This window comes from Sapajus apella, unplaced genomic scaffold, assembly GCF_009761245.1.
Source record: "Sapajus apella isolate SASKATOON/1434 unplaced genomic scaffold, GSC_monkey_1.0 scaffold14, whole genome shotgun sequence".
Classification (NCBI taxonomy): Eukaryota; Metazoa; Chordata; class Mammalia; order Primates; family Cebidae; genus Sapajus; species Sapajus apella.
In genome coordinates, this window is record NW_022436954.1 from 26,142,496 (window position 1) to 26,214,584 (window position 72,089).

General features: G+C 38.6%; 2 protein-coding genes across 4 annotated transcripts in view; one reads left to right on the forward strand and one right to left on the reverse strand.

The window, feature by feature from the left end:
- Positions 1-457: 457 nt before the first annotated feature.
- Positions 458-6,882, reverse strand: RAG1 (recombination activating 1). The gene has a single exon (XM_032282308.1). It carries the CDS (start codon positions 6,872-6,874, stop codon positions 3,743-3,745), a length of 3,132 nt encoding a protein of 1,043 aa, XP_032138199.1. The 5' UTR covers positions 6,875-6,882; the 3' UTR covers positions 458-3,742.
- Positions 6,883-58,904: 52,022 nt separating this feature from the next.
- TRAF6 (TNF receptor associated factor 6) overlaps positions 58,905-72,089 on the forward strand; it is a 22,427-nt gene continuing 9,242 nt past the window's right edge. Inside the window, exons 1-4 of one of the 3 annotated variants that reach the window (XM_032282309.1) lie at positions 58,924-59,160; positions 67,152-67,377; positions 67,817-68,134; positions 71,233-71,383. In XM_032282309.1, coding sequence (XP_032138200.1) covers positions 67,358-67,377; positions 67,817-68,134; positions 71,233-71,383 — 489 coding nt within the window. In that variant the 5' untranslated portion in view covers positions 58,924-59,160; positions 67,152-67,357. Of the gene's footprint in view, positions 59,161-67,151; positions 67,378-67,816; positions 68,135-71,232; positions 71,384-72,089 lie in introns of all 3 variants that reach the window. The other 2 variants (XM_032282311.1, XM_032282312.1) reach the window with 2 other exon arrangements.

The following is a 72,089-nucleotide window of genomic DNA, read 5'->3' on the forward strand; positions in this document are numbered from 1 at the left end:
AGTGGATTAGATGTTAGTGCCATACTTACTGCAGAACAGGAAACCAATTAAACCCCTTTTTTTAAAATATAAGTTACCCAATCTCTGGTATTTATTTATAGTAATGCAAGAATGGCCTACCACAGTAAGTAAGTGAGTTTTCTGGAGAATAGTTCTGTATTTTCACCAATCTCGAAAAAGTTAAAAAAAAAAAAAAATTTTGGTTTACTATTTATCTTATGTATCTGGGAAAAAAATTGTCTCATCCTACATTAGGAAAAATATTTTGCATAATCATTATTCTATTGTCCTTTCATCCAAAGACCACCAAATTTAGTCTGTATTTCTCTCAAAGTAAATGATGTTAATTTTTAAATGCTGTACTCAATATTATTATTAACATTTGAATAGAAATCACAATACTCACTATTTTCTCAAGTCTTAAACTTTTATTTCAAATACTCAAACATAAAATTGTTAACAATAACCATAACATTAATGAATGAAAATATTAAAATAGAAAATAAGTATTGAAACTCATATTTCATTTAATTTGAAAACATTTGACATGGATATACAGGTCCCCTGAATCAAATAAATTCATTGCATCCTGGAGTCTAAACTTTTTCTGAAACAGATAAAAAAACAAGGCTCTTGGGAGCCATTAAACAAAATGTAAGATTATTTGTAAGAAAATGAACTGAAGTACAATTCTACAAAACAAAAAATATCACCAAAAAATAAATTTTGAGGTACATGTATGTAGATTACTGTAGTTAAAATAAAAAAAAAGTAAAATGGGTACAAAGTAACTACTCTTATTTAACATTGTTTAACATCAAAAGAATACACCATCTGATATTCAATCACTGAAGACACATATATGTCTGCAACCAAAAACCACCTACATCCAAATGATGGTTTATTTCTCCCAGCTACCACTGGCGCTTACATATCTTGTGGAATTCAAATACTGTTTGATGTAATACAAAACCCACACCCTCAACAACAACAACAAAAATCTTTATCTTCATCTGTATCTTGCAGGAAAAAAAAAATTGAGGCAAAACTAAATTCCAGTTCACCTGGAAGAAAACATATTTTTCTCCTGCTCTTGCTTCTCAGTGTATGTTTATTAATCTCAAGCCTCCTTTTGACCTCACCCATGAATCATCAGTTTTCATCAGCCATTATCACTGGTCCCTGCAATGCGCCTGAGTGGCTTGGCAGAAAAACTTGTAGAATCAGGTTTCACAGGGGAGAAATGCATTGCACTTCTGAAGTCCCAGTATATCCTTCACATACACACACACACACACACACACACACACACAAATTGCTTCATTCAGTGTGGTGAATTTCCCTGGAGTATGTGATTACATTTGCAATAGGCATTGTTAAAAATAAAACTCTAGCATAAAACTAGGGTCTAAGATATTGCAATTTCAACAATAAAAGCAAAAAAACCATAGGCAATGTTTCCACATATTGAAATTCCTACAGCCAGATGTTCCCCGGGTTTATCAAAATGTGATCTGATTAAGGAATTATTGGAAAGGTTGTGCTATAAATCACGCTCTTAGTCACATGCATTCAAAATAGTTCCTACAGTGCTAGAAAAGGAGAATTTCATACTGGAAAGTATTTACAGTGCCACCAATAGAGTAAAAGAGTGGAAATTGGGAAAAAAATCTACCAACCAGTGCTACCATGCTTCAGGGAATAAGATGATTATGTGAATTTAGCTGTTTATTAGTGCGGAGACATGATGTAAGGATTAAGCAGGATGAAGGGAAAGGGTGGCTTAGTAAACCATTTGTTTCCAAAAAACAAAACCAAGAGTTTTCAAAAATAAATATTAAAATATGTTTATGTTTTGACAACTAAATTACAAACAACTTTGATATTCTGCATATAAAAAGCAAGGAAAACTGCTGTATGCTTTTAATGAAAGATACTGAGTTCAATCCCTGCAAAAGCACCAAATGCATACCATTTAGGATAATGTCATGGATACACACGTTTGACAACTAAATTATCAAGCTCTTTGATATACTGTGTATGAAGAGTAGCAATTATGGCCAATAAAATCAAAGGAAGAAAAAAAACTAATTAACACTAACATATCATTATGACTCACTAGCCTATAAAATTCCATGCCTGCTCTACATTGTCAGCAACTGGCAAATCCCAAATTCCTAAGGATGCAGATAATAGTTTTCAAATAACTAGAGCCACAAAAGTGTTAGGAGGCTCTTTGGAGATATTGTGTTACTTTCTTCTATCAAAAGGCCCAAAGCACACAAATGACTTAAAAACTCACTTACCCCTGCCCCATAAAAATGTAATGTGCTATAGTGATTAGTTGTGAATCCTAAACAAATTCTGATACTACTTATAAACACAGACAGTGATTAATTTGTGGAAAAAAGAAGAAGGACTTTGGAGACAAAAGGACTGGGTTCAAACTCCAAGCCAAGTATTTATTACCCCTAAATAACTTTGAACAAATCATTTAAACCCCCATCAAATGGAGATAATAACAACACCTAGTCCTCAGACTTGTTGTAAGGAAAATGAGTGTGAAAACATTCCACAGTGGTAAAAAGCACTGTGCAAATGTTAACTCTTCCACTGTACTATATTCAGACTCCATCTAAACTTAGCAGATGGAAAAATACAAGGTTATCCTGCTACACAATTCTGAATCCACTGAAAGTAAACTGATCATTATAGAAAGAAAAACACATTGCAGAGAAGAGGTCTCTATGAAACCTAGATTTAGAAAAATTGATTCAGGTTTCATTTGGAGAAAGTCTAGCAAAATGTTTCAGTAAGACATGAAATATATTTTTAGACATCAAACTAACCTATATTTTTACAAGCCTCTGTGGTTTTAAGATTGTATGCAGAAGTATTTGGAAACTCTAAATTACTTGAAATTAAAAAGTAAAAATAAAGAATCATACTTGGCTTCAAACATATATTATTGGAAGATTTAATAACTAACTGTAGCTAACAGATGTATTCTAAATTCATTATTGAAAAATCCATGACAGCAGATGACCTCCTAAACTCTGAAGATTACAATAGATACATAATTTAAACATAAAAAGACTGATTTTCTCAAAGTTGTCCTGATGTACACTATTTCTGCATAAATGTACCAAATGGGTAAATGCAGTAAGAGCACTTTGTAAAGGTTATCGTGCTGTAGAAATGTACAGCACGATAATTTTAAAATTATTAGAAAAATTTAAAAAGCTCTTTTGAATTTTATAGAACAAGCCAAGATATGTAAAATTTTTAAAATGAAGAATTATTCAAAAATGAAATAGAAAGCACTAACACCTCAATACAAAATATAATAAATCAAGGGGGAAAACATGAAAACCACAAGACCAATTTCTTTCCTGGCCTTGCTGGCTGTTCTTTGACAACCTTGGCTTTGATTTTCACAACAGCTCCCCCCACACACATAGATCTTTGTTCATCACTGGTCCCCTGCAGTTACTCCTGTTCTGAGTTATCGAGCTTTCAGGTAACTGATTTTTCCTGTTGCTTTTAGGAACTCACTAAAAGGCTCAATCAGCTCATCAGTTTCCACTCCTGACTTGAGAACATCTGCAGCCTCTCACTCCAACCTGCCACCCCTTGGGTGGTGAAGCCCCATACACAGCAGTAAAGGGTACTAGGAGAAGCCCTCAATGCAACCCAGAGGGAAACTCAACTGCAAAAACCAACTCATAAGTGGTTGCCCTACTTAAAATTCCATTGAATCGTGGCTTTCCAGAGAGTCCTCTATGCCTGATGGGTCCCCTAAGCTTGCCTGAGAGTTCATGGTAAACCCAGGGGTTTTTAATGCATTATGAGCATTCATAAACTTCTGGAGGTATTTGGAGGTGTACAGCCAGTGGTGTTTCAGAACATCTTCCATCTCATAGCATTTGGACTGCCTGGCATTCATTTTCCGGAAGCGCCTAAACAGTTTGTTACCAGACTCATTTCCCTCACTTGCCCATGCCCCAATGGAGCCATCCCTCTCAATAATTTCAGGAACATGTGCCAGGGTTTTGTGAAAATAATTGGTGATTTTCCCCTCATACCTATACTTGAACTTGGTAGAAAGGAGCTCAGCAAAACGCTGTGAATTGAAACTGTACTGGCAGAGGGATTCTGGGCACTCTTTAGCAGGGCATGATGACCGCCATACTGGTTTCATCTTCAGGTAAAGATCCATCAGCTCCCTCAGAGCCTCATGCCTCTCCTCGGAAGGAATTAACTCACAAACCGCATCCACAGTCTCTTTGGTCATGAGCTTCCTGGCAAAGTTGCCATTCATCCTCATGATTGGTTTGAGGTTCATCTTCTTCCGGAGATGCTTGTCCAATGTGGCCTGCCACCTTTTCCTTTCCTCTTTGGAAGCATTGGGATTCTTATACACCTCCCCTATCTCTAGCTGGAAGATCTTGTAGAACTCAGCCGCATTGCCAATGTCACAGTGGAGTGCGTCTATGGAAGGGACTGTCTCAATGAAAGGTTTGGCTGAGACCCCTTTCACCCGATCCCGCAGTTCTTCCACAGACTCATGATAAGGGTTGGAACGCCAGACCTCATAACGTTCCAGGTTCTCGGCATGGCTTCTGGTTATAGAGTGGAAGACAAGATTTTGAGATGCTTCCAGACGGGTGGCATCACAAAGGGTACAGATGTAGACTGAGCCAGAAGCCTCAAGGCCTTCCACTTCCCGCACAAGTTTTTCATCATATCCAGTGCCCCTGAAGATGAACTTGAAAGTCCGGAGAATGCCTCCCATCTCAAGCATTAATTCACTGCTTTTCATGGCCTCCCTCTCGGCAATGAGAGGACTCAGGATGGCAGTCAGGGTCTCATGGTCAGACTCATCTGCCAGCATAAGGCACAATGGCTTGCAACACAGTTCAGAGTTAGGTTTGGCTTCTTCAAACACTTTCACATTCTGAGAGTTATGGGCTATAGTAATTTTCATGATTGTGAATGAAAAACGGACTGCCTTTTCCGGGACTACTGGCCCACTCCCATGCTTCTCACTCACATCTCCCATTCCGTCACAAGACTCCTTCACAACCACGGTGAAGGGGCCATTCAAGTAATCCTCAAGGTCTTGGGATGTCATGCCTTCCAAGATGTCTTCTTCCATGTCCATCAAGGCAGACACCAAAGCTGAATCGTAGCGAAATCTCTTTGCAATGGTGTCCACTGGGTAATCATCCACAGAGGACGACAGTCCAGACAGCCCATCAATAATGCCAACATCAGTGCGGGAAGACACATTCTTCAGAGGTGGCTGCCACTCAAAGTGGTGGTAGCCCGGCAGAAGGACCTTCTCAGCATTCCGAAGGGCATGCAAAGGCTGAAAAATCTGTCTCCCTGTAATGGCTTTCACGGTCCTGTACATCTTGTGGTACTGGCTGCAGCTGAGGAAGGTGTTGACACGGATGGCCAAGCAAACAGCTGGCTGCAGCCCAGAGCCCCGTCCCTGCATGATGGCCTCCAGCTCATCTGCTTGCCTGTGTTCATTCCTCGCCCTCAGAGCCAGCAGGAATAAGGTCATGCACACGGCCTTCACATCTCCACCTTCTTCTTTGTCAGCAAAGGCTTTGACTTGCAGCTTGAGCTCCCTCAGCCGGTGCTTCTGAGCTCTCCGAGTCAGCGACAGAAGATGTTGGCGGGGCCGGCCCCCTTTATTAATGTGCACAAAAGTCTCTTTTGATTCCTTGTGACTTGAGATGTGGTGATTATATTTTTCCAAACTGACCACCTCATTGCACTCTTTTGCTGGACATTTCACCATCAGGGAATTCAAGATGCTCAGAAAGGACTTCACCGGACTCTCCAGGTCAGTAGGGAAACATGGATATCGGCAAGAGGGACAATAGCTGCCCACGACTTTGAGGCATCTGATAATGCAGACCCTGCAAAAGAGATGCTTACAGCTGGTCTCCACAGGGTCAGCCAGAATGTGTTCACAGATCTGGCAGGAGATGGATTTCACAAAGTGCTCCGGGAAATCCACTGCAAGGAGCTTGGTACTAAGATGTATCTTACTGCAGTTGGCAGTCTTCTTCATAATATCCTTGCTGCTGATCCTTGCCTGAGCTCTTCTCTTGCACTGACGGGCTTGCCTCGCTTGGTTAAGCACAGTTTTGAGTTTTTTGCTGAGCTGCAAGTTTGGCTGAAGACTCTTCCTCTTGAGTCCCTGACGGGCAGTGTTGCAGATATCACAGGATGGTGTGTGGGGGTGCCACTCCATGGTCGCTTTCCTCGGGAAGTAAACCTCACCCAGGGCACTGCTGAACTTTCTGTGCATGACACTCCAACAGTTATGGCAGAACTCAGTGGGGTGGATCGAGTCAACATCTGCCTTCACATTGATCCAGAAAACCTTGGCAATGAGGTCTGGCCAGGAAGTAGCTCTCTTTTCCTTCTTTCTTAAAAGGCCTAGGGTTTTACCATCCACAGGCCCATGGACTGGGTATCTCCTGTTGTGCTCATCAGTTTTAAAAGAATTCCCACAGATACGGCAGAGATGTCGAAGATTGGCTTGGTGGATTGCTTTGCCTCTTGCTTTCCCATCATCGTGAAATTTCTTAGAAAACTTAGGGTGGGTTTTTAACATTGGCTGAGTTTGGACTGGCTTCTGACCATCAGCCTTGTCCAGGACTGCTGGAGATTGCTCTAGAGACGATTTCCCCTCAGAGTAATCCTTCTTTTCCTCTTGAGCTTCTTCAGGTGTCTTTTCAAAGGATCTTACCCGGAATAGCTTAAATTTCCATTCTGAAAATTTAATATGTGGATGTTGAATTTCATCTGGGGCAGAACTGAGTCCCAAGGTAGGTGGGAAAGAGGCTGCCATTCTGGCTGAGACACCTGAGAACAGTGAAAATATAAGTCTTATTAAGATCAATATCAATATCCCAGTGATATATCTTATAAATAATAAAAATGAATACATTCAATTATTTATTCATTTTTTCCAAAAGATATGTATTAAATCTTCTATTTTGATATATCATGTTAGGTGCTGATCATAGAGTTATTTCCTGTTCTGACAGTGTTTATGGTTACCTATACCTGTTACACAAATATAAATCTTTAAATATATACATGTAAAGTTTTATCTCCTTCCACAAAATCCTTAAAGTCTTTGAGGACAGAATCTTTGATTCACCTTTGTCTCCCCAGAGTTCTAGTATACATTAGACGCTCAATAGTTACTTGCTCAGCAAATGTAAAGATAAACTGGCTACTAAAACCAAAGAAAAGTAATATTTTCCACATTGCATTAGCCTCATTGCACTAGCTGGACAATATATTTCCAGCTTTTTAAAGCAGTCTTCTGGGAGGTTGGCTGTTTATTTCTTCCAAATAGGTCATAAAAGGATGATAAAGCTGCAAACCCAAAAAACTAATTATTCACTACTTGAAAGGATGAAGTGAATTTTGAGCTTTATGAATGCAAACTAATAATAAGTATCATGGATAGTAATTATGCTCACAATTTTAATTAGTGAATGCTGTTGTAAATTATAAGGCTGTGTCTACATTAGAAACAAAAACCACAGAACTCTAAACCTGCAACAAACCAGAGCGTACATATAGTGTGATTCTGAGGGACATTTAAGATGAAAAATTCACATGGTTTCAGATAAAACTCACACAGGTCATCCTGAAAGTCACTGTTGGTCGATGGTTGTTAGCACTATAGTTTGTAACATAATAAGAAGAGGTGGGAGTACTGTTTCTCTTCTGGTAAAAGATATTGGCAATTACATATGCCAGGAAACCCTACTGATTTGAATTGTAACGCACAGATCACTAGCGATGCAGAAAAAGCCTAACAATGCCATGTGAAGTGTACTCTCTAGACCCAATTAGACCAATTTTTCTCAAAGTACTTAGTACATAATTGGAAAAAGAGCAACTGTATTTTCAATCCATCATCCCATGTACCTATCTCAAATTTGCCTGGGTTAACTCTTTTGACCCAACAGTTATGTCAAGTAACATGTTTTTTCTCTCAATTAATTAACAAAATTGATGAGAATTTTATAGTCACATAGTTATGGAGACAAATTCTCAGACTAACACACTTTGAGCAGCGTGGGATCAGGGGATATGGAGGGGCAAGGGCTAATTCTGACAGCTGCTACCAAAGTCTCTTTTCAAGTCCCTGCTTTACTAAAGTTTGTTCCATCTTACATGCGGTATGCATCAGAAATTGGTGTTTTTGGCCGGGCGCGGTGGCTCATGTCTGTAATCCCAACACTTTGGGAGGCCAAGGTGGGTGGATGGCTTGTCAGGAGTTCGAGATCAGCCTGGCCAACATGGTGAAACCCTGTCTCTACTAAAAATACAAAAAAAAATTAGCCAGGCATGGTGGTAGGCACCTGTAATCCCAGCTACTCGGGAGGCTGAGACAGGAGAATTGCCTGAACCAGGGAGGTGGAAGTTGCAGTGAGCCAAGATAGCTTCACTGCACTCCAGCCTGGATGACAAAGCGAGACTCCATCTCAAAAAAAAAAAAAAAAAAAAAAAAAAAAGTTTTTCATAAAAATTAAAAGCAAATTTCTAAGACTTTATTAAAAGATAAATTCTATTAGGTTGTTCCCTATCCAGGACTATGCAAGAGTTAAACAACACACAGACATTTCAAATGTCTCACTAACCTCAAAAAATATTTCAATTGCAGCCCAACAAAAACCTCAAAATTGCTTATAGTTCAATTCTGTTTCCTCATTCTCTTCTGTGACAGGTGCTAGGTCTTTCCCTGTGGTTCCCCTGACTCTTGGCTTGAACTCAACCCCAAATGCCTTCTCATTCCTTTAGCATTTTACTTCCTAGCCTATTCTGAAAGCACTTGCTCTCTGGTATTCCAAGATCATATTTTGAGTAATTCTTTTTAAAATGCATGACCATCTCTAGAGCTCATTGAGTTTAATACTGACCTTTCATGTTGAGTAAGTCAATAATAAGGCATGTTGGTAGGATCTCTAAAACTATCTCACCTCCCTACGCATTTCTCCCCTGACTCACCCTGGCCTGAATTACTGTGACAAAATCTACCAAACTATATCTGTTTAAATACTCCTGTGGAAGGCAACCAAAGCAAAAATGGACAAATGGGATTGCATCAACTTAAAAAGCTTCTGCACAGCAAAGTAACCATCCACAAAGTGAAGACGCAATCCACATACTGGGAGAAAAATATCCATCTGACCAGAGATTAATAACCAGAATACACAAGGAGCTCAAACAACTCTACAAGAAACAATCTAATAATCCAATTTTAAAATGGGCAAAACATCTGAATAGACATTACTCAAAAGAAGACATAAAATGGCAAACAGGTATATGAAAAGGTGCTCAACATCACTGATCATCAGAGAAATGCAAATCAAAACTACAATGAGATATCATTTCTCCCCAGTTAAAATCTATTTTATCCAAATGACAAGCAATAATGAATGCTGACAAGGAAGTGGAGAAAAGGGAAGCTTCATACACAGTTGGTAGAATGTAAATTAATACAGCCACTATGAAGAATAGTATGGAGGTCCTCAAACAAACTAAAGATAGAATTATTATATGATCCAGCAGTCCTACTACTGGATATTTATCCAAAGGAAATCACATCAGTATAGTCAGAGACAACTACACTCCTGTGTTTATTGCTGTATTATTTTTTATCCTCATCTGTGATTTTTACTCCCTAAAATAGACATGTGTTACTTTTGGTAGAAGATAAAACTTTCAAGAACCAGATTTAATTAGATATTTTTTATCTATTCAATCAGCAAAGATTAAAACTATTCATATGATTCAGCATTAATGAAGGCATGAAGAAATTAAGGTATCTTTATACATCCTTGGGAGGAGTATAAATTGGCAGAAAATGTCTACTACACAATTTAGCAATGTCTTTAAAACTTTTAAATATGTTATCTTTGGCGCAATAAATCTCCTTTTGGGAAGTTACCCAGTAGAAACATTTCCACAGGAATACAATGATATTTATAAAAAGACAGAGAGAGACATTCGTTTAAAAAACTATTTGTCACTTTGAAAAAACAGGAAACAATAAAATAATTACCCAAAGGGCATTATTAAATAAGCTATGGTCCAGACATACAGTGGAAAACCATGCAGAAAATTTAATTTTCTGTATGCATTGATACATATGTACGATTTCTGTATGCATCAGTGACATGGAAAGATGCCCACATGAAAAAGCAGAGAACAGAATGATGATAGCTAGTGTAGTAAAATTCTGTTTATGTATATATGTTTGTAGTTGCACATACCTGAAGTTATAGAAATTCTGAAAGAATGTGCACTAAAATCTTACAAGTGTTTAATTTCTGAAAAAATAGAATTGTCATTAGTAAGAGGGCCTCTTATCCTTTTTATTTTATTCATTTTTGTATCATTTGAATTGTTCAAAACAAGCACATACTATTTTTATTAATTTTGTGATACATTTATGTTGGATAAAACAGTTTTAAAGACTAGATTTATAGGTGTGCATAGTCACTTTTCCATATTTTCTTTGAAATTTCCCCCAGAAAAGCTTAAGATCTGGCTAAGTTTCAAATCTGGCCACCACCCTTAGCTTTGTATTCTTTTCTAACAACTATGTAGAAAGCAGGCGAAAATATGGATCTGTAGACAGCATAACATTAGGATTGTGAAAGAGTTGTCTTGGACTCATATTTTGACACTCAGAAACTTTACAATGCTTGATCTCCTCTCTTCTAACAAAAGATCTCAGCAGTAGAGCAGCCTCAGGATCTCAAAGGCTGAGTGGTTGGTGCTGCTGGCTCAGCCCTGTCCCCACTGGGCACTGCCATCTCAGCATTGCCATCTGACATCATAGCTGCAGGGTTGCCTCCCTCCACACGGCACAGATTCATTTTGACAAACTAGTTTGAGGTGGCTTGGACAGCACAGAAGCAGTAGTTTCTGGTGAGTGATGTAATTAGTTAGTTCAGGAGGCCAGGCACAGCAGCAGCAGCAGGCCCCCAATTCCCATCCCAGCTGCCCACCCTACACACACGTACGCCTCATTACTTGGCCCACAATCTTCCCTCCTAACATCTTCAACTTGGTCTATACACAATTTCCATGTGATCACTGTGTGCTCAAGTGTGACCTCTCATTATCACACCTGTCCCACAGATTCATTCATTCACTCCACAAACACTATTGTCTGTTTTTTGCCAAACATCATGCATCAAAAACCTGACAAAATAAAAAGCCTTTTTATATAAGTCTCAGGTATCCACAGAATAACCCTATGATTCTTGCTTTTCCTTCAGATAATTTCTTGCATGAACCACTTCAGAAAGAGAAATACATCATCACAACCCTTGGCCAGGAATCCTGATTCAAGAACATAACCCCATAGCAGGGTCTCTACCATGGCAATTCTTGAAATTAATACAAATCAGAATCATGAGCAAGCTTGGTTTTGAAAAGAAATGCAGATCATCAAGTCCCAGAAAGTCTGGCTGTTTGGGATGGAATCCAGAAATTGCATTTTTAAACACTCAGTGATTCAAAAATGAATGGATATTTTGAGAAACACTGGTCTCCTACCTAAGCAATCTAATTCAGGAAATGCCTGACAACACTTGTTAATACCTGGGAAACCACATATTTCCTCCCACCCTAGAACTAATTTGTTCCTGATTATTTTTCTTGCCTGAACTAACAGTATTTATTTCCAAGAGTCTCACACCTTTCCTTCTGCTGATTTGTACACTTTCATTCAGAAAGCACTCCTTAAACCCTGTCTCTGACAATAGCATTCATTTACAGTCATTCAGATATTTTGCATCTTTCTATGAACCTTCAGTGGCCCTAAACTTGGCCTCTTGTACCTTTTATATTTTTATACATTAAAAAGAAAACAAAATTGATGTCAGCTTTGTTCATTCCATCCCCTCATCACCTGGAAGGAAAAAATGTTCAAGCACTTCTAGTTAGAAACATAAAAATGTAATAAATATTTTGGCTCAAGGCAGGAAAAGTGAGTGTTACCTTGCTCAGCAGGCTGCCTGGCCAAAGTGTTGAGCTGTCTGCAAGTTGGTTGCTATTACTTAATGCCAAAGAGAAGGCAAAGTGTGTCCTCTGCTCCCGCCTCGCTCTCTTGTTTCTCAGAACATGCTGCTGAGCTGTTTATCTGCCTCCACTGTTTTTCCCAGCCTCCCCCACCATGGAGGCTAACCACAAATGATGGCAGCCAATCACGGGCCAGGAGACCCCAGCTCCAGCTGCCACCTGGCTCTTTAGGAAGCTGGGGGTGGGGTGGGGCTGAGTGTAGAACCACGTGCAAGTATTTGGGTTGGAAGTGGTCTTGTCAGTATAAGCCTCAGCTTTTGCCAGGGTGCTGTATCTCTGTACCTCAGTTCCACATCTGTAAAAAGGAAATGCTAGCAGTATACACCTCAAAGAGTCAATGATGTTATACAATGAGAGTTATTATAGGAAAATACTTGAAACGATGCCTGTCTCTTTGTGGATGTTCTTCAAATATTAACAATACTACGGGTTTTTTTGGTTATTATCTTAAATGGTATCCAAACAATCTCAGAACCCTTCAATCTGGTCAAATCTTGGTGAAGAAGGTTGATGCTCCTTGTAACCACTCTAAATATTACTCGACTATAGAGGTCAGCAGACCTGTATTTAAATCTTGACTCAGGCCTTTGATTCATTGCTTAAACTTTGTGAGCCTCAATCTCATCATCTACAACCTAGGATTAATAATATTAGTCCCCATTATTGAGAGCAATGGGCCAGGCTTCTAAGTTTTAGGTATCATTTAATTTTCACAACAATCATAAGCATTTGATATTATTATCTCTAAAAAGAAGTGACAGAAGTTCAGAGCAATGGAGTGACTTGCCCATGGTCACACAGCCAGTACTTAGTGAAGGTGGTGTGGAATTCCAAAGCTCATGTTCTTAATCACTCCATTATACCATAACAGAATAATGAAAGCCACTTCATAGTAATAGTCTAAGGATAACTCAAGAATGAATAGGTATATACACACACCTCTGTCTCTGCTTCAAAACCCCTTTATAATTCTCAGACAAGCTTTATCCTCAAAGTCTTTCTGTGTTCAGCTAGTAAATGAGGGATTCCTTGCTTGTCTGATTCTCAGCAAAACTGTCAAGGAAGCAAGTGCAAGGATTTCCCTGTTCTATGCCGCCCTCACTAGACGCTCCTCTTATGTCTCCCACTCTTTTGCACTTGGACCTGTCTAACCACACAAGAGTCCTAGGGACACAGCTTCTGCTCACTAAGCTAAAGACAAGGTAGAAACCATTGCAGTAACATTGAGGGAGAGGGGAAACTGGCCTGTGGCTTTTAGGAGCTTCAGTGTGTTTTTCCCCAAGGAGATGCAGCCTTTACCTGACGCTCATTTTCGAGGCAACATGGCGAGAAAAGGCAGGTAAGAGCTAAGAATTTGCTGCAGATTCTGTTCATATTCAACAGGACCATCAGGAAGCAGGTTTTGTGGCCCTGAGGCCCTCCTCATACACTGAGGTCAAGTAGAGAGGAGTCATAACATGACTTTTATGGAAGAGGGTGTCCTTCCCACCCATCCTCGCACTCCTCAAAATCTTGCATCTCCACTGGACTTACAGAAATAAAAAGAAAAGGCCAGATGTTCATGCTCCCCCTTGAAGGAAAGAGCAAAAAAATAATATCTCACAGTATTAGAACAAACCAGCAAGTTCAAGGATCAGGCTTCAGTTCTGTAGGTTCACTTGGAAGTTAAGTGAAATTAAGGTGACCAATTGCACTGGATTGTTTTGGATGTTCCTTGGTTTGGCACTGAGGGTCTAAGGTGAACAGAGTTGGTTAGTCACCCATAACCAGAGTTAGAAAATTTCTCTGTGCTCAAAAATTTAGAAATGGAATCCTTTTCAATTTCCCTTGGAAAAGTAAGCTGGTCAAATGTACTCATCAAAGAATACTGAGAATATGAGGTTCGGACCAGATAATGAAGGAGGTTTCTCTCTCTCTCTCTCTCTCTCTCTATTTTAATCATATTTAACAGATTTCTGTATTGCTCAATTTTTCATCAGTCATGTATACTTTCACAATTAGGAAAAATCACATTTATAAATAAAGTATGCAATGAATTTTAAATGAGACATAGCAAAATATTGGGCGCATATGAAGATGCCGTTTTCTAATTGTTTTGTTTGATTAAAGTCTGGATTTGTATACATCAGATTCTTCAAAGGCAAGATCACCAGTATTTCCACGTTTCTCCCAATTTCACCTCCCAATTTCTCTTATCCATGTTGAAATCAAGCCACTTGTCTCGTGCTGAGAAGTGAGACCTCCTTGGATCACCTGGGAAAAACAGGTTAAACACTGGCCCATTGTCCCTTTGCCTGGACACTATTTTATTCACTGTCTTTATTTCAAACCTTTTCCACAAGGCAAGGCAACCTTGACTTGCATCATAAAACAGCAAAATCAGAGGTGCCTAGAATGCATGTTGTTCCAAGCAAATTAAAAATAAAACACTGCTGACATGTATTGGCCAATTGAAATTACAAGAGACAAAGAATGAAAAGGGTGAACTAAAGCCTGGACAATTTGATGCCAAGCTCCAGCCTTGAGTGCAGACCTCCCAGCCTCATGATTAGCTGTGGTTAACCCTGGAAGTGCCGACAGGTCCTTCACTAGCCTTGCTGCTCCAGGCAATGTGCTCCCTGCATCCCTGCTTTCACCTGTCTCTCCATCCAAGTCCCACCCCCCTTAGCATGTTGCCTACACTTATTCCCTTTGGCTCCCAAAGGCCCTTTTAAGAGAACTTTTCCAATTCAATTTCTTCCCAGAGAGCAGTGAGTTCCAATTGCTGATAACAATCAAAATCTGCTCCTGCAGCCATGGTCTGAGTGTGTGCACGCTGCATTTTGAGCTCTTATCATAATTCAGCAGATGCTGTTTACCGACATTGTGATTACATACATAAGTGTGTATCTATATATCTCTAACTAGAAAAACCCTGTCTTCTAACATCACCAATTTGAAAGCCAGAACTAAAAGGGAACTTAGAGGTTACTTCCCCAGCACATGTATTTTATGCATCCCTGAAGGGCAAAGTGTTCCTGTTCAATGTCACAGAAGGGAATTTGTAGCAGAAATAGCATTACAAACTGGATCTCCCAGCTCCCGGGAAAACGTTCTTTCCACTACACTGAAAAGGGAACGTCCTTCCATAATCCAGCCATGACGCATCTTAGATCATAAAGAAACTCAAGCTGGCCATGAAGCAGAGCCTTAACAGGTCATAGCTAGATGAGAACCCTGGGTGATCAAGCAAACTTGCCACCCTGCACTGGTGGCAGAGAGACAGCATCTCCACGCACTCATTTCTCCCCTACTTTCTCTGTCTTAAAATTGTTTTCTAATTAACACAATGTGAATTACCCCTGTTAGTAAAATTTCTAATGCGTTATTAATTGCTCTAAACATCAGTTGCTGCTCACTCTCCACGCTTTCAGGAGTGCCACTGCGGGCTTTCTGATTTTAGCTACACTGTTTTCTAAGCAGCTAGTGCCACCGTGTGGGCCAAAAAAAAAAAAAAAGTCTATGTTCTTGAGTATCAAAAAAAAAAAGCCAGGAGAAAGTCTCAGGAAGTTATTGAATCCATGAACTGCTTAAGAAGAAGTCACGTGTTTGTTTCTCTTCTCTTCCCTCTTCCCTTTATCCTAACCTCTATTTTCCTTACCCCCACTTCCACCATCACTTACCTTTGTAGAAATCCCCAATAATTCCTATAGACTAGGAAACAGAGCCAAAAGCTTAAAAGGTCAAAGTAACTTGCACAAGACCCCACACCGTATTAACTCCATTGTCTTTCTAATCCTGACCAGTCCCAGAACATATGTAATAAATGCCTTCTCCTTATTCTTCAAACAAGAGAAGACATGAGGACCATGTCTTCATGAGAAAGTTTCGGGAGCTGAAAGTGAAGGCTGGTGTATAAGATTGCTAAGTATCCTTCGTAATTAGGAGACATCTGTTCCATTTCCAAACCTAACAAAATAGCAAGGCATTGTTTTGCTTCCTCATCCTATTTACCTCAGATTGAGTTCAAACATTGACATAGCATCAACATGACCTAAATTTCTCAGAGCTAGTATACAGGTTTGTGGAATACGCTTTCTTAACTCTACAGTAAACATAATGGCCTAAACGCCTAATTGCTGAACACCAATCAACATCTTTATAAAAAGCCAAGTTAGGCAACTACCAAGCTCTATAAAGTCAGAGCTCTCAAATATCACAGTTTTTGGTGTTAAGAAAGGGTTAGTTTTTAAGACAAAAGAGCTTTAGCTTTAATTTAATTTAATTGTGCTTAAACTATAATAACTACGTAGCTTTATTTTATGTATAATGAAAACAATTGCCAAATTTTTCATAAATTTTAATTAAAAACTATATTCACTTTCAACTTATGAATAGCGCTTCTGGAGAGAGATGGAAAAGGAGCATCATTTTCTGATTATTTTTGTACAAAAATCTGCTTTTATTTACTTTTTTGGCTATATTAAAGCTTGTGACAGTAAAAAATCTGCTTTTAAATTGTCTGTAATATGTTTCTCAAAATATAGTTTCTGATTTACTATGTGACTTAAATGTTTGTCTTGTTATATACATTTTTCTTGGAACATTCCTTTCACTCAGAGAATACATTTCCAAATGCAAATAAATCCCACTTTGCCATTACCATTATTTAAAAAAAAAGTCATTCTTCCCATATGTGAGAATGGCTAATTGGAATCATTATATAAATTTAAAGACCCATCTGAATTGAATATAAAATAATTTATATAAATTTTTACAAAGACCCATCTGAATTCTACTGGCTCTTATCTATGAATCAGTTTCAAAAAGTAAATTAGATTTGTGGCAAATAAGAGGAGACTAGCTGAGCTGTGCTGTGGTTGAGATTTGCAGTTCTTTATCCTGCTATCAAAAGGGATTTACCTTTACTGTCCTCAGGCCTCCCTCAACCTTTCCGATCTCTCCAGTGACCCCTCCAAAAAGAGATCCAATCACCAACATAAAAACCTATGATTGTCTTTAATGAACATGTGTTATGTGTATTATCAAGAAAAATAAATTTTCTCAGCAACATGACAAGACAACCTGAACAGTCTTCAGGCCTCCAAAGGCTCTTTGTAACTTCTCTGTTGCTCATGGGCCACACTGTTATGCAGAGACTGCATGTAAAATACCAGAAGTCAACTCCAGCTGCTGCGGCCTTGTGACCACCTAAGCTCATAACTTCCTGTCTCCATCAAAAGTATTTCTCTTGATAAAAATAATAATATAGTATGGAGTCATAGTAATTCATGATTGCTGTCTGTTGGCCTGAAGGTGGATGTTATAGGTGGAATTGTTTCCTCTCAAAATTTATATGTTAAAGCCTTAACCCCCAAAACTTCAGTATGTGACTGTATCTGGAGATAGGGGCTTGTACAAGTTAGGATTCTCCAGAAAAATGGAACTATGAGAGAAAGAGAAAAATTATTATGGGAATTGGTTCACACAATTATGGAGGTCTAGAAGTCCCACAATCTGCTGTTTTCAAGCTGGAGAACCAGGAAAACCAGTGTGATTCAGTCCAAGCCCAAAGTCCTGAGAACCAGGCGCACTGATGTCTGAGGGCAGAAGAAGATGGACATCCCAGCTCAGAGAGAGCAAATTAGCCCTTCCTCCACTTTTTTGTTCTATCTGGGCCTTAACACATTAGGTGATGCCCAACCACTTTGGTGAGGAGGGATCTTCTTTACTCAGTCTACTGACTTAAATGCTAATTTCTTTCAGAAATATGCTCACAGACATACCCAGAATTGTTTTACTAGCTATATGGGTGTCCCTTCACTCAGTCAAGTTGACACATCAAATTAACCATTACAAGCCTTTAAAGGGGTGATTAAGTTAAGATGGGGTCATTAGAGTGGGTTATGATCCAATCTTACTGGTATCCTTACAAGAAAAGGAAATCTGGACATATACACAGAGACACCAGTGTAAATGGTGTGTACACACACCATTCCTTTGTGTGTGTACAAAGGAATGACTAAGTGAAGACACAGTGAGAAGGTGGCTGTCTGCAAGCCAAAAACAGAAGCCACAGGAAAAATCAAACCTGCCTTATGGGAATTGGATCACACAATTATGGAGATTGAGAAGTCCCACAATCTGCTGCCTTCAAGCTTGAGAACCAGGAAAACCACTGGTATAAATCGAGAAATCAAACTTCTACTTCAAGCCTCCATACTGTGAAAATATATATCACTGTTGTTTAAGCTCCCCAGTCTGTGCTATTTTGTTATGATAGCCCAAGCCAACTAACACATGAGGATCTGAGGATCAAGTCTGTCATCTTGGGCATTTCCTTCAACCACCCACCCAAACAGATAGAAGAAGTCAAGTTGGAAGATGCTCATTGGGTTTTATTCTCAATGAGGAAGTGTGATTATCATGGCCATTATTGTCCATCTAATGTTGAACTGTGGCATGGGGTACTGTTAAAAACCCAGGCTTTGGAGTACCATAAAATGCGTTTAAATTCTAGCTCCACCTCTTGCAACCTGTGTGATTTGGGGCACATTTCTTAACCTCTCTGACTCTAATTTCTCATGTGAAGATGAGAATAATATGTTTTTTACAGAATTAAATGAATTAAAACATTTGAGATGCTTACTACACTGTTAAATACAATGTTATCTCAAGAAGTCACAATCCGCATTTAAAACCTACTCCTCTAAGGTCTTCCTCAGCTCGCTTAATGGCAACTTCACACCTCAAGGCAAACTCTTAGAATTATCTTTCATTTATCTCTTCCTCTAAATTCTCATGCCAATCAGTCAACAAATTCTAATCTTGTTAAGACTATAAGTCAAATCACTTTACTTCTGTAATCAAAACCCTCCTATGGTTCCCCGTCATGGTTAGAATAAAAGCCAAAGGACTCTCAAGGCCCACCAGGGAACATGACTTTCCCTACCTACCTCTTCTATCTCTTCTCCCACTTACTCATAGCCACAGTAGCCTCCTTGCTGGTCCTCAAAATGTCCAGATTCCTGACATTGGCTACTTCTCTGCTTAAAATATTACATTAGACACACTAGACACTGCTATATAGCCAGGAGTCTTCAGAAAAACAGAGCCAATAAAACAAAAAAAGATAAAGAATTGGCTCACATAGTTATGGAGTCTATCATACTCTGCCATCTACAAGCTAGAGACTAAGGAAAGACAGTATTATAGTTTCGGTATCAATCCAAAAGTCTGAGGACCAGGAAATGGTTCAAGTCTTAGTCCAAGGCCAGGAAAAATAATGTTTCAGCTCCAACTGCAGCAATCAGGTACAAAGAGAAAAAATTCACCCTTCATCCTCCTTTTTGTTCTATTTGGTCCTTCCCTGAATTGCATGATGCTCACCCTCATTGGGAAGGACAATCTTCTTTACTCAGTTGACTAATTCAAATGTTAATATCATTCAGAAAAGCACTCACAGACACACCCAGGAATAATGTTTAGCCAAATATCTCAGCACTCTGTGATCCTGCCATATTGACACTGAAAATGAATAAACAAACCTGGAGTGATTGATAGGGCAGAAAGAGCTAATAAGATTGTGAATCAAGAGTGATGAGATTTGAATCAAAGCCTGAGAGACAGGTCGCCCAGAGACCCCACCTTATCCACGGTTCCCTCTGTGGAATTCTGGGGAAAAGGAAGCTGTAGGGAGACCATGCTCACTCGTCTGCCTCTAAGGCCTGGAGAACCAGGCACCCTGTATGGTGTGGTAAGGAAGGTGTAAAGAAGCCCCCCAAAAATCCCTCTTTTCCTTCCTCAGCCCCACATTGTGCTCCAAGTAGATGAGCCATTTAGACTGCAACACCAGAGGGCCCTCAGCCATCAGCTTCCATTTAATTCAGCCATTGGGCAACCCGTAAGTACCTGACTATTGAAGGAGGGAGATAGTATAATTGTGCCTTAGGAAGGCACACAGGATATGTTGTCAACAAGATAGCTGCCTAGAAGTCTCAAAGCTCACCTCGTCCACAAAGAAAAATCAAAACAGCAAATAAACAACTACACTTTGAGTAGAGTGTCTAAGGCAGAACACTGGAATTCAGCAAAGAAGTGATGAAACCCTCTGAATCCTGGAGACTCAAGATGGCAGTATAGAGAAGGAAATGAAGCACCAGCCAAGATCAGCTCAGAGCCAAGAGGGATTCCCTATAGTAGGGAAAAGGTGAAATGGTAATCAGGAGATCCCTACAGTCATTATTGCCACTCCAGATGCCTGAAATCCTAGTTACAAAAGAGCCCTACAGTCCCCACAGTCCTCACAGTCCCTAAGCCCAGTGTGCAAAAGCTGCCTGGAGTCCACACAGCTGCATTGCTCCGGAGTAGGAAATCATGCTGGGTTTTACACTCCTCAGGACCCAAGCTGCTATGGAACTGCATCATGCTGAGAACAGAGCCACTGATAAAGTGAATCCTGGTCTGGAAGCCAGTGTCCTGGCATCTCCACATACCTAGAGCCCTGCCATTATTCCATCATAACCAGGCAAAAGACTACAAAGCCAGGAATCCAGGACTTCATCTAGATTCAGTGGTTCAGCTGTAAACCCTGCACCTCAGCCCACACAGTGCCCTGCACCCCAAGAAGCAGGTCATCTACAATTGGAAATAAGCTTCCCCAAAGACCAGGGGTACTGCCATGCATGTCCCCACTGCCCAAGGACTGGTCACCAAATGCTTGCCACCACTGGGAATACTGCCCTGATGACCAGCAGAGCTGCCATGCCCAGCACATGCCATATCAGGGCCTGAGAACCAGTTCACCTGTCATTCCCCAACCCCAACAAAGCAATATCACTGTCTGCACAAACACCATTGATATTGACTACAGCCAAAGAAATCACATAGATTCTACACTACTATAGCCACCCAGCACCAAATCCAAAGCACTTTACCCAATCAACACCATAGGACAGACTTGCAGGAAAAAGTCTTTCTCTACAAAAGATAGTCCATAAAATTAGAAGAGGCAACTGTTCTGGCAGATGCACAGATGCTAATAAAGGAACACAGGAAGCATGAAAAAGCAGGGAAATATAACACCCCCAAAGGAATTCTCCTGTAACAGACCTTAAAGAAGAAACTATGAAATGCCTGAAAAGGAATTCAAAATAATGAGTATAAGAAAACTCAGCAAGAGACAAACAAATACAGATAGACAATTTAACAAAATCGGAAAAACAATTCATGATCTCGATGAGAAATCTGACAAAGAGATAGTACCATTAAAAAATAGAAATCTTGGAGAGGAAGTATTATACAAATGGAGTAAAAATTATAATCAACAGCTTCAACAACAGACTAGATCAAGCAAAAGAAAGAACTTCTTAACTTGAAAACAAGTCTTTTGAAATAACCCAATCAGACAAAAAAGAGAGAGAATAAAAAATAAAAAAGAATGAAGAAAGCCTGTAGACTACCATTAGGAAAACAAACAAAAATATAGAACTCACTAGTAGAGCAGATATACAGATGAGAAAGATAAAGTAATTAAACTTTGTCACCAATCAAACCACACAAAGATAAACAATAAGAAAGAAAAAGAGGAAGAGAAATGCAAAACAACCAGAAAATAATAAAGATAGTATTAAGTCCTCATCTACCAATAATAACATTGAAAGTTAATGAATTAACTTCCTCAATTAAGAGATATAGACTCTTGAATGGACAAAAACAAACAAGACATAACAATATGCTATCTACAAGAAACTCATTTCAACTGCAAAGTCACAAATAGATGAAAAATGAAGGGATGGAAAAAGATAATCCATGCAAATGGAAACCAAAAGTAAGCAATATATGCTTATATCAGATAAAATAGACTAAATCCAAAACTGCAAAAAGAGATAGCACCATTAAATAATGACAAGAGAATCAATTCACTAAGAGTATACAACATTTATAAATTTGCACGTACCCAGTACCAGAGCACTCAGGCATTAGATCAGAAATATTAGCAAATATTACATCTAAAAGGAGAGACAGACTTCAATATAGTAATAGCTGGAATCACCAGCAGCCTACTGTCAGCATTGAATAGATTGTCAGAACAGAAAATCAACCAAAAATGGATTTAAACTGCAATATAGATCAAATGGACCTAAAAGACATTTAAAGAATATTTTATCCAATGTCAACATAATACACATCCTTCTCACCAGCACATAGAACATTCTCAAGGATAGATTACATGTTTGGTCACAAAACAAGTCTCAAAAGATTTTTTAAAACTGAAATCATATCAAGTCTCTTTTCTGATCACAGTGGAATAAAACTGGAAATCAGTAATAAGAGAAACTTTGGAAACTGTACAAATACATGAAAATTAACCAACATGTTCAACAACCAATGGGTCAATGAAGAAATTTAAAAGAAAATTTCAAATGTTATTGAAACAAATGAAGATAGAAACATAACATACCAAAGCCTCTGGAATACAACAAAAGCAATCCTAAGAGGGGCTTAATTGTTAATTGTTTATAGAAATTAATGCCTACATTGGAAGAGTAGAAAAATTTTGAATAAAAAACAGTGCACCTCTAGAAAAGAACAAACCAAACCAAAAATTCCTAGAAGGAAAGAAGTTATAAAAGATTGAAACAGAAATTTTTAAAAGTTGAGACTAAAAATCAACATAAAATATCAATGAGTTGGTTTTTTGAAGATAAATAAAATCAATAATCCATTAGCTACACTGAGAAAAAGAGAGAAGACCCAAATAAATAAAACCAGAAACAGAAATGGAGACATAACAACTGAAACCACAGTAATACAAAGGATCAGTAGAGACTTCTAAGAGCAACCTATACACAAATAGAAAATCCTAGAGGAAATATAAATTCTTAGACATATACAAACTACCAAGGTTGAACCAAGAAAAAAAAAAAGAAAACCTGAACATACCAATAATAAGTAATAAGATTAAAAAGTGTCCTTCCCAATAAAAAAAAGCCCAGGCCCAGAAACCTTCATAGGTAAATTCTATCAAGCTTTCAAAGAACTAAATTTCTCTCAAATTGTTTTTAAAAATGAAGAGGAAGCAATTCTTCCATACTTCTTCTATGAAGACAGCATCACTCTGATACCAAAATCAAAAAAGGCCAGAACAACAACAAAAAAGTAAATTACACCAATGTCCCTGATGAACATAGATGCAAAAATCCTCAACAAACTACTAGCAAACTAAATCCAGTAGCCCATTAAAAAGATCATTCACCAGGATGAAGTGGAATTTTTTCCCTAGGAATGCAAGGATGGTTCAATGTATGCAAATCAATAAATGTGATACATCAAATCAACAGAATGAAAGACAAAAAATTATGCAATCATCTCAATAGATGTAGAAAAGGAATTTTTATAAAATTCAACATCACTTCATAACAAAAACTCTCAACAAATTAGTTATAGAAGGAACATACCCAAACACAATGAAGGTCATATATGACAAATCCACATCTATTATGACATTGAACAGGGAAAAATTGGAAACCTTTCCTCTAAGAACTGAAATAAGATCAAAATGACCACTTTCACTCCTTGTATTCAATGTAGTACCGGAAGTCCTAACCAGAGCAATTAGACAAGAGAATGAAATAAAGAGTATCCTAATTAGAAAGGAGGAAGTCAAATTGTCTCTGTTTGCTGATGTGATCTTATATACAGAAAATCCTAAAACTCCACCAAAAGACTCTTAGAACTAATAAACAAATTTAGTAAAGTTGTAGGATACAAAATCAACATACAAAAATCAGTAGCATTTTTATACTTTATAGCAAACCAGCTGAAAAAGAAATGAGACATCAATTTCATTTGCAATTGCTACAAAAGAAAGAGATACCTATATAAATAAGTACAAATAAAAGTAAATACCAAGAATTAACTTACCCAAGGAGGTAAAAGATCTCTACAAGGAAAATTATAGCATACTGATGAAATAAATTGAAAAGGATACAAAAAAATAGAAAGAGATTTCTTGTTTATGGATTGGAAGAATTAATATTGTTAAAATGACATACTATCCATAGCGATCTAAAGATTCAGTGCAATTTCTATCAAAATACTAATGACATTCTTCAAAGAAATAGAAAAACAATTCTAAAAATCATATGAAACCACAGAAGACCCTGTCTAGCCAAAGCAATCCTAAGTAAAAAGAACAAACCTGGAGGCAACATACCACCTGACTTCAAAATATGCTACAAAGCTATAATAACCAAAATAGCATGGTACTGGCATAAAAACAAACACATAGGCCAATGAAATAGAATAGAGGACTCAGAAATAAACCCACATATTTACAACCAACTTGTTTTTGACAAAGACAGCAAGAACATACTTTAGAGAAAGGACAATCTCTTTAATAAACGGTGCTGCAAAAATTAGATATTCATATGCAGAAGAATGAAACTACATCCCTATCCCTCACTGTGTACAAAAATCAATTCAAGATGGATTAAAGATTTACTATAAAACTACTAGAAGAAACCATAGAGGAAACACTTCAAGACATTCATATAGGAAAAGATTTTATGGATAAGACCTCAAAAGCACACACACAAAAAAGCAAAAAATAGATAAGTGGGATTATAGCAAACTAAAAGCCTTCTGCATAACAAAAGAAACAATCAGCAGAGTAAAAAGACAACCTGCAGAATAGGAAAAAATACATACAGACTATTTCCTGACAACAAAAGGATTAATTTCCAAAATATACAAGGAATGTAAACTACTAGTCCACTAACCTATTAGTCCATTTTGTGTTGCTATAAAAGAATACCTGAGATTGGATAATTTATAAAGAAAAAAAGTTTATTTGGCTTACTGTTTTGCAGGCTATACAAGTATGACACCAGAATCTGCTTGCCTTCTGGTGAGGCCTCAGGAAGCTTTTATTCATGGCAGAAAGCAAAGAGAGGGCAGGTGTGTCACACGGTGAGAGGGGAAGCAAGAGAGAAGAGGAGGTGCCAGACTCTTATAAGCAACCATCTCTTACGTGAACTAATAGAGTGAGAACTCACTCATTACATCAAGGTCAGCACCAGCCCACTCATGAGAGATCTACCTCCAAGAACTAAACACATCCCCTAGGCCTACTTCCAACATTGGAGGTCACATTTCAACATGAGATTTGGAGGGGACACACATCCAAACCACATCATAATTCAACAGCAAAAAAAAAAAAAAAAAAATCCAATTAAAAAATAGGCAAATAATATGAATTTATATTTTTCAAAAGAAGACATACAAGCAGCCAACAAGTATATTTTAAAATGCTCAACATCACTAATCATCAGGAAAATGCAAATCAAAACCACAATGAGGTATCATTTCATGCCAGTTAGAATGACTATTATCAAAAAGACAAAAAATAACAAATACTGGCAAAGATGTGGAGGAAAGGCAACCTTTATACACTGTTTGTGGGAATGGAAATTTGCACAGTCATTATGTAAAACAGTATGAAAATTCCTCAAAAAACTAAAAATAGAACATATGACCTGTCAATTTTACAACTAGATATATATCCAAAGGAAAGGAAGTTTGTAAGTCCAAGAAATATCTGTACTCCCATGTTATTGCAGCACTATTAACAATAGCCAGGATATGGAATCAACCTCAGTGTCCATCAAGAGATAAATGGATAAATAAAATGTGGTATATACACACAGTGGAATACTATTTAGCCAAGAAAAAGAACAAAATCCTGTCAGTGAGGGCAAGATGGATGAACCTGTAGGACATTGTTAAGTGAAATAAGCCAATAACACATATCTCATTCAATGTAGAGGCTGAAAAAATTGATCTCACAGAAGTAGAGAGTAGAATAATAGTAGAGGTTGGAGAGAGTAATGGTAAGGAGGAAATAGGGAGAGATTTGTTAATAGATATAAAATTACAGTCAGATAGGAAGAATAAGTTCTAGTATTTTATAGCACCGTAGGGTGACTATAGCTAACAATAACCTATTGTATTTTTTAAAATAGCTGGAAGAAAGGATTTTGAACTCTCCCAAAACAAAGAAATAATCAATATTTGAGGTGATAGATATGCTAATTACACTAATTTGAACATTGCACATTTAATCCATGTACTGAAATATCACGTTGTACCCTATAAATATGTGCAAATTATTATGTCAATGAAAAGTTTCAAAGTCAAGAGATATAAGATGTAATTTCTCCTCTGTCACTGTGAAGCTTTGTGACCTTGAACCACTCAGATAACCATTCCTAAGTGGTGATTTGCTCAATTTAGTCTTCTGAAAAATGGATAACGCCTACTTTCCAGAGTCCTTGTGGGGATTAAATTAGTAAATGAAAATGCCTGACCAAAAGCTTGATACTTAGCAGGTATTTAATAAACATGAAGTGTTACATGGAAGTAATGAAAAAGTACCCTTCCCTAAAAATATTGGGATTAAGTTCACCTCCTGAGACTTACACTGTAAAATCAATATACTATAAAGTTTGATCCATAATAGATCAGAACAGAGATATGAAAGGTCATATTTAAAAGACAAAATGCAATGGTTTCCAGCTTGAACAAAATTTGAGGATAGATGTTAAACTGTGAAAAGAAGATATTAAGCAAAGTAAGATGGTTCATTATTGTTATGGGTTGAATTGTGTCCCCTTTCTGTAAATTCATATGTTGAAATTCTAACTTCCAGTACCTCAGAATGTGACTGCATTTGGACCCTTTAAAGAAGTAATTAAGTTAAAATGAGGTTATTAGGTGAGCCCTAAACCAATATGACTGATGTTCTTAGAAAAAGAGATTAGAAAACAGACACACACAGAAGGAAGGCAATGTGATGACAAAGAAAAGATGACCATCTACAAGCCAAGGAGAGACCTCAGAGAAATCAATTTCACTAACACCTTAATCTCAAGCTTCTAGTCTCCAAAACTGTGAGAAAATTAATGTTTGTTGTTTAAACTACCTACTCTATGGTACTTTGTTATGGTAGCCCTAGAAAACTAATATAGACATTAGTGGAAACCTAGACAATTCTCATCAAAAAGACCTATAGATATACAGATACACATGCCAAAGGAAGGGAGTCATAAACCCAAAAACTGCCACTTTCTTATCATTGAGACACATACAGCTAGAAGAACATCTCAAACTATCATTGTCTGAATTTACTGCACTTTTGGATCACCGAGCTAAATCCTTTTTCTTTGATTGCATTCTCACCAAGCAACATTCTGACTACAATTTGATTATCAGTTACTTTTCCATCTGTGCAGCACTTTTGCCAACTGAGAACAACCTTGTCTTCTTTCATAGTAAATCTGACATTGCTCTCAGTCATCTGGCCCTGCCTCCTTCACCAAATCAAGGCCAGCCAATCAAAATTCGTTAGATAAAGTGATTAGTCCAGGGTTAGTAGCATGACCCAAGTAGGCAGAGTACTTCTAGGGGATTGATAAGAACAATGGAGAGAAATGACACTCTTTCCTCTCTTGGTCTGTAATACCAAAGGATCACATATGCCTGGAGCTGCCAAAGTCCATCATGCTATCTTATGAGAAAAACCTACATGAAAATAAAGGCCAACTAGGCAAGAGAAGGGAAAAGGCAGTGAGAAAAGACTGATGACATCATTTAAACTCTTGGCTCGGCTATTTTTCAAATAAACTCCAACTTCACAGGCTTCTCGGTAATAAAAGCCAAGCAATTCCATTTCCTGTTTAAGCTAGGTTGAATTTGGGTCATCTAACCCTCAAAACCATAAGTCCTAACTAACATATGTGAAGATCTTTTCTTCTGCCATTGTGAATCATCCTTAGAAGCTATGCCTTTCTAAAAAATTTGGGGTCACCTCATAAGGAAAAGTTCAGTTCAAACCATGGTATTTTAGAGCCTCATTGATGTTCTAAATGAGACCCTTTTTTTCTTAGGGTAGGTCAAATTTGGGTTCCTGATTAAAGCAACTATCTGACCATTTTTGATCTGGTAAACAACTCTTAATTGGAAAACCAAAACCTTACTTTTTAAAAGTTTGTAATGTTAATTGCAGCATGGTTTGTTATTATCTGTTGAAAATAGCCTAGATGTCTGCCAACAGGAGAACAGAAGCTAGAAAAAGTACAAAGTGATCCAACTTGTATGGACAGCAATTTGGCAATAATTGTCAAAATTACATAGGCACTATGTTTGTCTTCTAGGGCTTCCGTGACAAAAATATCACAATCTGGGTGGTTTAAATAACAGAAATTTATTTTCTCACAGTTCTGGGAGTCAAGGTATCAGGAGAATTGATTTCTGGTGTGACCTCTCTCCGTGGCTTGCTGATGGCCATCTTGCTGCACCCTCATAGTCTTTTCTCTATGACTCACTTTCTTGGTGTCTCTTTTCTTCTCACAAGGACACCAGTCACGTTGAATTCAAGCCCACCCTTATGACCTCCTTTAATCTTAATGCCCTCTGTAGAGATTCTATCTCCAAATACAGACACACTGGAAGCTAGAGCTTTAACATGTGAATTTTGTGAGGACACAATTCAGCCCATGCATTCACTGTTTGATCTAGAAATTCCACATCTATTTAATTTATCCCAAGAATATTCAGATATACTTTAATACAAAAAAATGAAATGTGTAAAAAATTATTCACTGAAATTCTGTTTGTAATAATAAAATATTGAGAATGGCTAAAATTGTCACTGGATAAATAAATTGTAATCTATCTTTTCAGTGGAATGTTATGCAACCACTGTATTAGTCCATTCTCACATTGCTATAAAGAACTATCTGAGACTGGGTAATTTATAAAGAGAAGAGGTTTAGTTGACTCACAGCTCCATATGGCTGAAGAGGCCTCAGGAAACTTACAATTATGGTGGAAGGCAAAGGGGAAGCATGGTGGCAGGAGTGAGAGAGAGAGGAACTGCCACACACTTTTAAACCATCAGATCTCATGAGAACTCATTTATGATCACGAGAACAGCATGGAGGATCCACCCCCATGACCCAGTCACCTCCCACAAGGTCCCTCTCTTGACACATGGGGATTACAATTCTAGACAACATTTGAGTGAGGACTCAGAGTCAGACCATATCAACCATTAAAAAGAAAAAGAGGCTGGGCAAGGGGCTCATACCTATAATCCCAGCACTGCAGATTGAGCCCATCCTGGTCAACATGGTGAAACCCTGTCTCTACTAAAAACACAAAAATTAGCTGAGCATGGTGATGTGCCTGTGGTCCCAGCTACTCAGGAAGCTGAGGCAGGAGGATCGCTTGAACCCGGAAGGCAGAGGTTGAAGTGAGCTGAGATTGCGCCATTGCACCCCAGCCTGGCAACAGAGCAAGACTCTGTCTCAAAAAACAGTACAAAAACAAACAAAAAAACAGAAAACTAAATGGAATGGTTTTCAAGAGTTACTGTTAGTGGGAAAAAGCAGGGTACAGAACAATATACGTGACATCATTTGGTTTAAAAGAGAGAGAAAATATACAAACATTTATTTTGCTTATATATGCATCAGACATCTCTGGAAAGACACACAAGGACCTGTTCACACTGGCTGTCTTCAGAAAGGGGAACTAGACTAGAAAGAAATTCTTGGATTCCTCTGGTACCATTTCAATTTTGAAAGGTTCTAGGGTGGAATTAGTTCCTTAACTCTTTCAGCCCCCAGAGCTGCTTTCTTTGTGTTCTATCAGAGTGGCCACGTCACTCCAATCTCCATTGTCTACCCTTCTATGTTAATAATCCCCCTTCCTGTCTGATAAGAACACTATGATTGCATTTGGGGTCCATCTGGATGATCCAGGACAACCTCCTTAACTTAAAATCTTTAACTTAATCACATCTGCAGCCTCTGCCACACTTATAGGTCCCAGGAATTAGGCCCTGGTATCTCTGAGGGCCACTAGTCAGCCTACCCTGAGAAAATGGCTGAAGGAATTTTACTGGTTCATCAATTGTGGAAAATGTTCCATATGAATATAAGATGTTAATAAAGGAAACCAGGTAGAGCATATATGAGAATTCTCTGTACTATCTTCTCAATCTGTCTGTACATTTGAAACTCTTTTTAATGTCTATTAAATTAGAAAACACCGAACATGCAACTACAATAGAACCAAAGGAATTGTGCAAGAAATGAAAGCTATGTCCATGTAAAAACTTCTCCACAAATCTTTATAGCAGCTTCCAATTAGTCTGTCGAAACTCATTATCCAGAAAAGAAGAAGTTCCCCCAAAAAATATGTTGATTTGCCTTAACATGGGCCTTCTGAATTTAGTGTATTCCATAAATAATAAATTTGGGCCAAGAGGTAAGTCACTGTATTTCCAAAATAGTGATCAATATTCGTTGGGCTGGAGAAGGAGGTTAGAAGTAGAGATGGAAGGGAGAGGCCAAGCAAGAGAGAAGTTGGGGAGAGCCTCCAAGAAGGGCCCCTGTATCCAAGCTGCACTTCTCAGTCAAGAGCAGGGTAAGTGCCACAGTAGAACCACCTCCCAATAAGTTTTGGGATCTGAGGGTAGGGAGGGTCTGACTCTTGGGTAGAGCCTGCAAAAGTGAGCGAATCCCACAGTTCCATTATAGCATGCCAGCATGTGGCCTGGCAGCAGCAGAGGCAGTAAAGCTATGTGGGGTACAGGGCATCAGAGGGATGAAACAAGCATTCCGTGGGTTCTCTGATGCTGGACTGGTGAAAAGGACACAGAAGTAATTGAGAGATGACCTCACACTTCCAAGGAGGAGGAGGTGGAGGCAGAGGCACAGTCAGATGATCAGGGTGATGTCCACAGAGACTGGGATCTAATCAAGACTATACTAAGACCCTGAGAGGGTCAGCCAGGGTCTGAGACCCTGAGAGGATGTCAGCCAGTTCCCCTATCTGCCATCCCTGAGCCATAATGTCAGAAATGTAGGAGTCACCAAGGAAGAAGGAGATGGGGGAAGAAGAAAGATCCAGTAAGGAATAGTTCAATCTGAAGTGACAGAGAAAATTAGGCATTGATTAGATTAATTTTTCCTGCCTTTGAGTTGATGGGGATTCCTAATAGACATTCATCTGGCTTAGGAAAATAAAGAAATGCACCTAATTGCACAACTGAGATCTGTAAATGCTGTCCATTTGTATATGAGGTTTTTTTTCTATTTTTCTACCCTGGATGTAAATAAAACATAGAGCAATAATTATGTGATTGATTAAAAGGAAAAATTTCAAAACATGATTTATGGCCTCAAGCTCAACAACCATTGACACCAAGCTTTATTGCCTTCATGTGGCACTGCTAGTTCATATGACTGAAAGTCCCCTGTTTTCTGTACCATTCAATGCCACAGAGGCCACACTTCCAATTCTCCTCCCACTGTTCTTCTCCTTGTCTTCTGGGAACAAGCAAAAGAGTGTCTGGTCAATGACCTTTTCTGTGCAGCAGGCATGGTCCAGATCCATAGAGAGGCCAACCTCTGGTTACTTCTGGCGAAGGCTCTCCTTCCTCTTGGTTATCTTGGTCATAACAGACACCACTAGTTCACTGTCTATCCCAATTTTCCCAACTCGATCTCCCAGCAAAACATCCCAAAAGAGGCCTCAGTTGCTGTGTTGTATAAAAGGAAAGGGGAGGGAATAGAGGTTGATGATAAACTACACCAGCATCTATATGTTACCCTGTGTACCACCTTCACAATCATTCCCTTATCCAAATATCACCCACAGCATTCTTTGTTTAATATTTGTCTTTACAGAGACTCACTTTGTTCAGCTAAATTAATTTATATAAAGGACTTTTATATGATATCAAGTGGTAATAGCAGAAAAACAATGAAGGAGAGAAAATGCTCTCTTTATTAGAGAGGGAAGATAGTGAATGTGAGAAACAAACTCACCCATCCAAACTCACACAATGAACTCAGAGGTCTTGAGGACAGCGAAAGTGAGACTTTCAATGATGATCTTGCAAGATCAGTGTCTGATAGGCAGGCACACCCAGCACAGTTTCAACAAGCGATTTATCCCCTAGTGCGGCAGGTCCCTCCCACAGGCTGAGTACTACGGGGGTCACAATCTTCCCACACGTTGCCTATTGATTGTTGGGTAGGGGCCACAGGTTTTCATTTTTGTTTTTGTTTTTAGGGTTGTCTTGCTGCATTTTGTTGCAGCCCACAATGCGTTGCAATCCTAGGTTGCTCAGAGGCTGTTCAAGTATTTGACTTAAGACCTAAGTAGCTGGGCAGGCTGAAAAGAACAGACAAAACAAGCTATTTTGCAGGCTAGTAAACTTTTATATTAGACTAAATTTTTGGTTTGGGTGAAGGTAACTCAGAGGAGGAGCAAGGGGGGTAGAGAGAGGCCAACAAACAGGCTGTCCCATCAGGGGCCTGATATGTCCTGCTTCTTCTGTAGTTTGCTGACCCAAGCCAATTTAAGGCACTTTGTTTTGGAAATGGACGACTGTATACATTATTTCCTTTAGTGAATATAAACAAGTGTCAAAAGACCTACCAGCACTAAACAGATACCTTCTCCAGCCCGAAACCAAAACGATGGAAAGAATATTGGAAATGCAATTCAGTGTTAATGCGTGTTCAACATTAATGTGTGCCCATGTAAAATTACCTTGTGCGCCATCTAAAAACTTTTCATGTGCCACAATAAGACTTTGTGAAGCACCAAAGAATATGATGTCTGAAAATCTGCCCAGTGTGACCCATGTGTGTTACGAGTCATTTCACATCTGTCACTGATCAGCTGCCATGGAAAGTCAATTCAGGAGTACGCCCAGTGGGCAGCAGGATTGAACCGAATGCTGCAGATGCAAGGCCTTTCTTAATATAGCTCCATTGTTTACAGCCCGCAGCTGTTATTTACCGCTCAGCGCCACCCTTCCTCCTCACCTGCTGTTTGTCTACATCTGCCTCTAGGTCTCAGAGGAAAACAACAGAGCAGCATATCATGTCATGTGGAAACCAGAACTGGGGACTTCTAAATACTCATGTTTGTTGGGAGAGGGCCCCAGCCCCTCTTCCCTCATACCTTGTGGAACCTGAATTCACATCTAAACCCAGGCAGGAAACTGGATCAAGATCACTGTGCCCCTGAGTCCAATTTCAGGATTTAAACCAATGAACTGTTGAAGTCAAAACAAAAATGTAGAGATGAATCTCTGAAATGAAACGTTTTATTTGGGAAGAAAGAATTGCAGTTCAAACCATACACACTGGGTGGTCTTTGGTATGTCCAAAAAACAAAGAGAAGGTTGGAGGTTTTATTTTTAAAAATAAAGAAAAGAAAAGAAATATTAGATATTGCTCTTTGAAAAAGTTCACTGGCACTAGTAAGGCTCTGAGGGGCTGGCAAGCTTCAATTAGTGAGTGACATTGGTGAGTAAAATTAATCTTAGAGTTGTAGTAGGTTGTCTCAGAAACCAATAGACAAAAGTGGTTGAAGATTACAGCAGGCAATTTCAGTAGGCAGGTTTGCAGAGAATTACATTCTTGGAGGAATGTTATGTGTTCTGAGTACTTGCTTCTTGTTTCTGTTTTAGTTAAGTATAACAAGAATGACTCAAGTTGTAGGATCAATGTTCACATAATCAGCCCTCCAGCACTTTTAAGCATAAACATTGTGCTAGACAGGGATTATAGAACATAATAACCTGCTGCTTGCAAGCTACAAGTTAATTGAGCAGATGATATTAAAGCTATTGCTATTAATGGATGGAACAAAATAGAACATATCTGCTAAGTAACATGACAGAAACTATAAAAACTGTAAAGTTTCAGAGGAGATTCATGGAAGACCAAATGAACCTTTTTACTCAAATGTCCCTTGAAAATACCTGTGATTTACATTCAAAAGGTGAGAAAATTTGAGGAGTACTTTATATTAGTAATAAAAACTGGGACCGGGCGCTGTGGCTTATGCCTGTAATCCCAACATTTTGGGATGCCAAGTTGGGCAGATCACCCGAGGTTAGGAGTTCAAGACCAGCCTGGCCAACATGGTGAAACCCTGTCTCTACTAAAAATACCAAAATTAGCCCAGCGCGCTGGCAGATGCCTATAGTCCCAGCTACTCGGGAGGGTGAGGCAAGAAAATCGCTTGAACCTGGGAAGTGGAGATTGCAGTGAGCAGAGATTACACCACTGTACTCCAGCCTGGGTGACAGAGAAAGACTCCATCTCAAAAAAAAAAAAAAAAAAAAAGAAAGAAAGAAACCTGGACATATGGCAAAATCCCCAGAAGAAGTCTCTAAAGATTAGCAGATGATGGGTAGATCGAGTCTATATCAGCCAGCTAGGGCTGCCATAACAAAACACCACAGACTGGGTAGCTTAAACAACAAGCATTCCTTTCTGACACTTCCAGAGGCTGGAAGACACAGACCAAAGTGTCAGCAGGCCTGGTTTCTCCTGAGGCTTCTCTCCTTGGGTTGCAGATGCCTGCCTTCTTGCTGCATTCTTCCATGGCATTTTCTCTGTGCATGCATCCCATGTCTCTCTTTCCTTGTAAGGATGCCAGTCTTATTGGATTAAGATCACCCTTAGGATCTCCTTTAATCTTAATTACCTCCTAAAAGTCTTATCTCCAAATACGGTCACACTGAGGTTGGGCTTCAACATATAAATTTGAGGGGTACACAATTCAATCCACAAAAGTCTCAATCCATTCATCAATTTTTTTGTGGAGAAAATTGCCTGGAAGAAAAACAGAAAAAAAAGAATGAGAAGGAAGGAGGCAGAAAAAAGAAAGTGCATTAGCGATTGAATTGAGGCCTCTTCCTGAGCCACAGGATAGCTCCATGGACAGCTCCCAACTTGGAGGTGGGTGGGAAGGGAAGTGACCCTGATGAACTGGGCAGCCCAGAGCAAAAAGGCTTTGGAGCATGAAGCTGAATTGAAAATCCGCCTCACATAAGAAGCTGTCACAAGTGTTTGAGAAGCAGACTTCAAAGGCAAGAATAAAAATGTATTTCAGGCATGCATCACTGCACTAACCAGGAAATCAGCCGGAGGAAAAAGGTTAAAGACCCCCTCTAAAAGCCGCTCTAAAACTTCACTGTGCCCTTTTGCAACTGCAGCTTTAGAAGCATGTAAGATTTATGGTGGGTTCAATGAACATGTATTTGTTTTACCATCTAAAAGAAAATTCATGAAACTAAAAGGATCCTGCAAAATATACAATAAACCAAGAACCTACCCCATTCACTCTTAGTCTTCCAAATAAGAACCTATTGAATAGAGCAAGAACAATTTCAATGTGAGTTTGTTTGCCTTTGCATTGAAGGTTTGCTTCTGGAAAGAAAGCTAGCATTGCCTTTCCTATATGTGGTAGATTCAGCTTTACACCCAACCAGTAGCTGCAGCTAAGCATTTGGGACTGCCACTGGCCCCTGGAAGGCACCCTGAATGGTGATGGGAGAAACAGGCAGCATAACTGTTCTATAACACTACTATCTCTACATAGAATTCTCCTCTTTCAAAGATCAATAATAGAACAAAATCAATGTCGTATCTATGAAGAAATTCTACAGCACAAGACAAAACATTTTTAATGACCAAATAATTTAGTAGAAAAGGCTTTTTCTAAAAACAGAAGAAAAACTGCAACATACTTACTTTTGTTCCTATAAGGACTTACTTCAATTGAACAAGTAAGGGCCTTGGTAAGATCAGCAAAAAGACAGTACAATGAAACTAACACCCAAGGAGAAGGGGTAAATTTATGCTTTAAAAGACAATTTTACAGCTTGGTCACGCAGAAGACAAACTGGAGAAATAATCTAGGATCACATAAGAAATGAATGAAGAGATGCAAGATAGATACTAAAGGATAAGTGAAATAGTGAAAAGTAATCCAAGAAATGGCGGGTGTTCCCCCAAAGATAACTGACTCAAATCAAATGAATGCAGTAATTATTCAAGATATAATTAAAGTCAGTTTTCCAGAGCTAAAACAAAGCTTTAGCTTTTTAGGGCTTATCATCATACTCTCATAAAGATAGTGAACCAAGATCTCTTGAAGCCGTAAGTTATTAAAATTTTAAAATTTAAAGAACAACAAAGGATGTTGAAAATATCTTTTGCAAAGAAAAATATTTACCTTTGAAGCACAAAAATAAGGACGTATGATAATATAAAATGACTTTTACTATGCTATTTGATATTTTCTTTGATTTCTTCTGTTTAAGCTTTACTAAGGTATAATTGATAGACAAAAATATATAAATTGATATACAAATTGATACACAAAAATGTATATATTTGATGAGTTTTGACATGTATATACACCCACGATACCATTGCCACAATCAAGACCTAAATATATTTATCACTTCCAAAAATTTTCTTATGTTCTTTTACATTTTGTTTTGTTTTTTTTGTGTGTCTGTTAAGAACACTTAACACGAGGCCTAAACATATTTGTTTAAACATATTTTAAAGTGCACAATATCACATTGTTAACTATAGATACTAGGTTGTACAGCAGATCCCTAGAACTTATTCATCCTACATAACAGAGGCTCAATAGGTATGAAGATTTTTTTATTTCTTCTAAACTTAGGGAAACGATTTCTGCCTCCGAATCATGTTGTTGTTGTTGTTGTTTGTTTTGTATTTAAAATAAATACATTTACTTTGTATGTGTATCATAAATACAAATATTTTTATTTTGTAAAAATATAAATATTTTGTTTACTTAATATATCCTCATCCTTTCACCTATCTATGCTATTTTTTCTTTGTTTTTTTAAAAAAAACTTTGAAATATATTACACATACAAAATATTTTTATGCACAGTATAATGAATGTTTACAAAGCAAATACCCATAGAACTACCACACAAATCAAGAAATAGTATTTTGCCAGCACCTTAGATGCTCCTTTTTACTCACATCTTAAAGTAAATGCTTCTTGATTTTATTTTAGACTTATACTATCTAGAAATACCTCCCTAAGAGCAAGATTTTTGAAGTTTGTGTAAATAAAAGAGCAATAAATATTTTTTTCTGACTTCTTTCATTCAACATGATGTTTAAGATTCAGCCCATTTGTTGCATATAGGTCTATTGCAGTAGATTTCGTTGCTATTTCTTTCTTTATTTGAGATGCTATTTATTTATTTATTTGAGATGGAGTCTATCTCTGTCACCCAGGCTGGAGTGCAGTGGTGCTATCTTAGTTAATTGCAACCTCCACCTCCCAGGTTAAAGTGATTCTCCTGCTTCAGCCTCCTGAGTAGCTGGGATTACAGGCAGCACTGCCATGCCTGGCTAATTTTTGTATTTTTAGCAAAGACAGGGTTTCCCCATGTTAGCCAAGCTGGTCTTGAACTCCTGACCTCAGGTGATTCGCCTTCCTCAGCCGCCCAAGGTGCTGGGATTACCGTGCTTGGCCTATATTTATATATGTATTTAAGAATGCATATATTATAATTAATGCGTTGAATTTGAAATAGATATATCTCAGACTTTACATCCTATTTTTTAAAAATGCCAACAACTTTTTTGAGGAGTCCATGAAATGTTTACAAAAACTGACCACATGATAGACTTTCATGAGTTCTGAAACACCACAATTATATGAAACAATCCTTCAGCCAAAATGTAATATAATGTAGCCAAAGGAAAAGAAAAACTTCTGATGATTTGAATGTTTTAAAACATAACCCTAAATGTCTATTAGATCGGAGAAAAAAGTAAAATTACAATTTTAGTCCATTTACAGGGCAATAACAAAGAAACTACCACTGTTAGAACTGCCAGAATACACCAAAAGCCTTACTAAAATGTAAATTGATAGACCTAAATGTATAAGTTTTTAAAATATAAATGAAATAGGCACAAAACTGAAAATTTTTAAAGGCTTAAAAATTAAATAAATTTTAAAAAGGAAAGAAAAATGAAAAGAGAAAATAATTGTGATAGACAGATTAATTGCAAAGCAGTCACAATTCTTCACCCTTCCCTACATCTTTTGCAATGTAACTTTGTAAGTCCCCTCAACAAGAAGTAGAATCTATTTCCCCACTCCTTGATTCTAGATTGACCTTGTGACATGCTTTGGTCAATAAAATGTGGCAGAAGTGAGGATTGCCATGGCAGTGGAAAAGATCCAGTATGGCAAACTATACATCTTAAAGTGGCACATGTGACTTCTGTGAACATTTCACTGGGGAAGCAAGTCATGTGACCATACCTAACTCCAAAGGGGCAGGACAGTACAGCCTTCCATAGCCAGAAGGAAAACTAGAAACTTTAGTGAGCAAAACCGTATTTATTATTATATGAAATCAGCTTTGTTTCTTGTTGTTTTTTTCTTTCTCCACTAGAGTATAGTTGATCTTGCCTATTCCTGCCATATCATACAAAATTATTTGATAATGAATTTGAAAATTTTACTAATGTAGAAAACTTCCTAAGACTATAATTTGGAACATAATTTGCTTAAGAAGTAGCCTATCTGAAGAGGGAAATTATGAAATAATTATAAATATGAAATAAATATAAATATTTAAAAATTACCTCCAAAAAGTCTTCAGGGATCAATAATTTATTTTTTACCAGAGTTGTTCAAAATTCTAACGAAATGCTAATTATAATGCTAAATTCATTTGATTTAGGTTATTTAAAGAGCTTTCATACCTTCAGGAATCAAGCGTAAGCCTTTACCAAAACCTGAAAAAAGTAATATTACTCCAAAAAGTGGAAATTTTATCTGGATAGTTTGTTGGATACTACGACAACTGTTAGTAACTAATAAATAATTAAATATAATTAATATCATACATATGATCACCTTACTCAAAAATGAAGGATGCTTATCTCAATATCAATAATAAGGATTACTATTGCAAATCAAATCATCAGCCAGAATACTACTTAACAATGAAAGAATAGAGGCATTCCCACTTAGAAAACAGAGAGAGGTGAGGGAAACAAAACACTTTCACCATTATTCAACATTATCTAAACATTTTAGCTGAGATGATGACATGAAACAGAACTGAAAAACAATCCATGAAGAGACAAAATTATCATCATTCTTCTTCCACATGGTTTCCTATCTAGATATTTTATGAATAAACTGCAGTCTTTGAATTCAAAAAAGTTTAGTAAAGTGCATATAAAATTAATGCCCCTGAATGTTAAGTAGATGCACTGTGTACTGCTTACTAATTTGCATCAGTCCAATTCAACAGAACATATGCACATACCAGTTATGTGAATTGGGTTTATTACTTACAGATGGGCAGTAAGGGACAGCATAAGCTGAGGATTCATTGTAAGCTGATCTCGCACGGCTCAGAAAAGTTGCCTAAGGTAGATGGAATCTTATCTACAAGTAGTCAACTAGCACAGCAGCTGAGGGACCCCAGAAAGTAGAGCCCCCTCCTTGGGCTTTATATCCTGGAGTCACTTCACATGTTGGGCCTAAGTGTTGAAAGACACCCTGTTTCTATGGGGAGCCAGAACAGAACCAAGGTTGTTCTGTCCAGTTTTCTCTTATCTCAGGATGTTACATTCCTAGCACATTCTGCAGTTATTCTTTAGAACTGCAAGTGAAAAAGACGGAAGAATTGAGCTGGTCCAACCTCCCAGAAAACTGTCCTGCAATTATAATAGCTTTCTTGCATATACAACAAAATATATACAGTAGTTTCTCTTTTATCCAAGGGACATGTGTCCTAAGATCCCCAGTAGAGGCCTGAAACATTGGATACTACTCAACTCTACATAAACTATGTTTTCCCCTTTGTATTTATACCTATGGTAAAGTTTAACTTATAAATTAGGCATAATAAGAGATTAACAATGAACTAATAATAAAATAGAACTATAACAATGCACTTTTTATGTATAAAATTGTTCTTTTGGTGCCACAAAGAAAAATTAGTACTGGGACAAAGGATCTCTCAGCAAAGCAATTCTTTTTATTTCCTGCAGAAAGGGTAATCCCACTATCAATCTTGCCATGAGAGTACAACGAACAAAGGAAAGCAGACATATTTATTTATTATGCATTTGGGGTTGTCCTTACTGCTGTGTCTAATCTCCATTGGCTGGAGCCAGATCTCACAATCTAAACTGAAACCCAATTGGCTAATAACTTGAAACTTCTAAACAGGTAAAAGCAATGGAGAGCAAAAAAGGGAAGTTCAAATAAGGAAGGGGCATAGGCTGCAAGCTGGGACGTGCCTAGGAGCATACTCAGCAGAGATATCTTGGTTAAGGTACAAGGATAGAATGTACTATGTGCCTATAAGCATGTCTAACAGCTACATAGTATAGGGCTTCTAGCAAAAAGGCAAGAAGGCTCTTGAAGAAAGTGTTTAAAGAAACTATTATTTCTAACACTTATGAATTTTTTTCTTAAATTCTTAAAAAACTGAGCCCTTTATATATTGTTTTCCCCTATACATTTATATCTATGGTAAAGCTTAATTTATAAATTAGGAATAGTAAAAGATTGACAAAGAACTAAAAATAGAACTATAACAATGTACTATAATAAAAATTATGTAAATGTGGTCTCTGTGCGTGTCTCTCTCTCTCTCTTTCTCAAAATATCTTATTGTGCTGTACCTACCTTACTTCTTCTTGAGATCTTTTAAGCTCATAATGCAGATGGCTGGCTAAGTGACTAAAAGGCAGGTAGCAAATACAGCAGCAAATAAGCTGGGCAAAGGGATCAGGTGAGATTTCATCACACTTCTTAGAACAGTGTGCAATTTAAAATTTATAAACCGTTTATTTCTGGAGGTTTCTATTTAATATTTTTGGACCATGGTTAACCATGGATAACCATAGAAAGCAAAACCACAGATAAGATGGATTACTGTACTAGAGACAAATTTCTGGAAAGCATTTGTCATAGATGAAGTATTAAAATTATGCTATTCAATGTAACAAAAAAGTGTTTATGATATATTGCTAGATGAAAAGAGTATATCATACAGTATTATGCCACCATTTTTGCAAAATATAAATATAGATATTAAAAAATGACAAACATAAAATTAGCACATGTAATACTTCATACAAATCACATAAAAAGATTCCAGACAGACTCGAATGACAGACATAAAATGTTAACATATAGTATCTTTAGTTCAGAATATTAAAAATAACTTTCAATTTTTTTCTCTGTATCTTTTAGATTTTTTCCAGTATTTCTAGTGCTTTTTTATTCAAAATAATATATTTAAAGAAAATTCAAAAGGAAATATATTTGGGGAATATAGCTCATTAATAAATGCAATAAAAACATGAAATATCTAGAACTAATCTTAAAAAGAGATATATATAACTGCCCTAGAAATCACATTACTTTCCTGAGAGATAAATGGACAATTAAGAAAATGAAAAAATTATTTTGTGGATAAAAATACATAAGCATGCAACAATCTAAAACTCAACATTGTGCTAAATGGAAAAAAAATTACAAGCATTCCATTAAAGTCAGAAAGAAAAAGCAAGCTTCCATTAACATTGCTATAAAGTGTATGATATATTGAAAGGTTGTAGTTCATGTCATTTGATAAAAGAAAAGATTATAGAATGGCTATAGGAAATTCTTTAAATATAAAGAAAATGACAAAGTAACTTGGACCATCAGAAGAAAGAAAACATGGTAACTAAAAGTAAATACAATAGACTTCCCGTCTCCTCTTGAGTTTTCAAAATTTTGTTTCATGGTGAAAGCATCACCAAAATTATGTTTGATGTTGAAATGTAAAGGAAGTATATTTTCTACATTACACTCAAATTAGTAAAATGATATCAGTAGACTATATAGACTGTTTATATAAATCATGTATATACATAGATATAATGTAATGCCTAGAGCAGAAATGTTAAAAATCTATTTTAAAAAAACACTATATAAAAAGTCAAATGGAATTCTAAAGAATGTTTAAGCAATTAACACAAAAAAGAAAACAAAGAAATAAAAAACAGAAATAAAACAAGCAATAAAATTGCAGACTTAAGCTATAACATACCAAAAATTACATTAAGCAAATGGTCTTAATATATCAATTACAAGACAGAGACTGACAGAGTGGATTAAAAAACATTCAACTACATGTTGTCCATATGAAACCCATTTCAAATATAACAATAAGGACAGATTGAAAGTAAAATAATGGGAAATTTTTCATGTAAATATTAACCAAAAGAAAGCTAGAGTAGGTAGCTACATTAATAGCAGATAAAATAGATGCAAAGTAAAGAAAATTACCAAATGAAAAGAGGGATCTTAAAAAAAAAAACAACTTTATCAAGAGAATGTAACAATTCTAAATATGTATGCACCAAACAAATGTGTTGCAAAATATGTGAAACAAAAACTGAAAGGAGAAATAGACAAATTCACAGCTGTGGTTGGAGACTTTAACACCCTTCACTGAGCAGTTGATATAACACCTAGACAGAAAATTGGCAAGGATATAAGAAGCACTCAACAACACCATCAACGAGTAGGAATTACTCAACATTTATAGAGCACTCACTCTATCCAACAACACGAGAATATATGTTCTTTTGAAGGGCCTAAGGAAAATGTATCAAGATACACCATAAAGAAACTCAACCAATTTCAAAGAATCAAAGCCTATCAGTTGTGTTCTATGACCAAAATGAAGTTAAACTAGAAATCAATAAAAAGTTAGAAAAAATCTCCAAACACTTAAAAATTAAACAACATACTCCTAAATAACCAGTGGGTCAAAGAGGAAACCTCAAAGAAATTTTAAAAATACACTTGACTGAATGAAAATGAGAATACAACTTATAATTTGTAGGACACAGCTAAAGCAGTGATAAGAGGGAAATCTGTAGCTCTAAATGCATATATTAGAAGAGAGAAAAAGCCTCAAATAAAAATTTAAGCTCTTACTTTGAAAACCGACAGCAAGAAGAGAAAAATAAACTCAAAGCAAGCAGAAGGAGAGAAGTAATAAAAAGAGGAGCAGAAATCAATGAAATTGAAAAGGCATACCAGTATAGAAAATCAATAAAACAAAGACTCGTTATTTGAAAATATCAATAAAATTGACACAATTTGCAACACATCTTGCCAGATGAACAAAGGAAAAACAGAAGCTAGAAGTTACCAACATCAGGAATGAAACAGGGATATCAGTACAGACACTGCAGATTTAAAAAGCAAAATAAGGGAATAACAACAAACAATTCTACACATAAATTTAACAATTAAGATGAAATGGACTAATTCCTCAAAAAACATAAACAGTTAACCAAAAATGAAGTAAATAATTTAAGTAGTTGTATAGCTATTAAGGAAATTGAATTTGTAGTTTTAAAAAACTTTAAGAAAGATAATCTCCAGTACTGATGGTTTCACTGAAGAATTCAACCAAATAGTTAATAAGGAGGAATTGACACCAATTGTACACAGTCTTTTCCAGAAAATAAAAAAGAAGTCTTCCCAATTCATTCCATAAAGCCAACATTAACCTTATACCAAAACGAGATAAAGATATTACATAAAGAAAATTCTAGATCAATATCCCTCCTGAATACAGATTTTAAAAATCTTTAAAAATACTTTCAAATAGAATTCAATACATGAAAAGAATTTTACAACATTTATCTCAAGGATGCAAGACATGTTCAATATTCAAAACCCAGTCAATGTAATCCACAATAATAACAACTCTGACAAGAAAAATCACAATTACAGTGCTCTTGTATAACATAGTTCCAGCCAGTGCAATAGGTAAGAAAAGGAAATAAGCATACAAAACACAAAGAAATGAAACCATCCCTATTTCCAGATGACATGATTGTTTATGTAGACCATCTCATAGAATCCATCAAAAAAAATCCCTCCTAGAATTAAAAAAGTGAGTTCAGCAAAGCAACATAAGATAACCAGTAAAAATATCAATTGTATTTCAACATATTATCAATAAAAATGTGCACAATGGAAAATGATTTATTTATTTTTGTAATATTTAAATTGCTCAAAAAGGCTTAGATATAAATCTGACAAAACATGTACAAAACTTGTAAAGGACTTGCATTCTGAAAACTATAAAATTATGAGGAAAGAAGTCATAGAAGATCTAAATAAATTGAGACATACCATGTTTATTGACTGAAATATTCAATATAGTAAAAGTATCAATTCTCCCCCAAATTAATACACAGGTCTAACACAATACTTATGAAAATACCAGCGAGAATTTTTATAGATTGACAAATAAAATTTATGTGGAAATGCAAATGAACTGAAGGAGCTTAGGAAATTTAAAAAATCTAAAGTAGGAAGAATTTATCTACTTGACTTCAAGACTTATTATATAGCTACAGTAATCATGACTTTTTGGCATTGGTGGAGAGGTAGACACATAAATCAATGAAAATGAATAGAGGAACCAGAAAAAGACCCACAAAAGTACACCCAATTGTTTTTTGACAAAAGTGCAAAAACAATTCAATGGAGAAAAAATAGCCTTTTAAAAAAAGGGTACTAGAGCAACTAGACATCATAGATAAAGACAAGACAGGAAAAGGAAACGAAGGGAAGAGAGGGAAGGAGAAAGGAAAAAAAGGAAGAAAAGAGCAAGGAAGGAAAGAGAGAAGGAAGGAAGAAAAGAAAGAAATAAGGAAGGAAGAAAAAGACTTGACCAAAGTTTCACCTCTTATATACAAAACCTCAAAATGAATCACAGTAAAAAAGACTAACAATCCAATTAGAAAATGGGCAAATGATATGAAAAGACATTTTTGCCAGAGAGAATATACAGATGGCAAATAAGTACATTAAGAGATGTTACCCATGTTTAGCCATTAGGAAAATGCAAATTAAAACTACATTGGGGCCAGGTGTGGTGGGTCACGCCTGTAATTCCCAACACTTTAGAAGGCTGAGATGGGTGAATCACTTGAGCCCAGGAGTCTGAGGCCAACTCTGGCAACATAGCAAGACCCCCATCTCTGCAAAAATTACAAAAACATAGCTAGGTGTGGTGGTGTGTGCCTGTATTCCCAGCTACTTGGGAGGCTAAGGTGGGAGGCTCACTTGAGCCAAGGAAGGTGGAGGCTGCAGTGAGCAGTAATTCAGTGATTGCACCATTGCATTCCAGCCTGGGCAAGAGAGTGATACCTTGTCCAAAAACAAACAAACAAACAAACAAACAAACAAACAAAAACTACTACATTGAGATATAACTACACTTGTCAAGATGTCTAAAATTAAGCTGAATCACTCATACATTGCTGGTGGGAATGTACCACAGTAGAGACATTCTGAGTAACTATTTTGCCATTTCTTAAAAGCTAAAAGGCAATTACCATGACTCAGTAATTACACTCCTGGATTTAACCCAGAAAAATTAAAATTTATGTTCACACAAAAACCTGTCACAGGAATTTTCTTTGCCAACCCCAATCCAAAAATCTACATACTGTTATATGGTTCCATTCACATAAAATTCTTGAAATTAAAAATATACAGAAATAGAGAACAGATATTTGGGGAATTTAAAGGTGGGTAGAAGAGGCGAGAATGGGTGTGGTATAAAAGGGCAACATGATGGTGGATCCTGGTGATAGTGTAAATATCCTATATCTTGACTATACAAATGTCAAGATATTGTCATATTAGCCTACAGTTTTGCAGGATGTTACCGTTGGTAGAAACTGAGTAAAGGGAAAATGGAATCTCTCTTATATCTTACAATTGCATGTGAATTTACATTATCTCAAAATTAAAAGTGTAATTATTTTTTTAAAAATTATGCAATGGCAAGCAAATTCAGTTTTTAACTTGGACTGAATCCTGGATGGAATCCAAGCTAAACAGCCATCTGTAGGGATATTTGAAGTACATTTGGAGAATTTAAATATGGATGTGGATTGGATAATGTTTATTACATAAGTTAAGTTGTCAAGTGTGATAATTGTATTATAGTTATATAGAAGACGCTCCTTGTTCTTAGTTGCATTCATCCATTTCACACTGCTGATAAAGACATACCCAAGAGTGTGCAATTTATGAAAGAAAGAGGTTTATTGGGCTTACAGTTTCACATGGCTAGGGAGGCCTCATAATCATGGAGGAAAGCAAGGAGGAGCAAGTCACATCTTATATGGATGGCAGTAGGCAAAGAGGGAGTTTGTGCAGGGAGATGCCCATTTTTAAAACCATCAGATCTCATGAGATTCATTCACTATCATGAGAACAGCACAAGAAAGACCCATCTCCATGATTCAGTTATCTCCCACCAGGTCCCTCCCACAACACATGGGAATTATAGGAGCTGCAAGGTAAGATTTGGGTGGGGGCACAGAGTGAAATCATATCATTCCACTGTGGCCCCTCCCAAATCTCATATCTTCACATTTCAAAACCAATCATGCCTTCTCAACAGTTCCCCTAAATCTCAGCTCATTTCAGTATTAACTAAAAAGTCCACAGTCCAAAGTCTTATCTGAGACAAGGCAAGTCCCTTCACCTATGAGCCTGTACAATCAAAAGCATGTTAGTTACTTCCTAGGTACAATGTGGGTACAAGCATTGGGTAAATACAGCTGTTCCAAATGGGAGAAATTGGCCAAAACAAAGGGGCTAAAGTGCTCATGCAAATCCAAAATCCAGCAGGGTGGTTAAATCTTAAAGCTCCAAAATGATCTCTTTTGTCTTCATATCTCACATCCAGGTCATACTGATGCAAGAGGTGGGTACCCATGGTCTTAGGCAGCTCCACCCCTATGGCTTTGCAGGCTACAGCCCCCCTCCAGGCTGCTTTCACAGGTTGGTGTTGAGTGTCTGCAGCTTTTCCAGAAACACAATCCAAGCTGTCAGTGGATCTACCATTCTGGGGTCTGGAGGACAGTGGCCATCTTCTCACAGCTCCACTAGGCATAACCCCAGTAGGGACCCTGTGTGGGGGCTCCAACCCCACATTGCCCTTCCACACATCCCTAGCAGAGGTTTTCCACGAGGGCACTACCCCTGCAGCAAACTTCTGCCTGGGCATCCAGGCATTTCCATACATCTTTTTGAAATCTAGGCAGAGGTTCCCAAACCTCAATTCTTTGCTTCTGTGCACTCGCAGGTTCAACACTACATGGAAGCTGCCAAGGCTTGGGGCTTGCGCCCTCTGAAGCCATGACCCAAGCTGTAACTTGGACCCTTTTAGTCATGGCTGGAGCAGCTGGGGCACAGGTTACCAGGTCCTTAGACAACATGTGGCACAGAACTCTGTGCTGGGCCCACAAAACCATTTTTTCCTTCTAGGTGTCTGGGCCTGTGATGGGAGGGCCCACCATGAAGATCCCTGACATGCCCTGGAGATATTTTTTCCATTGTCTTGGGTATTGACATTCAGCTCCTTGTTACTTACGCAAATTTCTGCAGCCGGCTTAAACTTCTCCTGAGAAAATGGGATTTTCTTTACTATTGCATTGTCAGGCAGCAAATTTTCCAAACTTTTATGCTCTGCTTCCATTATAAAACTGAATGCCTTTCATGGCACCCAAGTCGCCTCTTGAATGCTTTGCTGCTTAGACATTTCTCCCACCAGACACCCTAAATCATCTCTCTCAAGTTCAAAGTTCCACAAATCTGTAGGGCAGGGGCAAAATGCTTCCAATTTCTTTGCTAAAACATAGCAAGAGTCACCTTTGCTCCAGTTCCCAAAAAGTTCCTCATCTCCATCTGACACCACCTCAGGCTGGATTACACTGTGCATATCATTATCAGCATTTCAGTCAAAGCCATTCAACAAGTGTCTAGGGAGTTCCAAACTTTCCCACATTTTCCTGTCTTCTTCTGGGCCCTCCAAACTGCTCCAACCTCTGCCTGTTACCCAGTTCCAAAGTTCAAAGTTGCTTCCACGTTTTTGGATATCTTTTCAGCAGTGCCCCACTCTACTGTTACCAATTTACTGTATTAGTCCATTTTCACACTGATGATAAAGTCATACCCAAGACTGGACAATTTATAAAAGAAAGGTTTACTGTACTCACAGTTTCACATGGCTGGGGAGGCCTCACAATCATGGTGGAAGGTGAAAGGCATGTCTCACATGGCAGCAGACAAGAGAAGAGTTTGTGCAGGGAGACTCCCGTGTTTAAAATCATGAGACTCATTCACTGTCATGAGAACAACATGGGAAAGACCTGCCCCATGATTCAATCATCTTTTACCTGGTTGCTCCCACAGCTGTGGAAATTATGTGAGCTAAAAGATGAGATTTGGGCTGGGCGCTATGGCTCACACCTGTAATCCTAGCACTTTGGGAGGCCAAGGCAGTTGCATCACCTGAGGTTGGGAGTTTGGAAACAGCTTGACCAAAATGGAAAAACCCTGTCTCTATTAAAAACACAGAATTAGCTGAGTGTGGTAGTGCATGCCTGTAAGACTAGCTGCTCAGGAGGCTGAGTCAGGAGAATCGCTTGAACCCAGGAGGCAGAGGTTGCGGTGAGCCAAGATTGCACCACTGCACTCCAGCCTGGCAACAGGGTAAGACTCCGTCTCCAAAAAAAAAAAAAAAAAAAAAGATGAGACTTGGGTGGGGACACAGAGCCAAACCATATTATTAATATAATGAAAGATTTAAGGATAACAATACCTGCACCTTACTCTCATTGAGAAATTATAAACTTGAGAAAGGGGACTGAGAGAAAAGAAGGAAAGGAAAGCAGTCTCCATAATCAATAGCTATAAACTATGTCCTACATTTTAAGAGTTAGGATCTCAACTAACAAAGTGATCTTTAATGTCTCACTGACCTGGACAAACACAGTAACTCCTTTTTAAACACTAATGTTAGTGTTTAAATTTGGTAACCCTTTTATATATCTGATGTTTTACTGGATAGCTACTATAACCTTTTTCAAATACATGTTATCACTATATTTAAATAGCCTTTTTCCGCTAGGCATGATGGCTCATGCCTATAATCCCAGCACATTGGGAAGTTGAGGCAGGTAAATCAACTAAGGTCAGGAGTTGGAGACCAGCCTGGCCAACATGGGGAAACCCTGTCTCTACTAAAAATACAAAAAATTAGCTGGGCATAGTGACATGCTCCTGTAGTCCCAGCCACTCAGGAGGCTGAGGCAGGAGAATTGCTTGAACCCAGGAGACGGAGGTTGCAGTGAGCAGAGATCATGCCACTGCACTCCAGCCTGGGTGACAGAGCAAGAGTCTGTCTAAAAAAAAATTAAATTAAATTAAAAAATAAATAGCCTTTTTCCTGTTTGTGAACACATGACTCCAAAGTCTACCTTTCCCTCTTGGCTGAATGTCCTTGAGTCTTATCTTCCCCACTGCAATGTCAGCAAGAAAACAAGGTGATTGTTTGAAGTGGCTTTAGATTGTACTCCTATCAAAAGAAAACTTGTGATGTTGATGAATTTAGGTTACTGTGGGATAGTGGTCCTCAAGCCCTGACAGGCAAGCTCTTCCCTTCTTTCCCAATGTAGTTCCTATATAAACAGCAAGACTATGCTTTAAATTTTTTTTTTTTTTTTTTTGAGACGGGGTTTCGCTTTTTTTCCCCCGGCTGGAGGGCAATGGCGCGATCTCGGCTCACCGCAACCTCCGCCTCCTGGGTTCAAGCAATTCTCCTGCCTCAGCCTCCTGAGTAGCTGGGATTACAGGCACGCACCACCATGCCCAGCTAATGTTTTGTAGTTTTAGTAGAGACGGGGTTTCACCATGTTGACCAGGATGGTCTCGATCTCTTGACCTCGTGATCCACCCGCCTCGGCCTCCCAAAGTGCTGGGATTACAAGCGTGAGCCACCGCGCCCGGCCTTGCTTTAAATTTTTTAATTGGCAATCATTTTCTTTTTTTCCAATCATGGTGGCTATTTCAGAAAGTAGAGCTGAGTTTCAAAATGGTAAGGAGGACGTTATTACTTTTTATTTTTTAATCTTGTGTAATGTGACTACTTTGTGAATTTGAATTTCCTTTAAAGTTGTGGGTGTGGGTTCATGGGAGGACATGGAGGGGTTATGTTCACTTGGTTTTTAAAACAATACTCAATCTTAAAATCCTGGAGAGAATAAATAGGATGATATCAAGAGCCAGATGGAACACAAATTGATACTTTTCTGGGAAGTCATTTGTAACAAGAGTCATAAATATTCACAGCCTTTGGCCTACTAATTTCCCTTGAAGGAATCCTTCTTAAAGTCATAATTTAAAATGCTGACAAAGATTCAAGCAAAAAAGTTCATTGGCACATTATAAATGCAAAGGTAGAAGAGATAACCTAATGTTAAACCTTAGAGGAATAATTTATTGTAAGTGCAGTCACATAGATAGGAAACTGTACATTCTTTAATATTATTCTGAAACATTTGATCACAAATAAAAATGCTTGATGTAAGTGAAATAAATAGAAGTGATTCTAAGAGCAATGCAACAAAAGCTGTTGAATTGCTTCAGTTTCCAACCGTGTTTCCGTTTCTAATACTTTATTCCCTCTCTGAAATATGATTTTTAGCACTTCCCTACCTTAGTTCCGAGGGATTTCCTAACAGAAAACACACCTGTCTGGTCACAGCTAAAGTTATTTGTTGCCCACTGATTTCCAATATCCTTACCTTACTGGTGCAGAAAGCAAACAAACAAACAAACAAACAAAAAGGTAAATGATCCTTAATAAATGCTTTCAGAAAAAGCATTTATTGCCAACATTATCATCCTCAAATAACCATTTTAGAAATCTTCCGATGAGCACATACCAAATCTTCAAAGGACCTTATTTATTTAACATAATTTGTAACCCCTACAGAATCTCCTTCAGGAAAGTAGCAGCATTAACTCATTCAGAACGTGAGCATTACTTGGTTCTAAGGAAGCAAGTGCATTCATGTTTGTTAGAGCAACATTCTATTTGGTACATCCACAAAGACACCTGTTTTGTTTTGGCAGGAATTGGGATGAAAGTGACTTTTTAGTGGATGAATTCTGCGAGTTCAATTTGATATCGAAAGTTATTTTGTTCTTAAGAATCACAAGGTATTAACCACATCATATGAAAAAGGCAAACATGGGCAAAGACTGCAGGAGTCCTACTATATGTGATAGAAAACTAAAAGGTATGATAGCATTAATAAAACACGCTCACACAAACCTTCCATTTCCTTTTATAGTAAAGCCATTTGTAATTTACCTAATTTTGTCATTGTAATAAACCTCATTATAAGCTGATCCACTCTAAAAATGTTGTATATTCCCCCCACCCCAAAACATTTGCATTTAGTCATTTGGTACAAAATACACATTATTCTATAGAAACAATGGTTTTCTATAGAATAATGTGTTACAGTCAGCATTACAAGAGACAATTTGGTTCATATTGTATCTAAAATATGTCTGCAATGAAAATTATGCAATTATTGAAAATATGCAATTATTGAAAATATTACTGCTGCATAAAAGATATTATTTCAACTTCATTGTGGGCAATTCAAGGAAACTAATCATGATTTAGTGTCCTTTTTGGAAAAATTATATCCCAAATTCTAATCAGGAACACTGGAAACAAGTATCCTGTTTTTCCCACCAAGCTCAAACCTCAGTTTGAGACAGTTCCCCCTGTCCTGCCTCAGATTCTCTGCTTTTGCTGCTGTTGCAAAAGTCTCCACATCTAGCAGCCATCAGCACTAGACGCAAACCAGGCTTTTAAATTCAGACACTTCCTAAATAATAAACCTCCAATTGTTTCAAAATATAGATTAAACCAAAAGCTTAAATGTATGTTTTCAGCCTGGGTGCGGTGGTTCAGTTCCAGAGGCCAAGGCGAGTGGATCACCTGAGCTCAGGAGTTCAAGGCCAGCCTGGTTAACATGGTGAAACGCCATCTCTACGAAAAATACAAAAATTAGCTGTAGTCCCAGCTACTCCAGATGCTCAGGAAGGAAAATTGCTTAAACCCAGGAGGCAGAAGTTGCAGTGAGAAATCCTGCCACTGCACTCCAGCATGGGCAACAGAACGAGAAAAAATAAAAATAAAAATAAATATATACATATATATGTTCTAGCTTTTACACTACAGTGCATGATTAAAGTTTATTATGGGGATCTCAATGTCCTCAAAGATTCAACATCATCAGATTCAATGGATCAAACATCAAACATGCAGCAATCTGACCAAGCACAGTTTATTCACTATGCAAATGTTAACTTGCATATTGAAGCCAACTTAAGCAGACATGCTGTAATGGTAAAGTATAATTTTCAAAAAGTTAAACACAAAACTGAGAGAAATATCCAATGAACACATGTCTAAGATTTTATTCATTCATTAGTGAATGAAGGAATGAATCATATGGTAAGGCTGGCTCAAAAGGAGAATTTGAGAAATGGAGATTTTATACAGGCAGTCAAAGGAATGGTAAAATGAATTTGCCTGTTTAGCGAACACAAAACTAGTTAATATCCCATGGAGCATTAACCCCTCGGGTTATATTTTTACTGGACAGAAATCTATAAGTTAACGTGTAGTTTCAGTGTCTGGTGTCTAATCAAATACAGTAGTAAATAGCAAAGTCAATCAAAGGCACATACCCCAACATAGATAAATAATTATTAGGTGAACATGTTAAGCAATAATATTGAAAGAACATGTATCAATGTTGCTTTATTTCAGGTTTTGGGTGATTTTAGGAATTTTTTTAAATGTGTCCAAAACAGAAGGTACAAGGATAATTCATAAGGTATTATTTACTTTGGCGAATTAATGTGATCTTTAACTCAGTTCGAAAACTGATTTTACCACACCATGTGCCTGGGCACTAACTCAGCTCACAAGAAACATATATGCAGATCAGACAAAAGCAATTCATTTGCATTAAAACTACAATTTACAAGTAGATCATATACTCACATCCTCTGGCTGATACATTTTTTCCCTCAAGGAAAGCAGTTAATTGGGTCAATTTATCATTGCAACATTTCTTGATGAACAGTGGCGAAATGAAGAACAAAACTGGCTCCAATGCAGTGGATGTGTGCCCACCTTCCCCTTTCTTCAAAATTAAGAAAAAAAGAGACTCACTCCTTTATCCAAAAGCAGAAAAAAATGAGTGTGGCCACAAAAAGCCTAGGTTCTTGGTTGGGATTTGGGGAAGACGATGGAGAAGGGGTGCACAAGTATTTACTCCTTGCTAGTTGATGGGCTTTACCAAGGAAAACTCATTGTCTTGGACAATTTGGAGAACTTTTGTAGATTCCAATGTGATTTCTAAAAGTAAACTTCTACCTCATGATGGTTCAGACTCTGCTTCCAGCCTGGACAGCCGACAACCGAAGGTACATCTCCAAAGCCTGCCATTACTGTGTGCAGTCTCCCAGGAGCCTCCCTGCACATATCACATGTCCACACACGTTCCCTTCCCTCTTTGTCATCCCATCCCACTGCCCTGCCCCTCCACTTCTCAACACCTCCTCCCTCCACTGCCCTGAGCACTTTCCCTCCTCATGTTGATGGAGTAGTGTAGTGCGAAGGAAGAAGAAGGTGGAATGGTTGGGGCTGCCAAGAAACTTAGGATACTTAGAGTGTATTTTAAGGCCAGAGTCCTGTATTCAGAAATATACCTTCATGTGCTCCTTTGGCTTCATTTAGCTGCTGTTAGCAATCGTAAAATCATTTAACAACTCAAAGATTATGACATCAGGCCATCTCCCAAATGCCTGCCTTTGAAAATGGGCAACCAGTGGGAGATTTTGATCCAGGGCACCTCCTCCACCAAGCAGCTGCCACACTGGATCTCTGACCTTGCCTATGTCCCATCATGTCTAATTCCTCTTTTCCCTTTTAATTAACTCATTCTTTCTTGGTCTATACTTTTATAAGAGGTTAGCGTGTCTACATTCTTGTTCTTGGTTCTGGCACAAGAGTTTGACTGGCAGGTGCTTTTGTCCAGACTGCAGGCAATGCATTTCTTCTCTGAACACAGAGTCTGCCTAGGTTGTGTCACCTCTTTAAAACTAGCTGGGCACCGGCACTTTCTGGAAAGTTTTGTGTCTCCTCAGGAGTATGGCCACTCTGATCTGAAGCTGTTTCTTTAGTTCCTTCTCCCTGCCTCAACCACTCTGACTTTAAGGCTCTGGATTATAAATCAAGCTTATTTCAGCTTTGGGGCCTTTGCAAGAGGTGTTCCCTATGCCTGGACCACTCTGCTTAAAGATGGATGCAGAAACCATCACTCGGATTTTTAGTTCAAATCTCTCCTCACAGATGAGTGGTGGGTGAGCAAGCAAAGCTTCATCTGTATTTACAGCCGCTCCCCATCCTCACATTACTGCCTGAACTCCACCTCCTGCCAGATCAGCGGTGGCATTAGATTCTCATAGGAGTGCAACCCTATTGTGAAGTTCACATGTGAGGGATCTAGGCTGCATGTTCTTTATGAGAATTTAATGCCTGATGATCTGTGACTGTCTCCAATCACCCCTAGATGGGACTGTCTAGATGCAGAAAAACAAGCTCAGAGCTTCCACTGATTCTACATTATGGTGCGTTGTATAATTATTTCATTATCTATTACAAGGTAATGATAATATAAATAAAATGCACAATAAATGTAATTCACTTGAATCAACCTGAAACCATCCCCTTGGCCCCCACTGGTCTGTAGAAAAACTGTCTTTCATAAAACCAGTCCCTGGTGCCAAAATGTTTGGGGACTGGTGTACTGCTGTATCTCCTGGGCTGAGAACAGTGCCTAACACATTCTATTAATTATCTATTGCTGTGTGCCGAATTACCCAAAAGTTAGAGCTTAAGACAACATTTATTATATCACAGTTTTCATAGGTTCCAGCTTAGGGTCTCTCATGACATTGCAGCCAATATGTCATCTGATGGCTTGATTGGGGCTGGAAGATCCACTTCCAGGATGACTCACTCACAAGGCTTTAGCAGGAAGCCTCAGAAATCATGTGGCTATTGGCAAGAGGGCTCAGTTGCTCAGCAGCCTTTCTAAACTGCTACTTGGGTACCCTCAGGACAGGGTAGGGGTTTCCCTCATAGCAAATAACTTAAGAGAGAGCAAGACAGAAACTGCAATGTCTTCTACAGCCCAGCCTAGAAAGTCACATTCTGCCATTTCCAGAATATCCTGTTTGATATGGTTTGACTGTGTCCCCACCCAAATTTCATCTTGAATTGTAGCTCCCATAATTCCCACGTGTTGTGGGAGGGATCCGGTGAGAGAAAACTGAATCACAAGGGCAGTTTCCTCCACACTGTTCTTATGGTAGTGAATAAGTCTCACAAGATGTGATTGCTTTATAAGGGGAAACTCCCTTCGCCTAAATCTCATTCTCTCTCGTCTGCTGCCACATAAGACATGCCTTTTGCCTTCCACCATGATTGCAAGGCTTTCCCAGCCATGTGGAATTATGAGTCCACTAAACCTCTTTTTCTTTATAAATTGCCCAGTCTCAGGTATGTCTTTATCAGCAGTGTGAGAACAGACTAATATACTGTTACATGAGGTAGCCCTATGTATTGTGGAAACAAACTACACATGGGCATAAATACCATCTTCAAGGCAGGCTGCCACACACACTTATAATGGTTGTTCAATAAGTGTATTTTGAGCTAATGAACTGTGTCATTGAGCTAATGAATTTTATAATTCAACTTGTAGTGAGCCATCTTATTTCCAAATGTTTGAGAAAGCATCTCTTACTTTCCCAACTCTACCTTCAGCTGTGATACAAAGTATATCCTATTTCATTTTTCAAATAGGATGTGAGAAACAGCAACCCAGGAATGATATTGTCTTGTGTTGCTATAACAGCATAGCACTGACTGGGTAATTTATAATGAATAGAAATTTGCTGCTTAGTCCTGGAGGCTGGGAAGTCCAAGCTCAAGGGGTTGGCATCTTGCAAAAGCCTTTTTGCTGTGTCATCCTATGGTGGAAGGGCAAAGAGAAAGCAACAGAGAAAGAGATGGAGAGAAACACGGGGCTGGACCAAACAAGTCCCTTTATAAGGAATCTACTCCCAGAATAACGAATTCACTCAAAAGATAATGGCATTGATCTGTTCATGAAGAGTGTCCTTCCATGACCCAAATACCTTTCATTTGGCCCCACCTCCCCAAACCACCACACTGGGGATCAAGTTTCTAACACATGAACTTTAGGGGACACATGGAAACTACAGAAGATATGGAGACTATATTTTTATTCATATTTGATATAAGGACAACTGGGCAAAATATTTTAAATTATTAGGTTGGTACAAAAGTAATTGCAGTTTTTCCATTAAGAGTAAAGGCAAAGAGCGCAATTATTTTTGCACCAACCTAATAGCAGCTTTTCAGAAAACCTGATCATTGTGGTTGCTCTACATAGGTAATTCTACTAATAGGAATATTCAATTCTTTCCATTTGTGTAGGACTTCCTAGTTTGCAAGGTATCTTTCCATATAACTTCATTTGAACCCATAACAGCTCTGAAAAGAAGACAGAATAGATTTCATGACAACTCTAGAGATAAGGACATCTGACCAGGTCCCAATTTCAATGAGAGACAGAAGCAGGGGTAGAACTTTGGCTTCCTGATTTCTAGTATCAGGAAAGACTTCAAGAAGGAATTGTGCATAAAGTAGGCTTAGCTATGCAGCAGAAAAGACAACCCCAGTATCTCAATGGCTTAAAATCTCAATGGCTTAAAATAACAGTCATTTGTTTCTTGCTCATATAGATCCATCGCAGGTGGGTTGATTTTCCAAGGTAACTGCCCTTCATACATCAATTGTGTAATACATCTCTTTCCTCTTGTAGCTGCCCTTTGCTCCTTGGTTACACACAGGGAACAGCGTTTTGCAGTGAAAATAAAATGCTTTGACCTAGGAATGATATGAACCCTTCTCATAGCTCACAGGCTAGCACTAGTCACGTGGCCCTGCCTGATTGCAAAGGGAAAAGGTATTTGTAAGTTTCCTGTGTTCCCAAGGCATAGATGAGCACTAAAACTCTCTCCTATATTAAATAAATTTGATTTGAAGAAGTAGGAGAAGGCCTCTTGAGGGCAGTTATGAAAACAATGTAAAGAAACATACACAGAACACCTAATCTTTTTGAAAGCTTGGTGCTGGGGTCTCTCGCAATAGATTTTTATTATTTTATCCCAACGAAAACCTGGTAAGTAGACATTATCCCCTTTTTTATAGTTTTGGTCATTGCAGTTCATGGAGGTATTTATCCTGTCCCAGAGTTCACTTTAAGAAGTGGAGGGAATTCTGATTCTCTCGCTCTTCCGTTTCTCCATCTCTCAATTTCATATAATGATCTTTTCTTCCATCCCATAAGAAATTCAATTTTATAAAAGGAGCTTCTAGGGAGGGATAAACAAAGGCAGGCTGACAATGTTTTATTTTTTAAAGTTACAATATTTTATTTTTTAAAGCTGGGTGGTGAGCACACAGATGTTTGTGTTCTTTTTATGTCTAAGTATTTCAAAATACAATCTTTTCAAAAGGGGGTTGATAGAATCTGAGAACCAGTGACAAATTCTTCTTAAAAAGAGAAGCATTTTTTATGAATATTGGCAGCCAGAAAGTAGGACACACAGTATTGGTAATATTTATTGAGCCCATACTATGTCCTAGTTTGAGGTTGGTTGGTTTGTTCCTTGCGACAGGGTCTTACTCTGTCATCCAGTCTCGAATGCAGTGGTGCAGTCTTGGCTTACTGTAGCCTCGACCGCCAGGGCTCAAGCCATCCTCTCACTCACCTCAGCCTCCGGAGTAGCTGGGACTACAGATGTGTACCACCATACCCGGGTAATTTTTAAATTTTGTGTAAAGATAGGGTCTCACTATGTTGCTCAGGCTGGTCTCAAATTCCTGCCTTCACGTGATGCTCCTGCATCTCAAAGTACTGGGATTATAGGCATGAGCCACTGTGCCTGGCCAGATAGTTTTAAATAATTTCTTTACATATTTTATTTCATCCTTCCAACAACCCTATGAGGTAGATACTATTATTATCCCCATGTTCAAATGAGATAAGAAAACTGAAACAAGTACAGATTAAGTAATTTACCTAAATCACACATTTATTAAGGGAAAAACTGGATTGGAATCAAGCATGCTGGTTTCAGAATACCTACACAGAATACCTATCCTGGAAAACCTCCCCCAAGAGGACGTTCAGCCAAATATGCAGAGGTGGATGAAAATCTTTTGTGCTTCTCCAGCCAAATGCCTGGTACATTCCCTAGACATTTAAGACCAGTTAAACAGGGAATTTAAAATAGCTTTCCCATGACAGAGACAGACAAAAGAGTGGTGTTGTTGGCAGGAAATTCAAAGAAATATTGAATGCAAGGGCTGACTCCCTTGGACCGGAGGAAGGGTAAGAGTAGGTGATAATAGACGGTTCTATCGATCGTGGAAACTTCCTTGGCAAGGAAGGTGGAGCTGGGGCGGGGTTTAAAAATTCCTGAAGGTCAAGCGATCTAGCCCATCGTTTTTCTCCTGCTTGGATAGGGGCGCTATAAAAGCGCAGTTTGGGATCATTACTGTCTCTACTACTCACCAAATTAAGTTACTCCGAAAGTGATCTCATCGCCACCCCAATTCCAACACACACCCATTGACATACTTGGGTTCGGCGGTGCGGCGCAAGGAATTCCCAGGTGGGACACCCTAGCTAGAAGGAAATCCGGAGGCAGGGCGAGGGGCGACCCACGCCACAGTCCGCCTGGAGGACCGCCGCCAGGGGCCGCTCTCGCCCAAGTCGGCCGCTCTGTCTCCTCCCCGCGCGCTCCCGCCCCTCGCTCCGCGCAGCCCCAGAGAAGGCGGAAGCAGTGGCGTCCGCAGCTCGGCTTTGGCCCGCGGGCGGCCCGCGGAGGTGGCGACGTCGCCCTTTGGCCCCCGAGTTTGACGTCGGAGCAGTCTCATCTCGGAGCGCAGTGCCTGTGTCCGTCCCCTACCAGCGTCTTGGCTGAGCAGAGTCCTGCGGCTGGGGACAGCCCTGCCCGCCTGGTTCGGCCGCCCGGCGCACTTGAGCGGTGAGTCTCTTTCGGGCGCCTCCTCCCGGCGGCCGCGGCCTCGCGTCCCACCCATCAGGGACGTCGCCCCCCGCCCCTTCGCTCTCGGCGGGTCGGGGACGCAGTCCATGTCCATTCGCTTTCCACCGGTCCGGGACGCCCCCCCTGTCCCCTCGCTTCCCACAGGTCCGGGACGCCGCCCCTGTCCCCTCGCCTCCCACCGGTCTGGGACGCCTTCGCTGTCCCCTCGCCTCCCACAGGTCCGGGACTCCGCCCCTGTCCCTCGCTTCCCACCGGTCGGGGACTCCGCCCCTGTCCCCTCGCCTCCCACCGGTCGGGGACGCCGCCCCTGTCCCTCGCCTCCCACCGATCGGGGACTCCGCCCCTGTCCCCTCGCCTCCCACCGGTCGGGGACTCCGCCCCTGTCCCCTCGCCTCCCACCGGTCGGGGACGCCGTCACTGTCCCCTCGCCTCCCACCGGTCGGGGACGCCGCCCCTGTCCCCTCGCCTCCCACCGGTCGGGGACGCAGCCCCTGTCCCCTCGCCTCCCACAGGTCCGGGACTCCGCCCCTGTCCCCTCGCCTCCCACCGGTCGGGGACGCCGCCCCTGTCCCCTCGTTTCCCACCGGTCGGGGACGCCGCCCCTGTCCCCTCGTTTCCCGCGGGTCGAGGACTCCGTTCCCTGCTCCTCGCTTCCCGCGGGTCGAGGACTCCGTTCCCTGCTCCTCGCTTCCCGCGGGTCGGGGACACCGTTCCCAGTCCCCTCACCTCTACTCCCCAGGCCTCTTCCCCCTCGCTCACTTCACCCACTAAAAAACCCCGCCTCGCCTTCCTCGGTCTCGCTCCGCTCACTCCCTTTTTTCTCTTTCCCAGAAAAGGAAATTGCCTCCTAGAGTTTTCCGTCCCTTGGAGCAAACACCTGCTTACATTAAAAAAAAAAAAATCCTTTACATTCCTGGCGACTCCCTCTGTCACTGTCATGGGAAGGCTATTTTTGGATTCCCTGTTGAACTCGATAGAAGTCTCAGGCAGCAAGTTTAAAAAAAAAAAAAAAAAAAAAAGGCTCAGATGACACGAATGTTTCCTCCCCCGCCCCTACACTTGGTAGTTCGAGCGATTGTTCCAGACGCTGGGTTGATAAAGCTGTTCCTAGTATTTGGCCTTAGGGGAACTCCAGCTGAGTTAGGACTGTCTTGAATGTGAACAGAAAGCACCTAAAGTATTCGCAGCTTCTCTATATAGTATTTGATTGATTGCTTCTTTGGGAGCAGATTACTATTACTGAAAGTCTTGTTACATGGATTCCATATAGAAAGGAGAAAAACTGGTAAAGAAATTCTGTGTTGGCCTCAACTAGGCCGCTATCATTTCATTCATTCTCCTTTGGTTACTAGGGAAGGGAGGGGGGTTTTTCTGATTTTGAAGTTGAAGATATGGTGAAGAAAAATGTGGCCTCTCTTGTGACTCTAGGAAGGAGTCAGGCATGTGGTGGGTACAGGATCACATCAGAGTTTCAACCTTCATGCGCAACAATATTTCAGAATTGTAATGTGAGGTCTTCTCTGTGATAAACTGGGATATGTAATGCTAATAAACTTCGGGCCATGTAGATGTGGAGAGAAGTTCAAATCCTTGCCTCCTGGAGCAGAATAAATAGTGCCCAGGAAGGGAATGCCCCTTGAATTTGGATTCAGAGTTAAGGCACAACAGTTGAATATTTTGCAGCATCTCTTGGCCATTGGAGCACATTTGCAGGTCTTCACACTTTAAAAATAAATTTTAAGAAACTGATAAATAGTTTCTGTTTCTAAAGCTAGTAGCAAATTAAAAGTAATTTCTCATATTTGTTTTACATGATTTTACTTTAATAAGTTATATATTTACTCATGTATGGATTTCAGTTGACTTAAAATTGACTCATTTAAGACATAACTTGTTGATTGTTTAGCTTGGCACATATCTCCTTAGCATCTGTCTTGGAGGACAAACTTTTTGTAGAGCATCCTACTTCCCGCTCCCCCAAGACATTACAGTATTCTCTTTGGATTATAATGTATACCCAGATGCTAATTTGTGAATTTAAACCATGATTTTTGTCAAAGCTGTTTATAGTACTACTCATTTTACAGTTTGAATAAGTTAACAGTAGTTACATTCCACAATATTTAATTAAGGCAGTGCTTACCATACTAGATTTGCAACTGCAAAAGGGAATTACAATCAGGACACTCTTAACATACAATTTAAGGAACGATTTAAACTTTGTTCCATCCCTTTATTCCTGTAGAAAGCCACATAAGTAAGTAGAATAAAGGCTGTAAGACATTTTTATTTTAGGCCTGGCATGGCGGCTCATGCCTGTAAATCCCAGCAGTTTGGGATGCTGGTGTGGGAGGACTGCTTGAGCCCAGGAGTTTGGGGCCAGCCTGGGCAACATGACAAAACCTCGTTTCTACAAAAAACGCAAAAATTAACCAGGCTTGGTGGCATACACCTGTAGTCCCAGCTACCTGGGAGACTGAGGTGGGAGGATCACTTGAGCCCAAGAAGTGGAGGCTGCAGTGAGCCATGAATCTGCCACTGCACTCCAGCCTGGGCAATAGAGCAGGATCCTGACTCAGATATATATATATTTATTATGAAAACATTTTTATGTAAAATCAAGTTCTATCTCTAGCTTTTTGTAACAACTACTGTGACACGGTAGTAGTTTGAAAAGTAAAAAATATCCTGATAGAGCACAATATTTTCTGCATGCATGCCAGATCATCTTTTATTCACTTCTGTAACTGACACAAAGCACTTTTTTGTTCTTCTCTTAGTGTTAGTTAAAATAGTTATTCATTATAATTAAGTTAGAAAGGTGATTTTTTTCCTTAAGTCATCGCAATCTTTAAAACTAAGGAGACAAAACGTTTCGATTTGCCAAAGAAGAGGAAACAAATGCTAAGTGGCAGTCAAGAACTGTTTTTAACTTAATTTTCCCTTTATGTCCAGTTACTTGGAACTATATACTATGGACTTAAAGGGTGACTATCTGAAAAAGTTTATTTGGAAAATAGAAAACTTCTGTATTGCTTCTTGAAGCATGGAAAGTAATGTGAAACTTGAAGGCAATAGATTTTGAACATTGCTGACTTTTATGTGTCACACGGCATTCCTGCAGTGGAGTTCCTTTTAAGGAATTGTAACTGATTAGACAGATTTTCTTAGGAACACATTAGCTATACAAGGTCTCTTCAGACCTAAAGACCTTCAAGCCTTTTGAACTGGCCTGGAAGCAGGCAGTGTTGACTATCCAATAAACTAAACTTTAAACTGGACATTTGGGCAGAAAAGAAAAGATAAACCTAGCTTCATAATTTCTGCCTTTGTCTTCTGGTTAGCACTTGGATATATGTCCTACAACCAAATAACAAATACTAATTTCTCAAAAGTGATTTCACTTAAATGGTTAAAGACTGAAATATACCTAATGTTATCAAGGGTATCGAAAATGGACTATTGCATATATACCGTGACTGTGAGAGTGGAAATTAGAACGTCTTTGATACATATTGGATAAGCAGCATCATCTATCAGAAAGCTTAAAAAGTTACATACCATCTGATCCAGCAATTCTGCCTCTAGGATATTTACCTAAGGAAGTAAATTGGTCACAAAAATGTACAGGTATATCTCTTTATTTATTTATTTTTGAGATAGAGTCTCACTCTATCACCCAGGCTGGAGTGTGGTGACAACTCACTGCAGCTTCCGCCTCCCAGGTTCAAGCAGTTCTCTGCCTCTGCCTGCTGAGTAACTGGGACTACAGGTACATGTCAGCATGCCCAGCTAGTTTTTGTATTTTTGGTAGAGACAGCGTTCCACCCTCTTGGGCAGGCTGGTCTCGAACTCCTGACCACGTGATCCACCCACCTCGGCCTCCCAAAGTGCTGGGATTACAGGTGTGAGCCACCACGTCCGGCCCAGATATACCTCATTTTATGGCATAGTTTTTTTTGCACTTCATAAATAGGGGCTTTTTTTTTTTTTTTTTTAAATACATATTGAAGGTTTTTGTCAGCCCTGTGTTGTGCAAGTCTTTCCACACCATTTTCTACAACAGTATGTGCTCACTTTGTATTTGTCTGTCACATTTTGGTAATTCTTGCAATATTTAAAACTTTATTATTGTATCTGTTACAGTGATCTTTGATTAGTGGTCTTTGATGTTACTATTGGAATTGTTGTTTTAGGGTACATGAAGCACACCCATATAATGAGATGGTGAACTTTATAAATGTGAGCTGACTGCTCCACTGACCAGCTGGTCCCCTGACTATCCCGCTTCTCAGGCCTCCCTACTCCCTGAGACACAGCAATATTGAAATTAGACACAACAATTTTGAAATTAGGCCAATTAATAATACTACAATGGCATCTAAGTGTTCAAGTGAATGGAAGAGCCACGTGTCTCTCACTTTAAATCAAAAGCCAGAAGTAATTATGCTTACTGAAGAAGGCACATCAGAAGCAAAAATAAACCAAACATTTAGCCAAGTTGTGAATGCAAAGGAAAAGTTCTTGAAGGAAATTAAAAGTGCTACTAAGTGAACTCACTAATAAGAAAGTGAAACAGCCTGTTGCTAATATGGAGAAAGCCATCATGGTCTGGATGGAAGATCAAACTAGCCACAACATTTCCTTAAGTCAGAACCTAATCCAGAGCAAGGTCCTAATTCTTTTCAATTCTGTAGAGTTTGAGAGAAGTGAGGAAACTGCAGAAGAAAAGTTGGAAGCTAGCAGAGATTGGTTCATGAGGTTTAAAGAGAGAAACCCATCTCCGTAACATAAAATTGCAAGGTGAAAGAGCAAGTGCTGATTAGCATATTATCCAGAAGATCGAGCTGTGGTCATTGATGAAGGTGGCTACACCAAACAACAAATTTTCAATGTATACAAAATAGCCTTTTATTGGAAGAAGATGCCATCTAGGATGTTCATAGCTACAGACAAGTCTATTTCTGGCTTCAAAACTTTAAAGGACAGGCTGACTTTCTTGTTAGGGGCTAATACAGCTGGTGACTGTGACGTGAAGCCAGTGCTCATTTACAGTTTTGAAAATCCTAGGGCCCTTAATGATTATACTAAATCTACTCTTCCTTTGCTTTATGAAGGTAGCAGCAAAGCCTGGATGACAGCATATCTGTTTACAACATAGTTTACTGAGTATTTTAATCCCATTGTCAGGAACTGTTCAGGAAAAAGAGATGCCTTTCAAAATATTACTGCTTATTAACAATGCATCTGATCATCCAAGAGCGCTGATGAAGATGTTCAAGAAGATTAATGTTGTTTTCATGCCTGCTAATATAGCATTCATTTTGTAGGCTATGGATCAAGGAGTCATTTAGACTTCCAAGTCTTATTATTTAAGACATACATTTCATAAGGCTATAGCTGCCATAGATAGTGAGTCCTCTGATGGATCTGAGCAAAGTAAATTGAAAACTTTCTGGAAAGGATTCACCTTTCTGGGTGCCGTTAAGAACATTTGTGACTCATGGGAGGAGATCAAAATATCAGCCTTAACCAGAGTTTGAAAGAAGTTGAACTTGAAAGAAGCCCTCATGGATGACTTTGAGAGGTTTGAGACTTCATTAGAAGTCACTGAAGATGTGGTAGAAATACCAAGAGAACTAGAATTAAAAGTGGAGTCTGAAGATATGACTGAATTTCTACAGTCTCATGGTAAAACTTGAACAGATGAGAAGTTGCTTCTTATGGATGAGCAAAGAAAGCGGTTTCTTGAGATGGAACCAGCTCCTGGTGAAGCTGCTGTGAACGTTGTTGAAATAACCACAAAGGATTTAGAATATTCCACAAACCTAGTTGATAAAGCAGTGGCAGAAGTCGAGAGGATTAACACCATTTTTGAAAGAAGTTCTGCTGGGATAAAATGCTATCAAACAGCATCACATGCTACAGAGAAATACTTCATGAAAGCAGAAGTCAATCTGTGTAGCAAACTTCATTGCTGTATAATTTTAAGAAATTGCCACAGCCACCCAACCATTAGCAACCACCAACCTGATCAGTCAACAGCCATCAACATTGAGGCAGGACCGTCTACCCCAATATCATAGCTCGTTGAGGGCTCAGATGATCACTAGCATTATTTAGCAATAAGGTGTTTTTAAGTTAAGGTATATACACAGTCCTTTTAGACATAATGCTGTTACACTCTTAATAGTCTATAGTGTAAACATAACTTTTTATATGTACTGGGAAACAAAAGAATTTTTATTACTCACTTTATTATGGCATTTGGATTACTGCAGTGGTTTGGAACTGAACCCAAGATGTCTGAGTATGCCTGTATATGGAATAAAAATAACAAAGGATATTGGTGTAGCATAACAGCATCATTTGTCCTCAGGTTTGGAAGGCATAAAGGGGACCCCATACCCCATTTTATGGCCCAACTGTAGTGACTAGTTCTGCTTTTTTCTGCTGTCTTGCCATTGTTTGCTTCCTTTCAATCTGTGTGAACCTTCCCTAGGAGTCCACATCAGATATAACAAGGCTTTGGGAGCTATTTTTAACTTCAGGAATACTGTGTCAGAACTAAACAAATAAACCACAGCCGGGCAGGGTGGTTCATTCCTATAATCCCAACACTTTGGGAGGCCAAGGCAGGTGGATCCTTTGAGGTGAGGAGTTCCAGACCAGCCTGGCCAACATGGCAAAACCCCGTCTCTACAAAATTCAAAAATTAGCTGGACGTGGTGACAGGTGCCTGTAATTCCAGCTATTGGGGAGGCTGAGGAGGGAGGGAGAATTGCTTGAACCCGGGAGGTGGGGGTGGCAGTGAGCCAAGATTGTGCCACTAGACTCCAGCCTGGGTGATAGAGTGAGACTCTGTCTCAGAAGAAAGAAAGAAAAAAAAAAAACAAGTGAACCACATGTCAAGTTTCTTTGCAGATTCTTTGGAATTCTGTCAAATTCACTGTAGTATTACTAGACAGACCATGTTTAATAGTAGCTGTGGCCAGTACTTTAGTGTAATAAAGGCAAATACATTTTAAATGCAGCTTTATGGACAAATTGGTCAAAAAATGGATAAAAGTAGTGTAGTATAAAGTGCAAAGCTCCAAGGTCAGGTAGACTTGGGTTCTGATCCCAACTCTGTGACTTACTATTTGGGTAATCTTGGTTAAGTTACTTAACCTTTTAAGCTTCATAATTACCACTTTGATAAGTGGGGACAACAAAACTTAAATAAAATACTACATCAAGTTGTTGTAGTAACTCATTCTTACCGCCTGGCACTGTTGTAAGTGCTTTGCGCATATTAACACATTTAATCCTCTTAGTAACTCAGTTGGATTTTATTGTTAGAACCATTTTACAAATGAGAAAATTGAACGACAGAAATGTCATGTAACTTGCCCAGCTCATAAATGGAAGAAAAGAGTTAAATTAATATCATTCAGTTCCATCACCTGAGCTCATCACCACTTAATAGCACTGCCTTTCCAGCCAGAATAGTGCCTCATTGTAAGTGGCCATCAAGTGCTACTCAGAATTTTTTAAGAGAATAAAAAGTATTTGTAGTGGTAAAAGGATTGACTACTACTGTCTTAATCCTCAATTTGGTGAAGTGGCAGCCAGGAATTTTATATAAAAGACAAGCAGAAGAATAATTATCTATCATATTGACTGGAGGCCTACATTCTGTTTGTAGAATGATATCTGGCACATACTAGAATTTTTTTTAGAAGTATTTAAAATACAGATGTGGTTACACAGGCTGTGAATTGCTTTTAAATAGCTTCTCACTTGTATATACCATGATGATTTAGAATTTGAAGATACCTCCTCTGCTATGAAAGCAATAGTTTTCCATAGGCAAACAAAATATCGCTTGTTTTTCCAGTCATTAATAATGAAACATAGTCACTTGACCTGACTGAAGGCAGAAGGACATAAAAATATACTTTTTCAATTCTGTTTTTTCTACCTAATAGAAATCTCCACACTGAGCATTTGGAAGTCCTTACAGAGTTTTAGACCTGGAAGAAGAAACAAAGATCTAAATGGTTAAGTAACTTGCACTAAATCACATATCCAGTAGTGGCACATGATCACCTGATTCCTGTGAACTTTTCCTAGCACTGAGCTGCTAGCCATACTATGCTCTTCAGCTCTGAATACTTGAAGGAACTTCAACAACATGGATAAGTTCTTTAGTAGGTGCTTAGTGAACACTTACTGTATGAAAAATCTTGTGCTAAGTACTGAGGAAATAGGATTTAAATATTCAGCTCAGTCACAGGAAACAGACGTGTAAACAAATAATTGTAATATGGAAGAGCATTACACCTGAGGTGCTTCTCCTTTTTTAACCTTATATTCTTTCTACCAGATCATGAACTTCTGCAGACACCCAGCTTTCTTTGTGTGCTCCCAGTGATTTGCACAAATTATAATATATTTATTGAAGGAGAGAATCAGTTAAGTTATAGTAGTCATGAAAAAGCTCAAAACACTTTAAAAAGTTTTCCGTAAATAACATTAATACGGCTGATAAATGTGAACTAAAAAGTGACTTGTATAGATAAGCTATGATATATATGTGTGGGGTGTGTGTGTTACTTATGTGTTAAGGCATTTTTTCTTGCTATTTCTACAGAGCAAGTGATAATCAAGTTACTATGAGTCTACTAAATTGTGAAAACAGCTGTGGATCCAGCCACTCTGAAAGTGACTGCTGTGGGGCCATGGCCAGCTCCTGTAGCGCTGCAACAAAAGATGATAGTGTGGGTGGAACTGCCAGCACGGGGAACCTCTCCAGCTCCTTTATGGAGGAGATCCAGGGATATGATGTGGAGTTTGACCCACCCCTGGAAAGCAAGTATGAATGCCCCATCTGCTTGATGGCATTACGAGAAGCAGTGCAAACACCATGCGGCCATAGGTTCTGCAAAGCCTGCATCATAAAATCAATAAGGTATGTGAGCATAAGAAAGAATGGTGTCCTATAACAAAACCAGATACAGAAAACATTATTACACAGAACATGGAACATCCCAAAAAGCTACTTAGGAAAAAAGAACAGTGGACAGAAAATTGAGAAAGTTAGATTCTTATCCCAGTTCCTACTGTTGTGTGAAAAGTGACGTGAATCTCCTCCTCTCTTGACCCTTGGATAAATAATTTGCTACTTACACTAAAAGCAATTCTAATGCAGACTGGGGAGTGACTCTGTGCTTTAAAGAAAATCGTATCTTTTTAATGTACCTTAAATTATGATGCTACTAGATAATGATAATCTCAACCACACAAAGAATACTGACTATGTAAGTGATCACTTACTGTGATTTTAGGCATGTTAAATCCTGTCTATTACCTAAAGTGTATGGGCAACTGTAAAATTACCAGCATTTTTAAGGAAAGTATTAACTGAAGGCTCCACTGCCATAATATATCCAAAATCCCGTCCCTTCTCACTTTGTCCCCTACTACCCACCTGTTGTGAATCACCACCAGCTCTCTAACAGGCCCCCTGCTTTCTGTTCTTGCCTTCTTCCAGGCTCTTCTCAATACAGCAGCCAGAGTGAACCTAGTAAAATAAGTAAGATATCATCTCTGCTTAGACCATTGTAGCATGGTTTCTGGGAGTAAAAGTAAAATCCATATAACATCCTGTCTGATAGGCGCATGATTCATTTTCTGACCTCTCCACTGTGCTGTTTCTCCTTCTATTCATTCATTCCGTCTTTGCTGTTCCTTGAATGTGTCAGACACACTCCTGCCTTGGTGAGCGGCTTTAGCTATTCTGTTTGCAGCACTCAGGCCACAGCTAACTTCTTAACTCTTTCAGTTTGTCTCAAATCTCACCTTCTCATAGGTCCCCTTGCCACCCCATTTATACCACAGTGTGCTTCCACCTTCTTGCCCAACACTCCCAGTCTCCACCCGACTCTACTTTTTTCCTTAGCACTTTCTGCCTTCTGAACCACCAGATAATTTATGTGTTTATTGTCTGCTTGCCCCACTGGATGATAAGTTCCTTGAGAGCAAAGGTTTAGATCTGTTTCATTTCTTGATTTTTTCTAAGTTCTGGAAACAGTGCCTGACCCATAGTAGATGACCAGTAAATCATGGTTGCTTTAACTGAATGAAAGTACTTGCAATTACCATGGAATTAGATAAATTTTACTATAATTCAAAAGTAAATGGGAAGATTTTTAGGTGATAAGGCCAAAAATTGGATGAAGGAGAGCAGATTTTATGTTCTTCAATAAATAGCCATCTAGTTATACTAAATCATTCGTAAGTAGGTTAAGTCATTCCTGGCAATGTGGTTAGTCTCCTAAGTTTTTATCTGTCAACTTTTACATTAACTTTTCTATAAAACTTGAATTTAAGAGTAACTACATCCATACTCAGGACTTGGCTTAATTTAAGTCACAAAAGATAATGTCTGCTGTTTCAATTTTGGGGAAAAATGTGTTATGCATCACTGACTTTACAAGGTCTATTTTGGGTAGATTTTTCTCAGCCTCGACATTATTGATATTTTGGGCTGGATAATTATTTGTCATGGAAGAATGTCCTGTGTGCTGTAGGATCTTTAGCTGCATGCCTGGCGTCTGCTCACTGGATGCTGTTAGTATCCTCCTTTCCTGTGCTTAGGAGTCCCAAAATGTTCCCTGGGGGTCAAAACTGCCACTGGTTGAGACCACTCTGTATATGAGAGCAGAATCAAAGGCTCAACTTTTTTTGGAGACAGTCTTACTCTGATGCCCAGGCTGGAGTGCAAGGGCACAATCTTGGCTCACTGCAACCTCCTCTTCCCGGATTCACCTGATTCTCCTGTCTCAGCCTCCCAAATAGCTGGGATTACAGGTATGTGCACTGCCATACCTGGCTAATTTTTGTATTTTTAGTACAGATGGGGTTTCACCATGTTGTTCAGGCTGGTCTTAAACTCCTGACCTCCAGTGATCCATCTACCTTGCCCTCCAAAGTGCTGGGATTACAAGCATGAACAGTGTGTCCAGTCTCAACTTTTTTTTTCTGTGTGTAATTATTTTTATTTATGTTGTATTTAGGTAAAATGATACCATATTATGGATCATTGATTTTCCAGTGGGTAGAAATGTACATTTTTTTTTTTGCTAGGTGTCAGCCATGCCCAGGAAAGTAGCTAATCTTTAGCAGCTTTTTAATAGCAAGATGTTCATGAAAGTAGTGGGCCACTGGTCTGAAAAGGAAATACAACCCACAACAAGAAGTCTGAGGCTTTTTTTTTTTCTATCTCCCTGTAAGCTTTTTAAAAATGACCACTTAGCTCCAGTGCTCTTAAAGGAACTGCTTTGAAATTTCTCATTGGTTATAGTCATTCAAGGAATCAAAATGCTTCTCAATACTATCCCATTTTCTTTTTCTGAGGGTAGTTTTTTTCCATAATAAGAAAGAATAAACCACTGAGAAGCAGGACATAGAGATCCTTTAACTCTTTGTTACGTTGGACCCTAGACCTACAAATAAAGGAGAACTTTTGTTGCTGATTAGCTGGAGTGTTATGGTGACTATTTCAGAGTAAACTTTAAAATGGGACCTCATGGGGGTATTACTAGGTGGTTAAATTTTTACTTATGGCTCAGCAATTGCATTAGACATGTATTAGTATTGTGAGCAGCATATTTCATCTTTCTAGTGTATTGTATAGGTGTGACAGCACAGAGGCCAGACTGCCAAAATTCTCGCTCGTAACTGTCACTTCATTTTATGCCAATCAGAATATAATCTTATTCAGCTAATTTTTCTCAAAAAGCTGGACTCCATCCCATCATATAAAAATCTCTTAGCTTTTGATAGGTTATCAATATGCTGCTATTTGTACTCATTTCATAAAAGAACAGTTCATAAGCTGTCCATTAAAAGATAGTTTATTTTTGTGACATGAAATGTAATGTGTTAAATTTTTTCCTTATGAAACAATAAATGAAGAATTTATATATGGTGAATTAAAGTTGTGTGGATTTTCTGATGTGAATATTTAAATCTACGAATTGTATGTGTTTTATTTGTTTCTGTTAGGGATGCAGGTCACAAATGTCCAGTTGACAATGAAATACTGCTGGAAAATCAACTATTTCCAGACAATTTTGCAAAACGTGAGATTCTTTCTCTGATGGTGAGGTGTCCAAATGAAGGTTGTTTGCACAAGATGGAACTGAGGCATCTTGAGGTATTAAAGTTCTTTTCTAGCTGTCAACACATGTATAAAAGGAAGTTCCTACAGAAAAGGGACTTTGCCGTATCCATCTGTGTATTGCCACTACCTAGCATATGATGATTGGTTAATAAATTCTTGCTGAATTAATGCCAACCGTTTATTTATTGAATATAAACATAGGTAGAAACCAGAAATACACTTTTATCTACTCTGGTTTGTCCAGCAGTAATTTTTTTAAAAATCAGTATTGTTTTATAAGCTTTTTTGTTGAGCATTATCTGCAGTAAACCTGAAGAGCATTTTAAATACTAGTGTCACATTTTTATCTTATAACTTCATTTTTGTCATTTTGGAATAAGCAGTAAGTCCTAAGTAATCATCTCAGAATCCTCATTATGCTTTTTTCTCTCTGTTTGCTTAAATTGTGCATTTTATTATGAACTAAATGGAATACTCCTATGGACTGAGATTAACTGAAACAATCAGATTATTAAGTAATTTGCTTTTAAACTAAATAAACCATTAGGTTGGTGATTTTTACCAGAAATTATTATCAATGTTACATTTGAAATTAAATGGTTAAGACAGATATGCTACTTGCTCCTTTTACTTATTAGCTCTTCCTAAAAGAGAGTGGCCTTTTTGATACAATAATAAATTGGTAAATAGGAAATCTGACTTCTTTCCAACTCTCTTCCCTAATTGGATATATAAACTT

What these genes read in the sequence shown, in the direction of transcription:
- RAG1 (XM_032282308.1), bottom strand. Translation starts at nt 6,874, where the DNA reads ATGGCAGCCTCTTTCCCACCTACCTTGGGACTCAGTTCTGCCCCAGAT.